This window comes from Saimiri boliviensis, chromosome 1 (assembly GCF_048565385.1).
Source record: "Saimiri boliviensis isolate mSaiBol1 chromosome 1, mSaiBol1.pri, whole genome shotgun sequence".
Taxonomy (NCBI): Eukaryota; Metazoa; Chordata; class Mammalia; order Primates; family Cebidae; genus Saimiri; species Saimiri boliviensis.
The window spans coordinates 92,260,709-92,332,797 of NC_133449.1; the positions used below are offsets into that span (position 1 = coordinate 92,260,709).

Consider the following 72,089-nt stretch of genomic DNA (forward strand, 5'->3'; position numbering starts at 1 on the left):
TGGAAAACCCCATTATCTCAGCCCAAAAGCTTCTTAAGCTGATAAGAAACTTCAGGAAAGTCTAGGGATGCAAAATAAATGTGCAAAACATGCTAGCATGCCTGCACACCAAAAGTAGGCAAGCTGAGAGCCATATCACAAATAAAATCACATTCACAATTGCCACAGAAAGAATAAAATACCTAGGAACACAGCTTAAAACAGAAGTGAAGAAATTCTACAAGGGCAACTACAAACCACTGCTCAAAGAAATAAAAGATGACACAAACCAATGAAAAAAACATTCCATACTCTCAAATAGTAAGAAATGATATTGTAAAAATGGCCATACTGCCCAAAGGAATTTATAAATTCAATGCTATTTCCATTAAACTATCATTGACATTCTTCACAGAACTAGACAAAACTATTTTTAAATTCATATGGAACCAAACAAGAGCCCAGTAGCCAAGGTAATCCTAAGCAAAAAGAACAAAGCTAGAGGCATCATTCTACCTGACTTCAAACTATACTACAAAACTACAGTAACCAAAATAATGTGGCACTGGTATAAGAACAGACGCATAGACAAGTGGAACAGAATAGAGAACCCAGACATAAGGTCACACATCTACAACTATCAGCTCTTTTACAAACCTGACAAAAATAAGCAATAGGGAAAGAATTCTCCATTTAATAAATGGTGCAGGGATAACTGGCTAGCCATATGCAGAAAATTGAAACTGGACCACTTCCTTACACTATATATAAAAATCAACTCAAAATGGATTGAAGACCTAAATGTAAAACTCAAAACTATAAAAATCCTGGAATACATCGTAGACAATACTATTCAGGACATAGGCAAAGATTTCATGATGAAGATGCCAAAAGCAATTACAATGAAAGCAAAAACTGACAAATGGAATCTAATTAAATTAAAGAGCTTCTACACAGCAAAAGAAACTATCAACAGAGTAAGCAAACAACCTACAAAATGGGAGAAAATTTTTGCAAACTGTGCATCTGACAGAGGTCTTATATGCAGCATCTTTAAGAAACGTAAACAAATTTACAAGAAAAAACAAACAACCCTGTTAAAAAGTGGGCAAAGGACATGATAAGACACTGCTCAAAAGAAGACATACATGTGGCCAACAAACATATGAAAAAAAATCAGTATCACTGATCATTCAAGAAATGCAAATAAAAACCACAGGGAAATACCATATCACACCAGTCAGAATGGCAATTATTAAAGTAAACATAACAGATGCTGGTGAAGCTGTGGAGAAAAGGAAACACTTTTATACTGTTGGTGGGAGTGTAAATTATTTCAACCATTGTAGAAGACAGTGTGCTGATTTCTCAGAGACCTAAAGACAGAAATACTATTCAACCCAGCAATCCCATTACTGGGTATATACCCGAAGGAATATAAATCATTCTATTATAAAACCACATGCATGTTTATATTCATTGCAGCACTATTCACAATAGTAAAGACATGGAATCAACTTAAATGCCCATCAATGATAGACTGGGTAAAGAAAATGAGGTACATAAACACCACAGAATACTATGCAGTTATAAAAAAGAATGAAATCATCTCCTTTGCAGGAATGTGAATGGAGCTGGAGGCCATTATCTTTAACAGACTAACACAGGAACACAAAACTAACTACTGCATGTTCTCACTTGCAAGTGGGACGTGAATGATGAAAACATATGGATACTTTGGGTGGGACAACACACACTGGCCCTACCGGAGGATGGAGAGTGGGAGGAGGAAGAGAATCAGGAATAGTAATTAATGGATACTAGACTTAATACTCGGGTGATGAGATAATCTGTACAACGAATCCCCATGACACATGTTTAACTATGTAACAAACCTGCACATCCTGCTCATGTACCCGTGAACTTAAAATAAATATTTAAAAATGGATTTGAAGAATATGTTAGTGTAGATCCTTGTAAACTCCCCCAAAAGGTGGATGGAATCACACAGGGAGGATATTTATGAGGAAAAGGGCCAATGAAAAAGTCTTGTGAGTAGGAAGTAGTGAGAGAAAGGGACTCTAGCAAAGAAGGGGCCCACATTATAGAGTATGGGATGTTCAGAAAACCTGGAAGATGGAGTTTAAGGTCAGTTTTTGTTTGTTTGTTTGTTTGTATATTTTAAAGCTCCTCTGGAGAGTCTACTTTGCTATATGTTTGAGAAGCACTGGACTAAAATGGTAAAGCCCTAACTTTGGTATTTGTGAGAATGACCCGGGGATCTGCATAAAATGCTGGTTGTGTTTCATTAGGTCTAGGAAAGGCTCAAGATTCTTCACTTGGACCAAGTTTTGCAAAGCTCCTGGTTCAAGGGCCACATTTTGAAACACAAGAGTTTAGTAGACAATCATATAATGTCTTCCACTGTTAGGGTGTGGTATTTTATCTGCCTTAAAGAGTTTCTTTCCTGGTACCTGTCCCAGTAGGTGGGTGTGAGTGGCCATCAGGACCTAGCTTCTCCTGTGTGGGCTCAAGACAAAATCATGCCCCACCCCAATATGCTATCCTCATTTGGTCTCTAGCCTGGGTGTCAGGCTTCTCTGGTTCTCAGAAACACTGCCCAAGCAGATGAGCTTATTCTTGAGAAATCAATGGGACCAAAAGTTCTGGAATGTTTCTCATTTTTGCTATGGTTGAGTTTCCTCCCTATTACCTACTTTTTTTTTTTTTTTTTTTTTTTTCCCTAAGTACCAAAGGCATGGAGGTCATCATAGAATTTTCTTCTGCAGGTAAAGCTACTTTGGTCTTTCCTCTGGTTCTAGACAATAACCAAAAATGAGTTTTCTCTCTGCCTTGGACAAAATGCAGAATTGAGCCCTGCTGCCAGGGAGCATCCTTGTACAGCAAGCACATCTAACTGAATCCAAGACTTCTCTTCATCTGACCCTCCCCTACCTCTATCTATGGCACTGTTCAGAAACAAAACAAAACAAAACTCAGAAAAAGAACAAAAACACCTTTCCCACTAGCTGTCCATGGGTTAAGTCAGGGTATAGGCACACATTGGCCAGGGCCTGCCTCAAGGAGCTAAGAGCAGCAAACTTCACGCTTCCCACTTTGTTGCAGAGAGTCTGCTCTTAAACTTTGACGTACATGATACTCAGGGCAGAGAGGCTGCTGACCTGTGCTTCTGGAGTCCAAATCAAAGACTCTGGAAGCATGTAAGTTTCAATTTTTTCCTATGTTTGTTCCTAGAAAATGTAGTATCAGGCTCACTGAGACCTTTTAGTCATGCAGTGCATACATAGCACATGTGCCCCTTGAGGACTGGGATGCCCAAGGATTGGCTCTGCATGGGCTGGAGTGGATGCAGTTTGGCACCTCCAGGCAGGAGAGTGAAAATCCATGCAACCTGCCTCATAGTCTCCCAGGGCCCCAGTTCATGCTATTGATTGTTAATCAAGAGTAAGAGAAACAAACTGTATTATTGATTACTTGTGTACTGGTTGAGATGGGTTTTAGCCAAGTTTGAATGTATTAGGATGGTGACAGTTTGACTCAGGAATTTTTATAGTCACCACCTGTGTCTATCTGTGCTAGTAAGATAGTGAGAAGGCATTTAAAATCTCAGAGAAGACTCTGAGTAATGTCACCAGGAACTCAGCAATGTGGCTGTGGATATTCTTGGAGTCACAGCCGTGGGTGGGAACAGTCAGAGGTGGTCCTGGTCTGTGTGCTAAAGAGAAAACGGGATCAGAAGTCTTTCTGAGATTTGGCCAAGTGCAGCACTGAACACCCCAAGTATGAAATCTCAGGGAGTTTATCCAAGTGCCAGGGTGGATCCAAGAAAAATGAGTTGGGGCACGACCCTGCAGAAGCACTGGGGGTGGATTTCTTGGGGTCATGGAAAAAAGTGGGGATGCACCTCGTGAAAATGCAGGAGTCTGCAAAGGTCATAGTTTGGACTTACATGAGTCTTAGGGGCTACTGCCCATGGCCCATTTGTACAGTGACATCACCATATACCAGGTGCCTACTCCTGAGGCCCCAGCCTGGTGCCCTCATTTCCCAGCTGTGTGGTCTTGGGACATTCCTTTAGGCTCACTGCCCTCCGGCTTCTCATCTGGAACAGTGGGTACAGGGAAATGTTTAAGAAGTTAGGGAAATGTAGAAGGATGGAGCAGTGTCCAGCAGAACGTGATTGCTTAATTGATACTGCTTGTTGTTTTTATTATGGTGGGTTGTTTTTCTTTATGAAAGATAAATAATAGCTATTATTGGCTATAATAGTTAGTGAATTATTATCTTGCTTCATAAAATAAAATCCCATACTTATGAGTGTACCAGTGGAAGGATTGTCTCCTGGCAGGAAGAGGCAGTTGAATGATAGGTAGAACTGTCCCCAAGCTCTCTTCCTCCTGAGCTCACCATCACTGCCCCAGGCAGGTGTGGTATAGGGACACTTCTTGTACCATCTACCTCTGAGCCAAGAGTGGATACATAAGTTCCCTGATGTCTCAGAAGAGACAATAGATCCTAAGAAACTTCACATATGGGATAATAAAGGGGAGATAGATCAAGAATGTAGAAAACCCCAAATATGTTAAAAGGGTAATTTTCTCCCTGAAATTTATGGGTCTCCGTTTTGAGTGGGATCTCTACCATTTTGAGTGAGGTCTCAGAAAAAACTTTGTAGCAACTTTTTGTCACTGACCTGCCTTTGATGCCTTCTTGATTGTTCATCTCCCAAAAGTTCCCTCCAAGATACCTCTAGGAAGCGCTCCACCCACCTACAGCCTTCTCTCCTGATTTTCCTTTTTTATTCTAAGCTACTTTTCATACAGGTGACTTCTACTAAAACATAATGAGAGCATTCTACTGTGCACCCCAAAATAATGGTGTCAGGGCACCACAGCAAAGGCACAGTGGCTTCACAATCAGAAGGTGTTTCATCACAGGAGCCAAATGACTTTATTTAATTTGCTTAACTATTCACTGACGAAATATGGTTATAATGCATACTTTTTATTGACATTTACAAGTTCAGACTTTAGTGATGAGAATTAAATTTATTATTCCAAAAATATGTACCATTTTCATCTGGGTTTATGGTATTGTTCAGAGTCACTTTTCTCCCAGCCCCTCGGCTGTGACACATAGTGTGTGGGTGGCAGCTCAGGTTCCCTGGGTGGCAGACATTGGCATGAAGGGGTTTCTTGTTGAAGCTGTGTGTGTTAATACTCGATTCAGTAGTTAGAGATCATCTACCTTGTGCCTGGCATTGTATGAGGAAGTGGGTAATGAAGAGAACATCAGACCTCTGTGGCTGCCCCACATCTTGTGCAAATTGCCTGTCCATTTGCCAATCTCTCCACCTCACCTGACGAAAATCCAATCTACAATACAGAATCCAAAAAAATGTTATGTTTTCTAGACTTCTTGTGAGCACATACCTCCTCTTAGACTTTCCTAGGAGAATTGGGGGTCTGCCCTCCACACAGACAGGAAATATTTTCCATTTCCTTCTTCCAGGGGTGCTGACACAAAGCCTAACAGGGCTCCTGGAACTGGAATCAGGGGATCCTTGAGGTCCTTAGGCTTCTCATAGCAAAACCTCATTCCCCCTGGATTTTGTGCTTCCTCCACCAAGTTCCTTCTTCTATTCTATGCCATTTAAGGATATTTCATATATTTTGTAATCTGTTATAATCCTTTACATTTCCAGAAAATGTTCTTTAAAGACCCTGTATTCTTTTTGGTTTTCTAGATTGGAAGCTCCCTGCTCACCCACACCTCATGTATAGTGCCTAGAGAATCCATTAGGATTATTCCACTCTCACTTTGAAACATTATCCTTCCTCTTCAAAACATCTTTTTTTTGAAGATTAAAGCCTTCCTCTTATCATTATTCTTGTTGCTAAACCTGACAAAATTTCCTTTGACTTCCTCTCATTCATTAAGGACTTTAGCAATAGGCTTTTAGTCTTTCTCCAGTGCACCAATGTGTAACTTAATTTTAACTTTGCTCAATTTTTCCTGTTTTCATGCGTACATTCTGGATTTATCATGGCCCAGAACTTTGGCACAACTAGGCTTTACACTGAAATGTTGCATGACCATATTGTTTTTTCTAAATGTCAACATTTTCAGCCAGATGTCTGGGAACTATTAGTGTACAATCATTGTGCAAACATACGTGAACTAAAATAACATCTCCAAAATATAATTAGCCTCAGTGTTATATTTCAACATATAAGTAATATTTTTTCATCAACGAAGTGGGCTTATTTTTACAGCTAGCTTCCAAAAAGTCACACTTTAAGGCTTGCCGCCAGCATTTCTGTATCATAATTTTGCTTTCTAATTTATATACTGTTATTATAGTCTGTAGTGTAGAAAATAAAGCAACGAAAACAACAACACATCTCTTTTTCTTTCTTTCTTGCTGCCTCTTACATTTGGGATTAATATGCATGCTGAAAGCTAACACTCAGCACCTGCAAATTGTGAGAGCAATTTGAATGTGTTTGCATAGGCATACATCTTCATGCCTAACAATAGATTTCCTCTGGAGTGCATGTGTGTGTGCACGTGTGTAGACTCTTATCGAAAAACACATTTTGCAGAAAAAATTACATTTTGTAGAGAACCATTCTTTTCATTGCCCTGAAGGATCAGGGTTCAAAATGTATCCAGATAAAGAAGGCCGACTTCTTCCCTTGAGCCATTTGCCACTCTACCCTAAGCTCCCTTAGCATTTGATGCTGTTTTGGGCAAATGCAGCCTTAGCTTCACTCAGCCCTGCTCTGCTGCCCCTACTTCCTGGGCAGCAGTCACCCAGGAGTTTGGCCTTCATCTTGGGAAGTTATCTAAGAAAAGAAATGTGTCCATGTGACAGCTCTCCCATTTATTTGTCTGTCCCTAGGCTGGTGTTCAGCCTCTGTAAGAGATGAGCCTATTAAAAATCTGCTCTTTCAACATTCCCTCAGAAACTCATTTTTCTATCTCTTTGCCATTCTCTGCTAAGAATATAAGCATTAAACAGTTGATATTTAGCCAACCTTTTAGTTGTGTGTTCAGTGATATCCTTTAATTTTTCTTTAAGCCTACACACCAGCTCAGATTGGTGAAGGTGCTCTTTAGTAAGTAGAGTCATTAGTGCATTACTGGAGCCTGTTGATTTAGTGAGTGATTCACATAGGCATTCAAGTCCTTGGGCTGGCTTACTTCGGGGTGAATTGAAAAAAAATAAATATATTCAAGAAACTGCAAAGTCCTCTAGTTCAGAAAATACTTGGTGGTGGAAGACATCAACTCCAAAGCCTCAAATTAGGGCCTAAGGCTATTTATGGATTTTAATTTGATGTTAATATCTCCTGCCTCATCACCATTTTGGTGTTTAACACTGTGGCAGATTTCCAGGAGTTATAGGAGGTACATTGTTGTTGAAACCCCAGAAAGACGTATGTTATAAGTTTCAGCAACAGTATTACTTCAAATTTTCTGAAATATGTCAAGTGTCAAAAAATACATACCCTATTAACTTAATGCAAAATTGGTCACAGAAGAAGGTAGATCCTTAATGTTTTCTTCTTTAGGCTGTTTCGGTTTCTCAATAAATTACCCTTGTGGAAGAAAATACATAGTCAGTGGCTCTATTTTTATTCACTGTCAATAAGATAACAGCCCGAGATATGTAAATAATTACAAGTGAATCTCTGTATCTTTATCTTTTTTCATTACCGAGAAAAATCTGAAACTATAACAGGTTTATATATGCATATATTGATATAACCACAATTTTATATTTATATAAATTATATTCTGTTTTGGGTTGCAATTATACTAGCAGAAGCTTATTTGTGCAATTTTTATAATGAGTACCACTTAACAAGAGAGTGAGACTAAAATACAGTAGAAAATTAATAGAGGTTAAATATTAATATTAGTAGGAACCAAAGTGGCTGATAGAATTAAAAAGAAAGTCGCAACTTCTATTTGTCAAAGATCATTGGCCTTGCAATGTCATCCTCTCTGTAAATGAAACAAAAGTGTTCTAGCAAGAAATAACATCTGAATTAAAGGGTGTTTATAAGCCCCAAGGACTGGTATCTACTTTGGGGTTTTATTTCAGTAGAGTAGATTATTAAATTTGAAGAGCCAACCAGCAGGAAGCTATAGAATTTTCTGAAGATTTAACTGAAGAGTCAAGCTTTTTTTTTTTTTTTTTTTTAAATTCTGCATCAAATTATAAGCTATAGGCCTATCTGGCTTTAACTGGAAGTGAGCAAGCCTGATTGACAGGCTTGTTTAAAAGGGAGCTTCATAACCTGTTGGTGAATGGAACCAGCAGCAGGAGGCTGGGGAAAGGACTTGGGAAGGTTTGTCTTACAGGACTGAAAAAATAATTTTCATTTTGAATCACCTAAAAATATATTTAACTATTACTGAATTAAATTATGCAGATACAGTCGGCCCTCTGTATCTTCAGTACTGCATCCTCCTGTTCCATATCTTTGGATTCCAGATACCAATGAAAACAATAAAAAATAATAATAATACAAGAAAAAAACACAGATTAGAAAAAAATACAGTATTACGACGATTTACATAGTATTTATGTTGTATTAAATATTATGGGCTATTTAGAGATGATTACATAAGTTATATGCAGATACTACATCATTTTAGATAGGGACTTGGATTTTAGTATCGTGGGGGTCCTAGAGCTGATTCGCCATGGATACCAAAGGATGGCTGTATTTAATCTTAGGGTTATTTCTCCACTGGTATTTAGTTAAGTCCATTTACTTACAATAGTAAATTGAGGGAACTTTATACTAAAAAGGGCTGACTACCCAGGAGATGGTTTCAAAGCACCAACCTCCCTGGAGGATGCAACAGCTGTGAGCTGCCATCCCCAGCACCTCTGCAAAACTGTGATCAGTCCTTTTCAAGAGACCCAGGCCTCATACTCTTCAGTGACTCTCAAGTGGAGCCTGTCTCCTCAACTGAGAGGCTGCCTTGAGCCCCATCAATGTGGAAAGGATTGGAGACACCTCAAAAACTACAGAACATTTGCAACAGAAACAAGTGTAGATTTCTGTTCTTCTGACAAGGAATAATTGTCACCTCAAAAGGCACTACCAAATCTGGCTCAACTTAACACAGTTATGTTCTCCGGTTTGTGACCTTTCTGCTGTACATACAATCAAATCATGTATATACCACAAGTAAACTGTCATTTTAATAATCAAATAAATGCAGATCTCACTGTGTCCCTGCCAAGTATCTACCTTTATAACTTTGAGGAGGCTGGCAGAGAGAGTTAATACTATCCACCTTTGTTACATAGGTGAGGGAGTAGAATTTTATTACCATCCCCAGCCACACAGAACTTTTAAATAGCAGACTCAGTATTTTCTTTGAAATATTTTACAAATGTCTACGTTCCCTTTTTACTGCATGATGATGCTTTGACTACTGGAATGAGATAATTAGAATGCCATTTTTTTCCAGTCAGCAAATTCACCTTACAAATATGAATTAGGCATCATGTTCCAAATGTCTCTAACAACCAGAATTGCTAAACATGTTTGTTACATACCCATATTCCTAAGTTTCCATGAGAAAGGCTTGAACAGTTTTACACAGCAAATGAGTGATTATTGTCTGTTAATTAGATTCACACATGGAAAAATAAAAGCATGATCCTGAAATGTAATGTCAGTTTCAGAGCTCAAGTTAATTAGGTAAAATACCTCCTATGTCTCTCCATTCAAATGTGGAGTAACAGTGTTTTGTAGGGTAGAGCCTGACCGGAGTCTTTGATCATGTTTGTTTTTCAGCCTCCTGAGTTATAATTCTTTTAAAAGAGATGGATACTCTTTTATGATTAGTTCCTGGTTTCCAAATCTCTCTTGATCATGTTATTCCAACTTTCTAGTTTGAAAATTGACCTTCTGGAAGAAAAAATATAGAAGCAATAAAACAGCTTTGTCATAATGATTCTTTACTGTTTACAACGTCTTTTGCATGTAGCACTGTTTTTACTATTCACACCATCTCATTTACAGATAAAACTAAGAAGTTGTGAGTTGCTTTGTGCATAGTGCATTCATTACCAACCGGAATTATTGAAGCAAATTTGAAAAAATTATTAAAAATAATGAACAATTAAAAATTTCAACTCATAAACTTATGACTGTTTTATTTTTATGTTTTTTTATTTGCTAACAGCTATATCGCATATTAAAACATGCAATATACATCCACAATAAATAATAATCTATCATCCATATTAAAAAATAAAGCACTGTGTACTTCCATTTATATGAATTGTGCAGAAAGACAAATGTACATTAAAAGCATATTGGTGATTGTCTGGGCTTGGGGATGGTAGTGAGGGCCTACTGTAGCTGAGGACCGGTGTCTTTTTGAGGTGATAAAAATGTTCTAAAGTCATATTATGATGATGGGCAAGTCTGTAGATATCCTAACAATCACTGAATTGTACAATTAAATGAAGGGAATTTTTGAAATTATTACAGCAAGAAAAATAATTTTTAAATGATAACAATAAATTATCTGAATGAGTAGCAAATTAACAAAAAATTTTTAAGAAAGGACATTTGTAAAACTTCCAACTCACATCCTCTTGAATGGTATTATGTGCTATATTTATAAACACAATAATTGCTTATAAACAATTTATAAATAAGATTATAATCTTCATATTTAGCAATAGTTCAGAAATTTTCACAGTCACTGTAATGAACATCCAAATCACAAATAGCCTCTCAACAGTTTTAGCCTTTTTATGCATCACAAAACTATTTAAAGAGAAAAACCCCTAGAAGCATGGCTCACGCCTGTAATTCCAGCACTTCAAGAGGCCGAGGCATGCAAATCGCTTGAACATAGGAGTCAAGACCAGCCTGGGCAACATAATAGTGGGATCTTGTCACTAATTTACAGAGAAAGAGAAAGAGAGAGAGAGAGAGAAAGAGAGAGAGAGAGAGAGAGAGAGAGAGAGAGAGAGAAAATTAAATTACATAGTTTTATTTTAAAACTATATCTTAATACAATTATTTTTTCTCATTTAAGCAGCTTTCTTTTTCTAATGATGAAACTGATTTGTTGGTGAAATTGTACCTATCATTGTTCCTGAATGAATACTATTTAAGGAAACATACATGTATATATTAAAATCACTTAAGAAGGAAATAAATTATAAGTTCTTAACTGAAGATATATAAAGTGCTTGAGGCAATGCAGGGAGTACATGATAAAATTTGTCATTTTGTTTGAAATTTTTTTTGGTAATATGCTTCATTAAATAAAATCAGAATGTGTTTCCCAAAAAATAAAAACCCTCTCTTTTGCAATAAATACAGTTGGAAATATTACTATTGCTTGATCTTTGATTTCGACCAGTACCCAATAAAGTTGTTTTTCAGATTTGTAAAATTTAACAAATGATTCTCTTTCAAGCCCAGAAATACTCTTGCCAGCCTCAGGGGCTTTTTTGCTTGGCTAACCAAGCATGGCATGTGCTTGCTGGATAGTACCTGGACATATGCTTCCAGCCTGTGAACTTACTAATATCTTACTAATATCTTATCTTTCCTTACTAATTGAGGAAAGTTATCAGAGGTCCTTGAATCTCTACACATCTTAACATTTTCTAATGAGTGCATTAACATGAGCAAAGGTACAGGAGCTGGCTTCTGTTCACATTTGCCTCTGTATGATCAAGAACCAGAGGAGAAGACATGTTCAATTTCATTTCTTCTTACTTCTGATTGGCTGAAATATCTCTAGTAAGCAAACTATAAAGACAAAAACAGGGAATCCTATGCTTTGCTTCTACCTTCCTGTTAAATTTTTGACATATTTATAAGAATCACAAATTAGGACATTTCCCCAGAATTATTTGAAAGTTTCTGTACACTGTATCTGAAATCAACAGCCTTTTACTATGGGCAAGAGGCCAGACAAGATAAGCAGCCTCCACATAAATGATGGATGAGTTCATGTGCTCATTGAGACTGCTCCCTTGGAGAAGAGGGAGGATTAATGCACAGGATATGGAATTCTATAACTCTGTGGGTGAGAATAGTAGTCAGTCTTGAATAAACAATGTCTTTTGCTTGGAAAGTTAAAAGCATTCCTCTCATTTGTTTCCATCATTTTAGTTTATTTTGTTAATTATTTGGATTTTGTAGCCATTTCTAAAATATGATTTTAGAAAATGTGAGAAAGCTGCTCTCTAGAATACTAGCAGAGTTGGCATGCCCAGGTATTGGGGAAGTAGGTTTTGACATAATCGGAATTGGGCTTTTTTGTAGGTTTGTCACTTTCGTTCTACTGATCTAGGGGTCCTAGATGAAGATACAGAACTGAGGCAGACTTGGGATTATCGAATCCTTTTGACCTGAGGGAAAATAGGCAAGATGGATTTGCAAAGAGAAGCTGGTAACATATGTAGAAAGGAAGAGACAGAAAAGGGAGCTAGGGTAGGTACAGGCCCTGCAGGATATTGCAGAGTAAAGTGGACAAAGTTTGGCTTTATGTGGAGTGGAATATAATTTTCCCTTTGGGTCAATACTAAAAGTGCAATTTCTGGAACTTCCATTAGTTTTTTCAACCAGAATTATGGGAAAGGAAGGTATTATTTGCACTCTGTATGTAAATACAATTTTCATTTAAAGTTTATGGGAAATGCAGATTTTATTCAATAAAGTCAATATGCAGAAACTATGTTGAGTAGTAGGAACTGTTTAATATTTGAGTAAGTTGACTCAAGATGTTGTGTATCCTTGACTAGCATGCTCCAATGTGAACTGGAGGACACCTGGAAAGAGGGACTAGGCAAGAATTACTCAGGGGTCTAAACGGTCATAGCTTTAAGTGACTTCTTTCAGGGGCCCAGTGGACTTCTTCGTGGGGGTAGACTTAGAAGTAGAAATTAATTAGGAAAACTACAGTCCCCATCACTGAACTCAGTTTCGGGGCCAAAACTAATACTCATTGTTTTTCTTCTCTGCTGTCCATTATAAATTCCCCTCATCCTCGGCTAGCAACTCTGCCGGCTTTGGTGGAAAACTTTGTGATGTACCCAGGCTGTCATTCCTGTGGGGGTCTAAGGATGGGCTGCCACAACCTTTTCAGACTGGTGTGTTACACCTGCCCGTGTGTTTTGACAAGTAAGCAAGCCAGTACCAAAGACACTAAAGGAATCACTTTGGTGCCAGATGCATTTATCTCTGCTCTCACTGAGTAACAGCAGTTTACCCACCTCCTTCTGATGATCAGGGTCAGAAGCCCCAGTTAAGATGGTGACTCCTCTTCCTGCCTGGAATGATGTGATAATGGGAGCTCTAAGTGTCCAAGTGGCAGCTGTGGCTATTAGTTGGAACTCTTGGGAAGCAGAGTGGAAAAAATTTAAAAATTAGTAGCCTGATACCATGTCAGCACTGGAGAGGCTGATGATGGAACTGGCTGGCATCTTGTCCACTCCATCCTTATGGTACAGTATGGCAGCAGTCTCTCCAGCGATGGAAGCACTCTCCTGGGATACAGGCTGTATCACCCTGGCAAGGACTCCTGAAGATGATGTGTACTCACTGCTAAGACACCTCCTAGAAACATGAAAATGTTTTGGCCCAGCTCAATGAAGTTCATTTAAGACACCAGAATTGTCATATCAGATAACGAAGGAAGGGCCCAAAACACTCAAAGACGCAGGCTTGCTGGAGTGGACATGCCAAATAGTGCTGGAAAAGCACCATATGGTGTTTCACAGAAGTTTCAGAGGATTACAACTATAAAGAGTGTGCTGGTGAGAGAGTCACCAGCACCAAGAAATTTAGTGAAGATTTCCTTTGTTGGACAAAGAGGATGGTAGCAGGAGCCCACCAATAAGCAGTAAGGATGACAGGACACCAAAACAGTAGAGTCCAGGTGGAGATGCTCAGGTATCAGAAGGCAGGAGACACAATTATTGCAATAAGCATCTAGGTCAGGTGGCAGACAATGGGTGTTTCACTTGCAGAAAGGCATGGGGGTGGTTTCTGGAACACGGTGTTCCCGTATGCTGTATGCTCCATGGATAATGGATGAAAAAGAAAATGATCTTGCTTTCTTTAGAGAGGGGAAGGAGAAAGCTGTGCTCCTCACCTCCAGAGTCTCCTTGGAAAGGTAATGGCTATAGGTCCTAATTTAAATCCTTTAGTATTTAAATAAAATCTCATTAAAATTCAGATATACTGGTGTGCCTTGTCTTTTATGACCTAGAGGTGCCTCAGATTTCTGGAAATTTATATCTCTCTAAATTTAAGTGTGTAGGAAGGTAACACTCCAGTCTCCCTGACATGCTCCAGTGTAAACTAGAGCCCTTGCTGGGCTGGGGTCATCTGGCATTCTGGCATTCTCAGGGGAATAAAAGAAGTTTTATTACACTTTCAGATCATATCAAATAACTGGAAACATTTTACAGAGCTAATAATCATGGTATGTGGCATCTTAGAACGTTAGATCTCTTGTAGGAACTTTCTCCAGGGAAGCTGTTTCCCTGAGCTCTATGCAATTAGATCGTATGTATAAATTACTATAACCAGCAATAACAGTCAAGATACCAAACAGATTCATCAGAAGTTTCTCCTCAGTGATTCCCTCCATGATTTTCCTTGTCAAGACTATTTTAACTATTTAAGTGCCTGTGTTCTCTCTCAACCTACAAGGTTGATAGAACATTTTTAGAGTTATTTTTTGACTTGCTTATGGTGTTTTTGAGTACATCAATTTTACAGTTTTCTAAGCGGTGTTTTAGGTGTTATAACATACATATGCCTCATGCCTGTGATTCCAGAGCTTTGGGAGGCCAAGACAGGTGGAGGGCTTGAGCCCAGGAGTCTGAGACAAGACTGGGCAACACAGTAAAAACTTATCTCTACAAAAAAAGGGAAGAAATGGTTATCCAGGTGCTGTGGCACAACCTGTGGTCACAAATGCTCAGGAGGCTGAGGTAGGAGAATTGCTTGAACACTGGAGGTTGAGGCTGCAGTGAATAGCGATGAAATCACTACACTCTAGCCTGGGCAACAGAGTGAGACCCTGTCTCAAAAAAAATAAACCCCCAAAATGTTCACAGGTATTTCTTCAGTACTGAGGTGTTGATATTTTATGACATAGTGTGAAATAGGTCGAAAACTTACCTCTATTTAGGTCCCCTTACGCTTCCCATTTAAAGTAGGTAATTTTCTTAACTATTCCCTCTACACATGGTGGGCACTTTACTAGATGATTTAAAATTTTTGCTTTAACGAGAAAAGTAACAATCCTTCATCTGAGAATGTTTTTATTTCCTCATCATTAGTAAAGAATATTCTCCAGATACACAGCTCAGGGTTGACAGCTGTTTTTCCCCCAGCACTTGAAACATGTAGTGACATTTTCTTCTGGCCTCTGTGCCTCCAGGTGAGAAATCAACCGCTATTTGAGTGGAGTTTCTCTTTAGGTAGGGAATAGTTTATCTGCTGGGAATTTGTTCAGCTTATTGAAACTTTAGGTTTATATCTTTTGTCACATTTAGGAAAATTTTAGTTATTGTTAGGTTAAAAGTAATGTCAGAAACTGCAATTACTTTTGCACCAACCTAATGTTTAGGTGAATACTTTTTCAACTCACTCTATTTCTTCTCTCCATCTAGGCTCTAGTGATGTAAGTGCCAGATATGTTGTTATCGTCAGATAAGTCTCTGATACTCTGTTCAATCCCTTTTCTGTCCATTTTTTCTGTTACACAGTGTCAGTAATTTATATCATTTTATCTTCAAGTTTGCTGATTCTTTTCTCTGTCACAGTCATTCCACTATTGGGTTCAACCAGTGAGTTTTTGTTTTGCTTATTTTAATTTAGCTATATGATGCCCATTTGATCCTTTTAGCACCTCTTATTTTGTTGCAGGCATTTCATGTTCTTATGCTTTTGTTTCCAGAACATTTGGGTTCACTCATTGGAGCCATTTTAGGATGACTGCTTTAAAATCCTTGTCAGATAATTTCTATGTCTAACTCATCAGCCTGTTGGCCTTTGTTAATTTACCTTTTCTCATTCAAGTTGTGATTTTCCTGGCTGTTGGTATGACTGATATTTTTTTATGGTATTCTGGATATTTTGAATAGTATGTTTGCAGTCTCTGGGTTTTATTTTTGTTTTCTGTTTGAGCAGCTAGTCACCTTGTTTGGATTTAGAGTTTAGGCCCTGGCATACTTCTATGGGTTGTGGAGCCAATGGCAATTCAGTTTTTAGTTGCTGCAGCACTATTCTGGTCTGCTATACTTAATTGGTGCAGCTGGGCCTCCTGCCTCATCCCTGTAAGTGCCACCTGTGGGCCTTGAGTGTGTGTTCCACACCTGGTGCTGCTAGGTGGAGGTGGAAAGCTTTACCCAGGTTGCCCCGCGAGTGTGGCCCATGGGTACAGTTGCATTTCCCTCATTGCTTAGGGAAAAGGGCAGTGTTAGGAGGATGGGAAAGACTCTCATTGGGCAGATAGCCTGCTGTGCGGTTCCGCTGCCTTTTTACATGATCTCAGTGGTGGTTGGTAATTTCTTTGCTATCTATTACACAAAGATATTCCAGGCTCCTCTTAACATTCCTTGCCACAGACTGGAATCAGCCATTCTGTATAAGGATTCCTGATTTAGTTGAAAAGGAAATGGTATTTAGAAACAATCTGAGCAGAAATTTAATGTTCATTTATATGAATGGTACTTCATCATGTCCACGTATTAAACAACTTAGGATGTACTTGCCCAAACGCACAGATTAGACTTGTTCCCCTTTTCAGGCACTCATACATGCCCCATACACCCTTTTACAAGACTTTTAACCCTTAGGCTTCATTGTTCAATGTTTATTCTTCTTGGTAGGTGAAATATGTAATGCTCAGAAGTCATTTGTCAGACAAGTAAAGAAAGAGGAAGCTATGCTCTCATTTCCAGTTTAGGCATCAGATTACTGATTATATGAATCAGTTCTTTATATCCCAGAGATACAGATTCCAGATCAGTTCTTCTTCGCTACATATTAGAACAATTTGAGAAACATTTTGAAAAATACTGATGCTAGTACCTAATTCCAGAGATTCCGAGTCAATTGGTCTAAAAGGGACCCAATGCTTTTCAAAAGCTTCTCAGTTGTTTCTAGTGTATATTCAGACCTGAGAACCAATGATCTAGTTTAAAGACTCATTCCGTGAATAAAGACTTAATCTGGAATAACTTGAAGCCTGTGAAAGACATTCTAATGCATACTATATTTCCCAACCTGGATATTGTGTTAAAAGCTCAACTGAGTCTATAGAAAAGCAAGTTAATAACTTCTCCCCAAGTCAGTGCCCCTGGCTCTCTCATGCCTATGAGTGGGCTCACAGTGTAAAAGATTCAAATCCTTTGGATCAACCTCCTGAGTCTACTGGAGAAGCAGCTTTTGGTAATCGCTCTGGTCCATTCTGGTTTTTGGGCAGATTTCCTAGAGACAGGGTCTTTATTGCCCAGGCTGGAGTGCAGTGGCAAGATCACAGCTCACTGGGCTCACACCATTCTTCTGTCTCAGCCTCCTGAGTAGATGGAACTACAGGTTGACAACACCATGCTTGTCAATTTTTAAATTTTTTTGTAGAGATGAGGTCTTGCCATGTTGCCCAGGCTGGTCTCGAATTCCTGTTCTCAAGCAATCATCCCACCTCAGCTTCCCACCATTCTGATCTTGGCATGCACCTTGTCATCGCTCTAGTTCTGGTCTTGTTCTCTGTCTCCTATTCCATTTTACATTTGTTTCCCAACCAGTATCTTGCTTTCATTTTCTTTCCCCTGTCTTCAATCCTATAATTTTAATGATGCATTTTCTCAAGTTTCTCCAACTGGCATTTGAATTGATGCCAGACATTTAAGGTAAGGCTATACTGTAACTGAAGAAAAGAAAGAAGATAAATAACTTGGGAGGATGGTGGCATGTTGATTATAACCACAAGTTCAATTCTAAGATGAAGTACGGTGACTTGAAGTATCGTAAGAATGCTTGTCAGAAGATACATATACTCAGAATCCAGGATAACCAACTAAAATAGCAATGAACTGGTTGCATGAAAACAGGTGTGAAATGATGGAAGTAATAGTTTCCCCCATTCTTTCCCCCTCTTCTCCCCCATTTTGCACACCTGTCTCTGTTCTGTCATCCAAGTTTCAATATCAAACTCAGTTCTTCCTAGTGGCCTTCCATGCTCACCTAATTTAAAATGACCCTTCAGTACCCACCCCACAGCCATGACACCCCATTTGTTTTCCTCACCAGTAATACTTTTTGCAGCTATGATTTTATTGTCTTTCTCCCTCTTCCTTCCATTTCTTCTCCTAACTGGAATGTAAACTCCATGAGAAAAAGGATCTTAATTTTCTTATTTATATGTGTATCTTTAGTTCCTAGAACAGCACATGATAGGTGTTCAATAAACATTTGTTGAATAACACACAAGTAAGTGGATGAAACGCACATAAAAAATAACCCAGTTTTGATGGAGTGGGGTATTATGGGTCTTAGAAGGCTCAACATAGACTAGGAGGCAGATATTTCAGAGGCTGCTTAGGATAGGCCAGTGGTTCCAAGGGGGTGCCTGCTGGGTAGCTTGGAGTTGTTCAATACCTTAGGGTTTTGCCAACCCTAAGGACAAAGTGAAGGGTATATTTACAGTGAGACTCAATTGTATGTTGTTAGGATCACAAGATGGGCTGAATTCACAAATAGACCTTTCTGATGGTAAGAAAATAGGTCTCGGAGGGGACAAATGAGTGTTATTTTCCTTGTTAAAAAAGTGTTGTGCCCACCTCTCCCTTTCTATTTCCCAGCAGGAGAAAATGGATAATTCACTAGGGGAGATGGTATCATGGTATCACTAACCAGCTGGCAGTGGCAGTGAGGGAGAGAATGGGAGGTGAGATCTTGGAATAATTCAAATAGCTCTAGTATAAGTAACGAATTATGTCTGATCTGACATGGAGGGGAGGTGTGGACCAACATAGAGTTAAATTTCAATTCAGAGACAGGCCTTAGAGAGCCTTTATAGAAATTTATGTCATTTATAGAACATGATTTGAGATCAGGGAAGATCAATTAACTCATCCAAGAGCACACAGGAGGAAAGCCAGGACTGAAGGCAACATCTCCTAACACCTAGGGTCAGGACATGATGAAAGTAATAAAGAAGAATCTTCAAAGTAGACTCTAACAGGCCACCAATATGAATATTGAAAGCTTGCTTCTACTTCAGATTTTATTGTTTAAAAAGTCTTTTTTAAATTAGGAGATGGAGTGAACTAAAATTACTTGTAAGGATTTTTTTTTTTAGTCCCTCTAAATAACTGTGATAATAGATGTGAAAAGAATAGGAGACTGCACCAAATGTGCACAAAGTCATAATCAGGTCTTTGTATTTTATATTGTTTAAAAATCTCTAGTTTTAAAAACATTTTTCTGGGACTTTGTAGTTATCTTGGAAAACGAACTGTGGAAAACATTAACTACATATGTTGTTATTTAGTGGAAATGTTGCTGAACAAATGAAAATGTAAAAAGGAAGTTATTATAAAACAGAACACTATGTAGGTTAGATTTTTTCTTAAGGATAAATTTGGACTTAATGTTGATTAGCAGAAACCAGAACATGTAGCCTTCATTGTGTATATTCAAGCTCTGTGAACACAAACAAATGTGTTTGAGACAGCAATTGCTCTGCATGGGTTCAACCCAAATTGTTCCTTGCACTTAAGTCCTGGCTTACATTTTGTGCCCATGGCCATCATCTATGCCTGGGACATTTTAACCTACATAGAGTAATGTGGTTTGCAATACTTGCCTGACCTTGATGTTTTCACATTTCATGTTAATCTTTATTGGAACCCATTAACACATATTTCCTACCCCAACCCACCCTCAACGTACACATTTATGAGCTTTGAAGGCCAATTTTGGCTGATTTACACACTAAAAATAATTTTTAATATCCTGTCATTGGTATCACCTCTTTAAGAATCATTTGAATCATGTGATATCTTCTAATGAAATGATCAGGAATACACATGGCAACTAAGCTAAAGAAATTTTTCACTGACGTTCCCAGTCTGCAAAACTGCCATGGCCTTTTTTTTCCTTTCTGTTCTTTACTCTGGGCACAGAGTACTCTTGAATGAGTGGTATTGCCCCAAAATTCCAATATAAGTGCTGAGGTAAACTTTACCATGGACTCAGCTACTCCTAGTTAAACCTGTGGTCATGTATGAAGCACCATTTGGGTGCATGCAGCACAGAAGAAAATTTCTGTTGAATGAGGTCCTTGAAAAGCCAAGTAAAGCAAAAATGACGTGAAAGTCAATGTATTTTAAAACATATCCTTTTTTTTTTTTTCATCCTTAACGTAGAATCCATCCTGATAACTAGTTGAATACAAGATTCAAAGTCAAAATGATTTCCCAAAAGCTAGGTAAATGTTGTCACAGTTTTCTCAGTTGGAAAGTTATATAGTTATGGTTTCAGGCAAGCTCGCATGCATCACATAATTTACTAATAACAAGTAAATACCGTCTACATCTGGGAAACTGAGGCTCACAGAAGTTAAGTGACTTGGCTAAGACCATACAACTCCTGTGTCCCTCAATCTGATGCTTAGGTGCTGTGCGAAGCCATGTGTGTCTTGTTCTGTGGCCCCCCACTCTGTCTCAGCTACTGCCTACCAAGCTATGCTACAATCCCCAAATAGGTTTCCTAATAAGGGCATAGTTGAAAATTTAGAGATACAAAAGATGTTAAAGATTATTTAAATAAGAAGCCTTACAAAAATAAAAGAAATTCAAAGTGTTTCAATAATTCTCCCAGTTCCATCCATTTTCAGGCCCCAAGGAAAGAGAATGGGATTCCTGGCACCATCCTTCTACATCCTTCAGGGCTTTGTGAGTCACAAGGTCTCCAGGTGATTCTGAGACCCTTCATCCAGGCACTCAGGACCTCAGAGTTTTGGCCTTTAAAGTGGAGAGGAGAAAACAAGATGCCTGTTCTTTGTTTTTAGGTGCTAACCCTTGCCAAATGCCTTCAATGCTGAGGAAAAGGAAGGGAAGAGTTCAATTCAAGAAGGGGAAACTTCTGCGATGACCTGGGGTTTTCATTTTTATTTTCTAGAATTTCATAGTATTAGCCATGGTTTTAAGCAACTGCTCATTCAGCTATTGTGCATTTTATAGACATGGAAACTACAGTGTTCTCTTCAGCTTCACATGTGGCACTGTACTCTCAGAGGCTGTTTTCAATGACTTTTTTCAATAATACCTACTGCTCCAAATTCTATCATTAGGTTTTTAGCCTTACCTGGTTTATGCTTTTTAACTGCCTTTATGTGACAAACTGGTAAATCAACACAGCAGTTTGGCTCCAAAATACATAATGCAGTACCTCTTTTAAATAAATAACTATAGTTTTCCAAGCAAAAATAAAAGTAGGATCACCACAAATTCTCTGACTTTAGAGAATTTAAATAAGATACAATGGCTGTTTTTGCTGTTTTGGAACGTTTCTTTAGGTGGTAGTATAAAAATTGTAGAAATAATAATTATCATTATCCCAGAGCTCCCTGGATCTCTCTCAAGAATGCCTGTCTTAGAAGAACGCTAATGATCAAATTTAAGCTCTGTAGATACAATAGGTAAAATGAAGAAACATCCAGAGGCCCAATATTGTATTCTGATACAGTCTCTTTTCTGGTTCTTAATAATTCCCCCCACACTATAGATTTGTGATAAAACAAAAATGTATAATCATCAGAAGGGTGTCCCCAAAACAGACAACTCGATGACATACCTACTTATTCTTTCCTTGAGTCATCCCTACCCTCATTCTAGGCCCTTCTGTCCTGTATACTTCCAAAGGCACTACTGGTTATTATAATTAAGGCATGAAGGGCCAAAGTTCTTCTGAGAGTATATACAACTACATGTTTAAAAACACCTTGAGAGAATAAGATGAGAGATACAGAGCACATAGTGGGAGCACAGTGACAGCCAGTTTGTCCCTTAGTGACTGACTTCATGTAACAACTGTTAGGCAGCTGTTTGGTTTGAAAAACGGAGATACTCTTTATGGTACTGGAGTGAATATAATTGGAGTCGCCTGGCTGGCTCAGTCAGTAGTGCATGAGACTCTTAATGGATATCATTCTACTGATTTCTTTGATTTACAAAAGACCTGTGTACAATGGTAGAATGTTTTTTCCAAGAAAATAATTAATTTGTTTCTGAGATATGATATATATTGCCCCAAGACTTACATGTGGTACAGCATTTCCACTTAGCATTTGCATATCCTCCAGTTATAAGACAGCTTATTTTGATTTCATTGTATAATTGTCTTGAAGCACCATATATATTTAAGAGAGGACCACAAAAAGCCAAATTTAGACAGCAATATCCTAAATTGACCAGTACAATTTAATATATTACCATTACATTTAAAACATTTACACAGTTGCAAATCTACTTATTTTAAGCATAATTTCATATAATATTTTGACAGACAAAAATATATGTTCTTGAATTATTATATGCATCTATCAAGTGGCAAACTTACAATGAGTTGTACATCATACCAGTGTCAACTTACATGAAGGCTAAAACAGAAAAAAATCATAATTTATGTTAAAATATAATGCTAATTATTTCCAAATAAAAAGAGGAATAGCCATTATATTAGATTCACTTATTTTCAAGCTTATATTCATTTCATATTCACATAAAATTCATTACTTGTAAGTGTAGCAATGAATTCGTACTTTGATACTGCGTGAAACCACTTCTTGATGTTGCAGTCCATCTACAAGCTTGCTGGTTTGAATATGCGTGGGAAAGAGAAGTATTTAAATTACCCAAGAAATATGTAACAATCATATCAAAACTATGAAAATAAAATATACATTTTATTCTAATGTTTTATCCACATATATTGCCTTCCAAGGTTAATATAGCCAGTGTCTAAATGTTTTGTTTATTTTAGTTTCATTTGAGGGCAGATTTTGAAAATCAAGTCTATTGACTGAAGCTAGAAGAATACATAAATGTCTGCATTACTCATTATGTCAAAACAGAGCAAATAATGGGTAAAAAGTTTACTCTTCCACATTTCACAGCTTTGTGATATAACTGTCTTGGAAACTGGGGGGAAATTTATGCACAAATATAGTAAGTGAAGATCTTGTGATCAATGTTTCCTCTCTTGTGTTCTTTAAATTTTTTTTACTTAAAAATCATCTTGCTAATATTTAGTACATTAGGGGACTAATAAAAAACTAGTTTTTATATATCTACTTTGAAAGTAAGTGAGGAATAATGGGTTAAAAACAATATAATATTATTCATAGGCTGAAATTACTGAAGTTATCTAGTTTCAATATTTTGAACAGGGCAAACATTTGCCCCCTGTATCTGTCTATTGTTAGAAATTGAATTAAATGGAAAACATTTTGACTGTTAATCTTTTTTTTCCCCACTGGACTTAAGTGTGGCTGATGGGACAATTGTTGCCCAACAGAATGGTACAATGTAAAGAGACCTGTAAAGAGACTATGCATCCCTGTTGCATTCTATGACATTATGAGTGAGGTGTTTCCTGATGCACATGGTGGAAGCTTGTACCTTAGCAGGTTGAGACAGATGCGCAGGGTGACAGGACGGATAAAAGTCAGTGTTCAGGTAGCATTCTGAGAAGCATGGTGCATCTAGAATATGTTTGCTAGGAATTGTAGTCTCCCTCCAGCAATTAATTACTTTTAGGTGTTAAATGTTTTAATCTCTGCAGTTTTTCTTTAATGAATTTCCTGCCCATTTCTTTTTTCTCAATTAATATCTGAGAATCATGCACTTCCATATTTACTGGTTCCAAAAATATGCTCCTTCCACGTAATCCATAGTGTACTGAATACATTTTGAGAAAATAGATGAGTAAAAGTAATTCTCTTTTCATTTAGATATACATGGTATTCAGTGAATATTTTGGATGCAGTGTAATATTTGCCATCAAATTTTGAAAAAGCACTGAAAATATGAGATAACAAGTAAAATTATTTAATTTTAAAATGATTTTAAAATAAAAATTATCTTTTAAAAATGATCTTAGACATTAAATTCATATTTAATGATAAAGATGTATTACTTGATGCTTTGAAACAATTACAATTAAATCTTATAAAAGAAATTCTAGGGCCAAGATACAACTTTTATTCTTAATGCTGAACACTAAGTTTATTTTGTTCATGATTTGCAAAAAAGAAGTATTTTTGAAAAAAGTGCTTTAGTTTCAACAATTCAGACTGACTTTCTTTATGGGATCAGATTCCCTGATCAGTTTTCAGTTCATCGCTTCACTCTGCTGTTTTAGACATGGCTCCAATTATTTCTATAATGTGTGACTGATGTGAAAACACTTGAAATGGACACAAACCATTACACCCATACACTCATACACACACATGTGTGTGTCTATGTGTGTGTGTAACACCAGAAAAGGAGAAAAACATTTAATGACCAGTCTCATGAATGTTATTATAGACATCAAATATTTAATGGCTTCTTTCCTTTAGGAATTATTTTATTTTCTGCTTCCCTCTACATTTTAAAATTGACTATGTACTTTTTGTAGTAGTTATTTGTCTAGTCTCTAAGACTGGCTTATATGAAAAAATGCCAAAGAGTAGATTCCTTAACATTAAATCCTTCCTATCAATGAATATGTAAAAATTATTTGAGTTTGTTTTTTCTCACTTTACTACTATCAGGAGGTGTCATGGGGGCTTCCCATAATAAGTAGTCAATAAAATTATGTTAATTTAGCGGTGTGCCTCTTATTAACAATAACTGATGCTGTGTAGCTATCTCTCCTTACATAAGGCTCAATTTTACTTCCAATATTTACTTACATACTATTTTAGATATTACTTATTTTATCATGGGACAAAACTTTATATGCTTCAGATAAAGATAAAAATGTACTGTTCTTCCTATTACTTTCTGCTTAATGAACTTATTGCTTTAAGGTCGGCTAATAATCCTTCAGGTACTCTTGTTTATGTATATAGTAGCTAAGGAAATCAGCCCAGTGCTCCTCTACAAAGGTGGATTCTATCTTCCTATCACCTTGCACATAAATAAATGCCAGTATACAATATTTTTTGTGTTTGCTTTGCCAGTGCTCAGATATTACATGTCATTACTAACAGAATAACAAACTGCATATTCATCAAATGTTATAGCTCAGAAAATGAAAGAAAGAATTAATCATCACACTAAGAAAAATCAGCTGGTTAATTCATTGCACCATTCAAGGGAGTGACTGAAGTTATTCTCATAGCTTCAATGCTATAATTAAACTGGACTCATCAGTGTATTAATAAAGTTTGTATCAAAACTATCCAATTTCCTATTCCTTAGGCTCTTTCATATCTACTTCCCTTTTTTGTAATAAATATAAATACTCTGCTTGGCTCTCTTTTCTCTAAGTGGGGCTTTGCTTATTTTTTATACCTAGCAAAACTATCTAGCATCAAAATCAACTCTATTATGGATGAGAAAGAAAGTTGTTGCTTTCATAGGTGCTTCCTGCTAGCTTGGTTTGTATTCGTGCAATTGCACTTAATATGAATTTTTATCCTCCTGAACATTATTTGTTAGTATATTTTTGTATTCTGCAAACCATCTCTCCAGAACTACCCTATTATAACGCTTTGTTTGCAAAAGCAGTATTTTATTTAGATGAGGTCATTGTAAATTATCTTCAGTCCCAGACCCTTCTGGACTGGAATCAACATCAAGGAAGGCTTCTTTATTGGTGAAAGTTGAGCTGAGAGTCATGCTCTGTCGCGGCTTCACAGGTGCAAGTTCATCTAATTTAATATTTTCATTTTTGACAAGAATTGTCTTATCCATGTTTTCTTCACTGTGTCTTGCAACAACAGCATCAAACACATCTAATTTAGGTGGCAAGGTTCCACTTTCAAATAGGTATTTGGCTAGATAAGAGATGCAAATGTTGGCTAGGAATGAAGTAACCATGGAAAGTGTTTTAAATGGAAATTTCTGATTATATATGCCATTATTATCCAGGTAATAGCCAGGGTAGAAGATCAAGGGCTGAAGATACAGGTATGGCTCCCCTCCAGTTATTCTCAGGAAGAGGCCAGAAACATAACCTGCCACGGCCCCATAGGTGTTGGTTCCCTTAACAAAGAGTACACAGAGCAGCTGGGGGAAGATGATGATGTAAACAAGGTCAGAACTGAGGTACCAGAGCCCATACACAGTCTTTGTCAACAAAGCCATGGCTGTTGCAGATGCTCCAAACACAAACACTGTGATTCGCATGACCCAAACGATTTCCTTGTCCGAAGCCTGTAAGAAATTGCCACAGTGTCAACTTTTTGCACAGTGTCTTGGCTCATTCAGACAAAGAATGAGACACATTTTGTGCTTCAAACCTGGTCTAAAGAATTCCCCAGGTTCAAATGGCTCAATCTATGGGAAAACCTAATGTCAGCTACAGTACTGAAAGCAAACAATCAAGGTGGCTTCCTGGGTGGACTTTTGGGAGGGGTTTCTGTGTACCAGATGCATGACACATAGGCTACCTGAACCTTTTCCTGAATGTATAGGGGGAAAGGTAGGATGAGCTAACATGGTGTCAGAGAAGGATAATAAAGCAAGGGAGGATTCATATTAGGGAACAGTTCTTATGTGGCATTGACAGAGCATAGGCCATCCTTACTTTATCTCTTTGTAGATGTGCTATTATCCTTAAGGCTAACTACCTTCTCATGCTCTTGAAAAGACACAGGCACACATATGTTTATTGCAGCACTATTTACAATAGCAGAGTCAGGGAACCAACCCAAATGCCCATCAATGATAAACTGGATAAAGAAAATGTGGCACATATATACCATGGGATACTATGTGGCCATAAAAAGGAATGAGACTATGTCCTTTGCAGGGACATGGATGAAGCTAGAGGCCATCATCCTCAGCAAACTAGCACAGGAACTGAAAACCAAACACCCATGTTCTTACTCATAAGTGAGAGTTGAACAATGAGAACACATGGACACAGGGAGGGAATGACACACCCACAGTCTGTTGGGGGACAGGGGTGGGTGCAGGGAGAGAAAACTTGGAAGGTGTGTCAATAGGTGCAGCAAACAACCATGGCACACATATACTTATGTAACAAATCTGCACATTCTGCACATGAATCCTGGAACTTAAAGTAAAATTTAAAAAAAAATGCCTTGTCCAAGGAGTTCTTTGATTAAATTGAAAAAAATATAAAAATTCATATCAAATCAAAACAAAACAAAAGCAAAAACACTGGGATTGTTTTGTAAACCAAAACCTAGAGAGAGGCAAAGCTTTAATCAAACAAGAAGCTTGCTGTTTTGCAGCCACTTTGATTCAGTAAGGAAAATCTAATTGAGAGGATATTTCCCTGCAAAGGTCTACTTGGGAGTGCAAATATAAAACGGTTCAGAAATACATGTCAAATACACAAATATGTGCCAAACAACTTGCCATACCCTGCTTCTACCAAGCTTCTCCAGCGTCATAGAAAATTTACTTATACTAATAGTTTTGCTGGATAGTTTAGGTTTCATTACTCTTTCACCAGAAAGACAAGAAGGTTAAATGATAGCCCTGTGATTGTACTCTTGGGAAATAATTATATCGATATTTTTCCTTCAGTATTGACATGAGTAATGTCATGTATTCATAGCATCCATTCATCATAGGTACACTTTGTTATTGAATCTCACATGCTTAATCAAAGTACAGTCAGATTTGATGTAGAATACTAATTAATATATAATGCTGTATATACAACAAACACAACTTCAGGAGCAGCAAGAGCAATGCTAGTCAATTACAGGTTGAAAGAAAGTTCTTACATTTTGTCTGAAGGAAAGCTGGTAGATGTTCCGTGCAAACATTGAACTTGCTGACAAGATGGAAGAATCTGCTGATGACATAACAGCAGCAGACACTGCACCAAGACCAAAGAAAGAAATATATACAGGGCAGAGATACTGCAGAACAATTGGTAAAATCATGTCTGCCTCTTCGTTAGTCTTGGGATCTAGAGGCCCATATGCAGTCTGGTTCCAGTCTGTTGAACAGAATCAACAACCATTACAACAACCAAGGAGACAAATGTTCTTTATCTATCTAGGGTCATCGTATTTACTAGGTTGTTTTGAAATAAACTCAGAATCATGAACATTAGTCTGCTTAGGTGTGAAGTCCACGTGCTAGGCAAGTGGAAATGTCTTATATCTCCTTGTTTCTAAAGGATATTGGTTTTATAATTAGTCTTATTCACAAAGCCTGCACAGACGCTAGAGGTAAGATATATATTTCTTTTCTGCAATGATGTTGCTGCATTGGATAGAATCATAGAAAACAAATGCTCATAAACAGAATTCTAGAGTATTCCTTCAACCACTTGGAAATGTGGTGGGACACTCACTGTTTCTTCTTTAAGGCTCAGGTATCCATGTGTAAATGAAGAAAGACAATAGTGGGGCTATTCTCAGCTATCATCTTTCTGTATATAAACTTGGTTTTGAAGCTGCCTCAGCATTAATTTCTTCCCAACTATTTCCACATTGCATAGAATTTCACTAGATTAAGAACAGTCCCTTTTTATTGAATAAAAAGTACAGTCATGTGGCTGAAATTTTGAAGAAGTTTTGGATGTGGGTAGGGTAAGAAGACTTGCAACATAGGTTTACCTTTGAATACATAGCTTCTTTACTGGTTAGTTGTAGCACGTGTTGAAGAACAATGGACTCCTTAAATGTACATCAGCACTGTTGGCTTTTTTACTTGCTGAACTTCTTTAGTATCATGATCACAGGACCAAATAGGAAATGTTTTCTTTGGATCCTACCACTTTTTCTTCCCTTATGTTCTATTACAATTGGCACCAAAGCTATGCTTAAATGCAGGCAACTTTATGGCCTTAACTGAGATGTTATGATAACAGAAATAACAAACAAGAATGTGTATCTAATCCAATAAAAAATAGGCTTAATGCTGTTTCTGTTAGCCTGTGTTCCTACAATAAACACACACACACACACACACACACACACACACACACACACACACACAGAGAGATATGTTTTTTGCTTGTGAGAGAAATACTGTCTTTTTTTTTTTCAAAGACAAACACTACATACCACCTTTGTCAGTCATCTTTACATCTTTTGAAGTGTTTGTCTCATGGATGAACAACTGGAATGGAGAGTGTACACTATGAACCAGGATTGCTCTCCTAAAAGTTAAACAATCCAATAAATGACTCAACTAATTGAAAGTCAAAGTTGCCATAGGAACATAACCCTGGATTACCTTTACAAAATGCAACAGGGCAAAAGATGAACTTTAATCTATTTTATTACCTCTACCTAGAAGACGCCTTTGAATTTGGATTAACATGATGTATTTTCACTGAGTGTTCTTAAAAGTTACAGCACAGGAACATAATGATCAGGAGTAATCAATATATTTAATTAAATTAAAGGTTAGCTTTTGAGCATGTTCTACATAGAGGCTAACAGGGAGATAAACATTTCGTAATGCTCTTTCTTTAAAACCAATTTTGGGTAAGTTATTCTGTAAGTTACTTAGTTTCTTAATTTATCTTGACCAAAACATTTATTCACTGAATTCTTCAAGACAGAGAACTCCTAAGTAAAAACTACTAAAAATGTAAAGCAGAAATCTCAAGTTTAAACTGATCTTTATGGAGGTCATGAGGATGACAGGTAAACTTCTCTAAGCCTGTGACTCTCTAGCTTTCAACTTACCTAGGGGTTTTAAAAGAACACTAGTGTCTGTCTCTATCTTCGATTATTAAAATAAAATTCCTGTGAAGTAGGCCAGATATTGGTGTTTTTAAAAGATCTCCCCACCACTCTCCGGTTGATGTCAGCATGCACTTTGGTTGAGATCCACCGCTGACAGGGGTGCATATAAACAATGGATAAATAGACCAAAACTGGGAGGAGGGTGTGCTCACCAATGTTTCATAGTGGAGTGAGAAATCAAAAAAATTAGGGGCTGGGCAAAGTGGCTTTCACCTGTAATCCTAGCACTTGGGAGGCCGAGGTGGGTGGGTCACCTGAGGTCAAGAGTTCAAGAGTTCAAGACCAGCCTGACCAAGATGATAAAACCCCATCTCTACAAAAAAAAAAAATAAATAAAAAATAAAAAAAATAAAATTAAAAGGGAGACTGCTGAACTATAATACAATTTGCTGAATGCTATAAGAAAACTATACATATATATATGAATGTGATGAGAAGGAATTTGCTATGTGGAGGTAAGAGGGAAGCGAGAGGGAAGGGTGTCTGGGTGGGGATTGGTAAATTAACTGGCACATGTGGTGAAGTTGCAGGAGATTTACCTGTTGATGCTCCAATGGCCCCAATGAGTATGGCTGGGAGAGCCATCACCAGGCACCCGAAAGCTGCCAGGAAGGATAGCACTTGAGCATAGGTGGCTGAGGATGAAGAGAGGACCCTCTGGAAGTATGCTTGCCATGGGATTCCACCCAGCATCTGTGTGAGAAACACAAGGACAGAGAGTGAACTAGAGGCAAACATGTATTCTATTTTTTTTTTAAAAAAGAGGTTTATTGCAATCACATTTACAATAGTCAAAAGTACAACTTAGTAGTATTTAAAAAATGTGACATGTAACCACAAATATCAATTAGTTGGCTATGGTCTGATGTTTATGTTCCCCTCAAATTCACACATTGAAATTTTGATCCCCAAGGTTATGGTATTAGGTATCAATTTGACAACTTTGGGAGACTATTAGCCCATAAGGGTGGATTCCTTATAAAAGAGAACCAAAGGAGTTTTCTTTTTCCTTCTGCCATGTGAGGAGGCAGTGAGAAGGTGCCTTCTATGAGGATGTGAATCTTCACCAGGCATTGAATTTGCCAGCATCTTGATCTTGGACTTCCCAGCCATCAAAAATGTGAAAAATAAATTTGTGTTGTTTAAAAACCATGCAGTTTATGGTACTTTGTTACCCAATTGAACTAAGACAATGTTATCATCAACTTTCAATTATTCCTGAAGTTCTTTTTCTCTATAATTACATAGAGCAATTATTTCTTTTCATTACTCCTGTTTTGAACTGCATTTAAACTACCCTAGAAGCCTTCAATTTGCTATCATCTGGTGGTTCTAACCATCACAAAATGTTCTAAAAAAAGAATTAAGATTTTGAAAGTATGACATTTAATCTGAACCAATGCAACCCAAAAATATTTATACACTCCAATTATGTGACAGGCAATATAATGGCTGTAAGAGCACAAAGACGAATAAGGCATGGTTCTTTTCCTGGAACTTGCCTTCTACTGGGAGAATCAATGTATGTGGTGTTTTCCAAAGTGAGCATTGCAGAATGCTCAAGGCAATACAGCCAGCATCAAATAAAATACTAGAATGTCTATGTATACTCATTTATTTTGTACCTAAATATTGTGCAGTTGCTTTTATTAAATGATTTATATCATACATTAGTACAGAATACATAAGCAACTGATAGATACACATACCTATATTGGAATGTGCTTTAATTTCTTATTGAACATATATAACAAAAAATATTTAAACTCTAATGCAATTTGTTGCATGATATAAAGAGGTCTGTATGGGAATTAAAATAAGAAACCATTAATTATTTGAGATGAGAAAGAGGTGGTAAGAAGAGAGAAAGGACAGCTGCATGTTAACAGGAAAACATGCAGAAATTACGTGCAGATTGCCCATAAACTTTGAGAGCATTTTCCAAGTGGAGATGGAGAAGAGAGTACCTGAGAGAGAAACTAATAAGAAAAAAGAAAAAAACAACAGCAACCAGGCAGCTGAGACCACTGGGTATTTGGTATGATGAGAGGTCAATGTGTGAGGGAGTGGTTGGAGGAGAATCTGGAAACATACTTTTAGCTAGATTACTGTTACTTCTCTTCCTGGCATAAAGTCAATATTCAATAAATATTGGTTACATGAATGAATGAATTGATAAATGAGCCTGTCATAGCACAGTGTATTGAGGTTTCATTAATTGCCTATCTCTCCCACTGGGTTCTGGGTTCTGGAGACGTCTGTCTTAGCACAACCTCACCTGGGCCAAGCAGAGTGTCTGCTACATAGATACCAGAACAATCTCCTTCTTATAAAAGCCATGTATGTTCAAAAGTAAGGAAAAATTTCTAAAATTCATAACCCCATTTCTCAAGTCTATATTCTTCCACAACATTTTCCTTTCATTTTATGACCTGTTTTATGAATATATCATTAATTTCTTTCATGTCAATTATTTATATTGATTGATACATTATAAATCACATACTCATCACCCTGGACATTTAGGTCATCAGAAATTTTTAAGTAAGGTGAAGTCTGACTTTGTCTACAAACAGAAGCTCTCATGATGCAATGAACTTAATGTTTGTCCTGCTAAAATTCACATGTTGAAACTCTAATCCCAATGTGATGGTATTCAGACGTAGGCCCTTTGGGAGATAATCAGGTCAGGAAGATAGAGCCCTTATTATGGGATTAGTGCCCTTTTCAAAAGAGGCCAGAGAGTTCTCTCACCTTCTTTCCACCATCTGAGGGCACAAAAAGAAGTGAACAATTTGCAACCTGGAATACTGCCATCTTTAGAACCTCACCATGCTGGCTTCCTGGTCTCAGATTTCCAGCCTCCAGAATTATAAAAATTATATTCTGCTGTCTATACATTACCCAGTCTATGGTAAATTGTGACAACAGCCCAAACTAACTAAGGCAGGTGGCAATATGGAAAGTGGGCATGGGGGAGTAAGAGGTGGGCAGGCTGCCATCAGGGAGACTAGTGGGGGTTATCATAGCAGACCAGGTAAGGCATGCAGTCTACCTAATAGAGAGCTAATATGGGGACTGTGTGCAGGTTGCAAGTGTGACCAGGAGTTACACTGACAGTATCATTAGCAGGACTTGACAAGTCATCTTCAGGTAGGGGACTTAGGAGAGAAAATTGGAAGATAAAGACCATTGATGCACTGTCTCAAGTCTGATTTCTATAGTACATTCATTTATTCAACATCCATTATTTCATTTTAACTTGTCTTACAATTTGAATCATGAATATGACTAAGTCATATAATTTTTTAGAGCTGGAAGAAATTTAGCAATCATGATGTATAATGTCTTATTTTAAAGATGAGTAGTCTGAAGACCAAAGTGTGGTATAGGCTAAAGGACTGTGAGGTCTTAATATTGTATTTTAATCCCTAACTCAGACAATGGTGTGATGATTGACAAACTGCTTAATTGCTCTAAGTCTCATCACCTCTATGATGTAACCATGAGCACCTCTACTGTGCAGGTATAGTTACATATACGTATTTACTCTTAATTCTTCAGTTCATAATTTTAAGTCATTCCAGAAAAATGAGAGCCCAGAAATTTCTTAACAATCCTTAGGCAAAGAAGCCCTCCAATCCACTACTGGAAACATATTTTCCCCACATTTTCCTGCCCTTTACTAGAAAAATGTTGACTGGAAAAGACATAGTCACTTTGAGTGTTGAGGTAATGCCAAAATTCAGCCATGTGCCATGATCACAAAGTTATATAATATTGCCAATCCTCTACAGGGAAAACAAAAATAACCAATTTCCTCTTAAGTTTATTATGAAAAGTAATGTATTTCTTTTTCTAAGAGATGAATTTTTGCAGAGATGGGGTCCTGCTGTGTTGTCCAGACTTGTCTCAAATTCCTGGCATCAAGTAAGCCTCCCACCTCAGACTCCCAAAGGGATGATATTATGGGGTGAGCCATCACACTCTGCCATAACCTATTTATTATGTTGAAATCAAATACAGCGTGTTTTTTTCAGACCTAATTCCTCTAATTAGCACAGTCATAAAATTTGGTCAGTTCTTCTGGTTGTTCCCTCTTGCCTCAAGGGGATCAGCCATTATCTTTTTGGAAGTGCCTGCACCTTTGCCCCAGGGTTCTGCCTGTTTTCCAGCTTCCTCTGGCTCCTGAGGGCTTCCCTCTTGGCATCTTTCCTGGGTGACACCTCCCTTTCCAACCCGCCTCACTTAGGGCCTCTAGCACTGCTAATTCACTTACTCTGTAATTCAAGAGTCAACGAGAGACTTATTTCATAAGTTGGGTTTCATGCCTTAATACAAAACACATAATAAAGCTTTCACATGGTTTTGCCTTCCCGTTGGGGAAAGTCCTGGGGTAGGGGCATGTTATTCCTGGACTTACATCACAGCAGAAAAGAGGACACACCACACAGAACACCTCATGCTGTTGTGTTAGGGCCTCGTTTGTTCACCCTGACTGTCAGCCACCACAGTCGGGCCCTGGCTTCACCCTCCCAATAGAGAGTCCTCAATTCGGAAATGTCCATGAGCACACAAGCACATTTCTTACTATGAATATGAAAATCTTGAAAATAAATTTGATTTAGGAACGATTAGATCACATTCTTCAGGTAAGAGCATTACTTACCAACAACAGGAAACTATCAAGCCAAGTGTATACTTCAGATGAGTCAACAGTCCCCAGCCACGGCTTCTGGTATTTGGCATGCACAGCAGTAAACCCAATGTCTGCGACAGCAGGATGTGACAGTGCAAAGGGGACGCTGATCCACTGCAACAGAAAGTGACACTGGAGACCTAGGCCATGGTTTTCAACTGTCTATATATATGCAAGATTTATGTACCTCACACACTGCACAGCCCAGTAGTTCCTCTAGTTCAGACAGAGAAGGACTGGAAATCATGTTCTCTGTTTTTTTGTTGGGCATCATAAAATACCGATTGAGATAAATTAAAATAACACATTGATTATTTCTATGCTTGATTATACCATGTCATAAAAACCATAGCCACAGCCACCAGAAATCTCTAGGAAGAAAATATTATATTTGAAATATCTGTCAATCTCTCTCATGTGCACTCTCTCTCTCATCCGTCTATCTCTGTCTGTCTGTATCTATCGATACACACACACACACATGCTCACACACATAGATAAATAGATAGGTAGCTGTTGAGATATATAGAGGTATATACGTATATCCCCTTATGTATGCGTTTGTGTGTGTGTATGTAAAGTGGAAGCCCCTCACTTCAGCCCCGGAGGTGGGGATGAAAGCAGGGGGTGTGGATTGTTTTTGTTTTCCTCTTCTGTTAAATGTTGGATAACACAAACTTGAGTTCTAATAAAGAACTGTATTGCCCAACTGCTTGGGAGGCTGAGGTGGGAGAATTGCTTGAACCCTGAAGGAGGAGGTTGCAGTGAGCCGAGATTAGAAACTGCACTCCAGCCTGGGTGACAGAGGAAGACTCCATCTCAAGAAAAAAAAGAATTGTATTTCAAAAAAACAGATAAGGGCCAGGCACAGTGGCTCACGCCTATAATTTCAGCACTTTGGGAGGCCTACAGTGGGTGGATTGCTTGAGCTCAGAAGTTCTAGACCAGACTTGGCAACTTAGCGAAACCCCATCTCTACAAAAAATATAAAAATCAGCCAGATGTGGTGGTGTACACCTGTCATCCCAGCTATTTGGGAGGCTGAGGTGGGAGGATTGCTTGAGCCTGAGAGGCAGAGGATGCAGTGAGCAGCAATTGCACCCCAACCTGGGTGATAGCCAGACCCTGTCTCAGAAAAAAAAAAAAAAAAGGCCAGGCACAGTGGTTCATGCCTATAATCCTAGCACTTTGGGTGGCCAGTGTGGGAGGATTGCTTGAGTCCAGAAATTCAAGACCAACCTGGGCAATATAGTGAGACCTGGTCTCTACAAATAATAATAATCAAATACAATAAAAAATTTAAAACATTTTATTTGAAATATATATCCATATAAAAGTGTGTATAAATATACATACATATATACACACACACTTCTGAAGTGTGTGCATGTATATATATGTGTATATGCACACATACACACATACTTTTGTGTCTTCTGTGAATTAGGCAAAGACATCCATTCATTAAGGGAAAGATATCCATTCATTAAAGTAACAAGAAAATATTTCATTGAGAAATAAATGGATGAAATATAAGCCTTCAAGGGTGGGCCCAAAACTAATGTGTAGAAGAATAAAGAATTGAAGGAAGAGATGTTTAGATGGAGCAAGGCAAAGAGTAGAAGAATATATGGGATGTGTGTGTGTGTGTGTGTGTGTGTGTGTGTGTGTGTGTGTGTAGACACTCGCACCCACTTCTGTTGGTGACAGGTTTTACTGGCATGGGAGTAGCTTGGGGAAATTGAAGAGATGAAGATGGATGTGTGGAGAAGAGTTGCATGCTAAAGGATTTGTATTTTGTTTTGAAGGCAACTGGAAGCTAGAAAAATTTCTTCTGAGTCTTAATAAGATTTCTGTGGAATTTCTTCTGAAATTTAGTAACATAGACATCAACAGTGAGGTTAGCAAAAAGGAGTAGTCAGAGACAGTGGTAGGTGATTTCGAGTCCACCTATTTGAAGGCCTGAAGGACAGCAGTGACACTGGGAATGAAAGAATATCGGTACTAAAAAGGAGTATGAAAAAGGTGTCAACAACCCTTACATTACAAGAAGGAGAGAGGCCAGAGAAGGAAAATGAACAGAAAAACCTCAAGTTTACAGTTTTGGAGCTCCAAGAGTGAATGATAAAATCAATAATGTGAGAGAATTTGAAAAAAGAAGATGGCTTAAAGGGTAAGTTGATTATTTATGTATGCTCATAGAGCAATTAAAGTTTGGAAAACAATGTTATTTAGTCTTTTATTCAGCCAATTCAATAGGGCCGTAACTAGTAAACAATAGAACTTCATTCCTTATCAATTTGGCTACACTTTGTGACAGAAAAAAATATTCTAACATATTTGCACTGTCATTTTTACACTTGTATACTTGATTTATGCACCTGTGGGTTTTAAGTTCTAGTCTCATACAAAGCAATGAGAAATCACATATATCATCAATAATAGGTTCATTCCTTGCGGTTGTGTTTCTTAGAATACCTAGTACATCAGTTATGAGAGCTGTCACTGCCAAACCAACCTGGCTCCTGATGTTCTGAAGAGGGATTTATTTCTGTGTTCCCTGTTTTGTTTCTGGAAGCTTATGTTGATGCTAAGGAAAAATCAGAATTTCAGCACAGTTCACTTAATTTTGATAATTTAAATACAAAATAGTGGGAGTCCTTGAGGAAATTAAATATTCTCATATTTAGTCATAATACGAATAGATGAAATTCCATGAAATGCAAATAAAATGTCTAAAAAAAAGGAAATATTGCAATCTTTGCTAGTATATGTAAATTTGTAGTTAAACTGTACATCTAATTGTAGTTCATTTTTAAAATTTTTCCTCTAGGATATTATTAGAGATGCTAGAAAGTTTATAAAAAGGAGAGAAGGGCATGAGATTACTTCTTCATTTTTCATTTCTAAGTGTCTCGTGTCTAAAGTAAAATACAGTGAAATGCTTTACATTATGAGATAAATAAATAAAGATGAAAAGAATCAAGAGTACTTAACCATCCTTGGGAAAATAAATCATAAACTCTAGTGTTAGCTTGCTCTGTCCATGGCAAAGGCATTGGCAGAAGGGCATTGCTCCTACAGAATCTAACACTGAGATAATATATGTGTATGATGATGTAATGTATATGAACCTATGATAACCCTAGCACAGCATGGGCACACCAGTTTTTATATTTCTTTTGATACATCTTAGGTATTAAGTATTATATGCATAATTGTACTCTTTACATTTCTTCAACATTGACTAATGTGTGTTCAGACACAAAGAAGTGCTTTAAATATAGTGCTAATAATACTCATGTCTCATAGTTATAATAAAGACAATAATAATAAATATCTTTGGTGCCTTATATAATTAAGAATTTTCTTTGTTTTAAAAACCCAAATAGTGATAACTAATATTTGAAATCCACAGTTTTCCGAAGGGATCATGTCTATGTCTTAGGAGCATTCTTAGGGTTAACCAACTAACATAAAGGGAGACTTACAGGTTGCCACTAGGGTTTGAATTTTCTTACCTCTGCAGAGGAAAATGGATTGCCTTAAATATCCAAAGGAGATCATGCATAAGTTTCCATCAAATATAGGCATTAAGGAAAGGAAGACCTAGATCTTTCTAACAATTCAATGGAGGGCATACTTTTCTGTCAAATTTTATCACAAGGACTAGTTTTTCATCTAATTAACTTATGGAGAAATTCAAAATTTCATGTAGCATGTGACTATGTATTACTCATGAGGGAAAATAACATTTCTACTAATTTTTAATGAGTTAATATAAAATACATTATCTCTTACAGAAAAAAAGGTTGAGAATCTGTGGGTGCTCCCACTTACCAGCCCTACAAAAATGCAAAAGAGCTGAACGACGTCGGTGTAGGCCACAGAATAGAGCCCGCCCACCAGGGTGTACAGAGTGGCAATGAGTGCAGAGACGATGACAGAAGCGTGCACATCCACGTCGATGATCACGCTGATGGTGGCTCCTGAAACAAACAAGGGAGTGCTATGGTCAAGGTGCCCAAACAGATTCTGCTGTCTGTACAAGGACATAGTGAAAGTTCAATGATAACCCACATTTTCCTCTGTGTCATATGAAAGGCAGTGGATGATAACACCTAAAGTTAATTTTTATATTGAAATTTGTATATCTTAATAAATTCAGTGAGAGTCATACTTTTGCTTTCTGAAATTAGTGCTTTGCTAACTTACTTATGTGGCAGACACAGATCCATGGTATGGTTATGGAAGGCCCTAAATTACTGAGAAATTTAATTACATTATAAGAACTCAAAATAATTTCACTCTCTGGAACTCTGACTTAATCAAATACAGCCATGGGTTGCTTAACAATAGGGATGTGCTCTGAGAAACGTGTCATTAGGTGATTTTATTGTTGTGCAACTTCACAGTGTGTACTCGCATGCAAATCTTGATGCCTACTGCACACTTAGGCTATATGGTATGGCATATTGCTGTTAGGCTACAAACTCATACAGCTTTTTACTGTACTGAACACTGTAGGCAACTGTAACATGATGTTAACTGTTTGAATATCTAAGCATCATATCTAAATATAGAAAAGGTAACAGTAAAAATATGGTATTATAATCTTATGGGACCACTGTCATATAGGCAGTCCAAGACATCATTACATGGCACATAACTGTATATGGAATATATTAGTCACATCTATGAAAAACACAAGGCTTTCTGAGAAACATGATCACCCATTTCCACATTTTACAATTAATACTCATTTGCTATTTTGTATTTACTCTGCCCCCTCCTAGCCTTTGATAGCTGAAAAATGATAAAGGCACCAAAGAATTGAGAAAAATTTGTAGGAACAAATTATCAAATTGATAAATGTTATTAATCACTCTCTCCCTCTTGAATTTGTGACAGTTCACTCTTACTTTATTTAATTGGTAGAACAAAGCAGTCCTGCTCCTAACATATCAATATACTGAACAGCCTTAGATTTGAATAGCATATTTTTAAGTAATTTTCATCATCAAATTTTAAACTTCTCTTAGAAATCAATTTTGTATTTCTCTTTATAATATTGTTTATTGTGATTTTTGGTCCATGTACTTCCACTGAACATATTGAGGTATGACCAGTTTGGATCACTTTGATTCTTGGACTGACAATTTGTAATTCACTTGTTGCTTTACTAGACCTTTCCCTATTGTTCTCAAAACTATGCAGTTTATACGTCACATTAGTAAATACATACAGGTAATGGATACTGTGATTTGATGTATCATCAGTTGCAGCTAGCTGAGTTGTCTTACACACTACCCTCCTTCATCAGTCAGCATGCTAATAGTATACACAATGCCTTGGAGAAGAATTATATCAATATAAGATAGTTGATCTAAAATATCAGTAAGAAACATTTTTCAAGAAACGTTTTTCAGTGCTTTTGCTATGGTGATAAAATAAAATTATTTTCTGGAGTAAAAATCTATTAAAAAGAAAAATCTAGTAAGAAGTTGGAAAATGACAACAAGGAAGAGAGATCAATTACTTATGAGTGACTTTAGATAACAGACTAAATTATTGTTTAATAGGTATTTGAAAGTTATTTTTTTTCCTGAGATCATTTACTTCAAATTGAAACTTTACTTGAAACTCTATCATTCTTCCTTTGGTGCAGTTCGCTACTTTAATAATACTTCTGTGCTATATATCATGAATTATGCAAAGTTCAATTATAAAATAAAGATTACTTGACTATGATCTCAAAGATTTGGGGTCCTAGTAGATGCTGTCGCTTAACTGTAACTCAGAGATATTAGAGAAGTCAATCACCTCTCCATCATCACTATTAAAATTGAAGTAAAATTTTCTCTAAAATATTTTCTGAATAATTAAATCAATTGTAAGTAAAACAAAGTAATACTTTGAGGTTTGCTGGGAAATATTAGTCTAATAATGAAGCTATAAAATAAATACACTGTAAAGTTATAAATATCCACTGAACTTGAGCTGTGAGAAGTATAAATATATATTTCTTTAAAAAGTTGTAAGATGTCCCTAGAAGAAAACCTAGGCAAAACCACTCAGGACATAGGCATAGGCAAGGATTTCATGACTAAAACACCAAAAGCATTGGCAACAAAAGCCAAATAGACAAATGGGACCTAAATAAACTCAAGAGCTTCCGTACAGAAAAAGAAACAATCATTAGAGTGAACCGGCAACCAACATAATGGGAAAAAGTTTTTGCAACCTACCCATCTGACAAAGGGCTAATATCCGGAATCTACAAAGAACTAAAACAGATTTATAAAAACAAACAAACAAACCCATCCAAAACTGGGAGAAGGATATGAATAGATCCTTTTCAAAAGAAGACATACATGAGGCCAACAAACATGTGAAAAAATGCTAATCATCACTGATTATTAGAGAAATGCAAATCAAAACCGCATTGAGATACCACCTCATGCCAGTTAAAATGGCGATCATTAAAAATCTGGAGACAGCAGATGCTGGAGAGGATGTGGAGAAATAGGAACACTTTTACACTGTTGGTGGGAGTGTAAATTAGTTCAACCATTGTGGAAGACAGTGTGGCACTTCCTCAAGGACATAGAAATAGAAATTCCATTTGACCCAGCAATCCCATTACTAGGTATATATATCCAAAGGATTATAAATCATTCTATTATAAAGACACACACACACACGTATGTTCACAGCAGCACTGTTTACAAGAGCAAAGACCTGGAACCAACCCCAATGCCCATCGATGATAGACCGGACAAGGAAAATGTGGCACATATACACCCACGGAATACTATGCAGCCATAAAAAAGGGGTTCGTTTCCTTTGTAGGAATATGGATGAAGCTGGAAACCATCATTCTCAGCAAACTGACACAAGAACAGAAAATCAAACACCACATTCTCACTCATATGTGAGTTTGAACAATGAGAACAGATGGACACAGGGAGGGGAGCATCACACACTGGGGTATGTGGTGGGGGCAAGGGAGGGACAGCGGCTGGGTGGAGAGGTTGGGGGAGGGATAACATGGGGAAAAATGCCAGATGTAGGTCATGGGGGCGGGGAATGGAGGCAGCAAACTACATTGCCATGTATGTACCTATGCAACAATTCTGCATAGGTATATACATGGCAATGTGGTTTTATGTACAAAATCCTAAAGTACAATTAAAAGTAATAATAATAAATAAAAATAGAAATGTTGTAAGATGTCAATTTCTACCAAGAAGACAGTTTAAGATTCTCCTATTTTTCAATGATGAATTATGCACACTCACAGTAAGGTGATAACAGATCTTATATATTATTGAATACATAAAATTATTTGTAATGAACACTAAATTTTAATTAAGTCCAACTTTTACTTTTGATTTGTGTAAATTTAAAGAGTACAGATGCAATTATGTTACCTGGGTATACTGCATAGTAGTGGTTTAGACTTTCAGTGCATTCATTACCCAAATAATGTACATCGTACCCAGTAAGTACTTCACACACACACACACACACAAACACACACACACACACACAGACACAGACAGACACACTCTACCAGAGCACAGAGTTCAAGCAATAGCAGCAATATTATTATATACATTATTTGATATATGTATACATGGGAGTATGTAGAAGGATACAGACAATACTGTGTTGCACATATGTAGTCATGAATTACATAACAATGTTACTATCAGTGATGGACTACAAATACATATAATCTCATAAAATCATAATGGAGCTGAAAAATTCCTATTGCTTAATGACAGCATAGCTATTGCATTACAATTGCCTATAGCATTCAGTGCAGTAACAAGTTGCACAGGTTTATAGCCTAAGAGCAATTGGCTATACCATGTAGCCTGTGTGTACAGTGGGCGCTACTAACTCGGCTTATGTAAGTGCACTGTATGATGTTCACACATTAAAACTGGTTACTGATGCATCTCTCAGAATACATTCCCATTCTTAAACTGAGTATATATTGTAATATGGGCATAGACATAGACACACATATATACAAAACTAATTATAACAAAGTTCACAGTTTCATTACTGTATTTTATATTTCCAAAATACTTTAGAAGCATTAGCTTATTAATTCTACTCTTTCTTCAGGGCTCTATTATACAAGTTGATCTTTATTCAAAGAGTGAATGTTTTATATTTCATTACATACTCAGCCCACTCCTTTTTTTGATACCTCAGCAGGTAGTTTGTTCTTAAAATTAAAATTTTCTAGAGCTACAAACAATGGCAAACAACCCCCCATTGCTACTCAGCTAATAAGAGTCAGTTAGAAAGGGAGGTGTAGTTTTACATGTAATTTCATTAGAATATAAGAGCGGCAGTGGGCGTGGAATATTATTATCTGGCACCAGGGAAGTGAAGCATTTTCCACTGAGTTCTTACTGTATTTCATAACTATCAAATACTCTTCTTTCCGCAATAGTCACTGTGTTTTATAGTTGGGAATCAAGAAAAACCCGAGTAAGCTGCAGTATGAAATTAGATGTTCTGAAGTGGGGGCAGTGCATACCTTTATGGGGAGCTTCCATCTCCCAGCTGCCTCAACAGCCTCAGTCAGGTCCAAAGTTTTCAACTGGCCCCATGTGTTACCTCTAAGCCTGTGTTTCTAAGATTAGACTGGAGGTGAGGAGATGCTCAGGCATGGGTAAGCCTTCTCATATAAGTTATTAAGAAAACATTTAAACAGAAGGGGAAATTCTTGTTACATTCTGCCATACTTAATTTTTCTACTACTAAACCATAACATTGAGCTTTATATCAGTTTATTGAAATATTTCAAGTTTGTAGTTTTGCTGTGAGACTTACGTTATTTACTTATTCTGTCAGTAGATGGTTGGTGATATCTCACTTTTCCAGGAATGTTATTTACTGCTGGAACTGACTCTGTTTTATATATGTTTTTAATTAGACATTTTATTTAAAGAGTCAACATTTCTAAAAATATTAGTATTTTTAGAATAGCATGCAACAGTGTTGTTTTGAGAGTTTAGTTTTATATTTGTGTTTATACCAATTAACATGGCAGTTATTACAGGGAAAACATTGGGAAGTAAAAAGTTCTCAGTTTGCAGAAAGAACACTTATTGGAAGAAATTAAGACATAAATCATTTATTTAAATTTTTCAACACCAAAAATATGTATTAGTATTCTCACTAACCCCTGACTCATGAACCCTTGTTTTACACATTTCTTTAAATTGCTCTTTTTAGCTATGCTTAATTCATTATGCTTTGCTCTAAATCATGTATGACTCATAAAAGCAAATTTTTCATTATAATTCATGGTTATTGCTCTAATGAGCCAATTTAAGTATAAAAAGTATAGTTGAGGTTTCATTTAATCTCTGCCACCATCTTGCAAGTAAATGCAGAATTTCCATTAGGCTTTGATGCATGTAAATACAGCTCAGTATATGGTTTTAATAAAAGGAGCCAAGGGTGAAGAAAGTAGAGTTGTATATCTGATGTTTAGTTAACTACAGAGATGAAGCTAGAACAACTTATCTGGTCCTTACCCAATGCAGAGAAAATTGCTGCAGCCCAGAACATTTCTCCCATCAAGGCAGGAATAAACAGGAGTCCACCCATGCGTTTTCCATAGATTTGCTGAAATGGGTCTAACATGGTCACATACCCCTTTGAACGCATAGGTTTTGCAAAGAACAGACCACCTAAAAAATTAAACAAGTGTTTCAGAGAAAAATTTTTAAAAAACTTGTAATATAATAGTCTTTTACTATGCTGACATTTCTCAAGGGAAATGCATTTTTCAGAACACCTGAATGGATTAAGGAAACAGTCTGAAATACAATGAGCACACAGTACCAACCTACTATAAATACAAGGTTTAGCAACTTAATATAAATTATTTAGCACACTTACCATTGTATGTGTCCAAAGGATGTGGACCATATTGAGTTATGTGAATTAAAAAACATGAACCAGCACATTGCTCACTTAAATGTCTAATGCATTTCTATCACCCAACATAGCATTTAGATGTTTTGAGTAAGTGCAGATTCAATAAAAGCCTTTGAGTGCCAAAAAATGCGGTACCTTCTGTTATACAATACTTTTGACCTCTTAGTCATTTGACCTGCTAAAAGAAATACAGGTACGTTTCAAGTTGATTCATTATTAATGATATATCCATACTTGTTTTGAAAGAAATAATACATGATTTTGTTAAGAAATTCACTGTGCTGATAGCCACAGAATCAAAGATTTTAAAAATACATTCCATAATCAAGAGATCAAATAATCTAAGTGTTAGTGTTCTGCTACTTAGCAATTTCTGGTAACAGGTCCTTAGAGATCTCTGGGGATATTTCTTTTTCCTTTCTTTCTTTCTTTTTTTTTTTTTTTTACAAGGATTATTTACAGCGTTTGACTTGTTATTCCACTTGTTCATACTCTCGTTCCTTATGCTTTACAGAGTGAGTCACTGAGATTTGCACTTCCACTTACCTAAAATCAGACTAAGAGAATATCCGATTGGTGCCTGAGCCCAAGCTAGGCCGTAATCTGGTACATAAACTGCTTCAGCTGTGCCATTGATATACCCTCCTCCGACCCAGGTAGCTGAAACAGAATGAAAAGTGAGGGAGCGATACTGCTTTGCCTGTTATACCTACACCTGCCTGCCAAATCCGGTGGCTACTAGAGGTTATTGAGCACCTGAAATGTAAATAGTCTGGATTAAGTTGTTTTAGGAGTATAAAATATACACCAGATATCAAATGTTTTTTCTTTCATTGATCATATGTTGAAATGAAAACATGTTGAATGTATTGAGCTACATTAAGCTATATTAGTAATGTTAATTTACCTATTTCTTTTTGTTTTTAGAGGTTTGTAGAAAATTTAACATTATGCTTGTGACTCACATATTTCTATTGGATAGTGCTGTCCTAGATGTTTTCTAAATGCAACATTTTCACGATCTTATATATTATATAGTCTGAGGTCATGGGTAAAATTTCATTATATCAAGGCCCTTCCATTTTAATTGTACTGATGTTTATCTACTGTCCTCCAGGAGTGGTATGTGTGTTTACATGCACGTATGCGGGGGCGCATGTATGTGGAAATGTGCTTTTCACTAATACAGTCTTTTCTTAAACACTCTGGGGATATCGGAGCTTGCAACTCTTATCTCCATCACCACTAAGTGGTATTTACTACAAATAGTGAAGACAGAATCGAGATGACACTTCTACTACAAGGTGTCCAAAGTGAGTTTAAATGTTACCTTAAGGCCCAGACTACCTAGAACTCAGAAGAATGTAAAATGTGAGCTACATATGCACTTGCAATTCTATATTCTAATACAGATCTTTTAGTAAGGTATTTGCTATTTGACAGGAAGTAATTATAGATGTCTTATTCAGATAAATAAAATTTCAATAGCATAATAGCTGAAGGAAGGCAGTCAAAGAACCAAAGAAAATAAGTTTTGATTTAACAGGTTTGAGCCAAGAATGATCTACAGATTAATATTTTCTCCAAATAGGCAATATAATGCCAGTACTATTTTCTCTGAGGAAACAGTATAATATTGAATCCTTGCTTAAAAACTAATGTTGAAGAGAAAAACAAATCTTTGCACTTTATGCCCTTTTGAGGTCACAGTGTGGTCAAAATATTCAAAACAATCCTTATGTAGAATTTGGGTAAAGTTATGAGGGTCACACGTGGTTTATCAGATATGAGGCTGAATTCTAGGTTACATTATCCTGTTAGAAATAAAATTTAACTCTGATGAATTTTCTAAAATCTTGCAGTTGGAATGTAAGTAAATGAAATAAGATCTATACAGAACTACCTAGGATATGTTTCTATTGTGTTTATGCCAAAATTTATCTGGCTTTTAATATAATACAAAGCAAAGAAGAGGGAGTCTTAGGGTTGACATAAAAAGATTTTCCTACATAGGAATTTTAAGCACATATAAATGGAAAGTTTATATACAAAATTCTGAAGACAAATACATAGTTAGCAATCACTCCCACCTTTGCAGTAGCTTTTATGCCCAGTGTTAATAACAAATGCCATAATTTGCTTTTGTTATTCTAAGCCCTGCTGAAATTTTAAAAATGCCTTTTTAAAAAATTCATTCTGTGTGCAACCATGATCTGAAGAAATGAATTCTCACAGGCTTGGAGAACTTGACACTTTAACTTTCTACTAGGTAACTGGAATTGCTAACACTTCAGTGTTTCACTGCGTGAAGTAAATGGTCTGATGATCTTATAAGCACAAAGCTCATTAGTGATCATTTGTCATTGTGTAAGCCTACTGTCCCTTGTCCAAAGAGAAAATTGGTGCCTGAATTATTGCAACTATTGTGATATAGAAGTGAGAACTTGGTTACTTACTATGATTTAAAAGTCCCCCTTTTTATATGAATTTAGTCTCTTCTGTGACAGCATTTGCTCTCCGTGTTTGCGTATTTGTGTCAGATCCATGAGTGAGAACACAAACACTTAAACTATATTCATTTTTAAAAGAATCAATATTTTGATCTCAGTTTTTAAATAAAATATATCCAGATCAATCAGTTCAACAAGATTAGGTAGTATGGTTCAAATTTTAAATGAATTGTGATAATGACCAAGGTTATTTTGAGTTCTGAGAAAGAAAAAAAAAAGCTTTGTAAACTGAGGAAGACCATGGCCCTTTATAAAATATAGCATCATTCAAATATTTTCTATACATTCTAGTAGTGTTTTAGATTGGAAAAAACCCTTCTAAATGGTAAAAACAAATTATAAATATTTTTATGGCCATGTTAAACAGAATATTAAATAAGAACAATAGAGTGTTATAATCATTTGCCATAAACAACATATTTTGATAGGTAGCAACTTTCTTATTCCTCCTACAGTGTTTACAAACTGTGCACCTTTTGAAAGAAATAAAGTGAAACTAGTTACAGGGTTGCATGTGGCACAGCATGAGGCGGCCCCCAGCATGGCCACCGGAGAACTGTGTGTGGTTCTGACTCCAGCCCTGGTCCTTGTTAACCTTGTAACCCTGGATCTTCAGTTAACCCCAGAGCCTCATCACTGTGCTTTTAAAAAGACCAAATGAATCCATGCACAGTGGGTAAAGAGCTAAACAAAGACAAAATGTGAACGTCTGAAAGATGAAACTGATGGTTCACACAAAACACTGTAGGTTTCAGGTGGCCAAAGTCAAGGTGTTCAGAACACGGATGGCCTCTTTCCAGACTCGTTTGGTAAACTATCTGATGTAAGGGGTGAATCATTTTAAAATTGCACTTCAGGACTGAAATTGGGCATCACTGGATATAATTTCCCATGGGATATTTTTCCAATGAACACTCAGAGTTCCTGTTATGCTGCAAATGTTTAAAAACTCTACTAAGACTCTGTGATAAAATATGTGTTGTTAGTGCAACTGTATTAAATATTAAACACGTAATTTTAAGTTGATGTTTTTCAAATTATTTTCAAAGACAAAGAAGAATATATATAAAAAAAGAAATCACCCTTTAAACAGAACCACCTTAGTGCAAAGTAGGAAAGAATATTAGCTCCTGCTAACACAAAGAAGTTTTAAATGAGAGATGGCTACAGATGGTGGCCTGGGGATTCCTAGGAGGACACACCCTCGCTTTTCTCTTTTATAACGAGGTTGGTGAAATCTCTTTATTAGTGCTATGGAGTCATAACATGTGATCATCTTCCTGTGAGGAATTAGTTATTAAATGAAAGAATTAGGTTTTAAAATAGGGCAGCACTCAGTTGGGAATATTATCACCCCCAAATTTATGCAGATTAAAAAACATCACTAGTTAGTATTCATCGACACTTATTTAAAACTCAAAGTCACAACTTTATGCATATATTACTGGACATGCTGAGATGCTGCCTATTAATTTGCAGATACATAACTTGTAATACTAAGACAGCTTCCCATTCCCCCACCTCTTTATTTTTACTGTTTCCACCCACTCAGCAGTCCAGAGAGCCAAGATTTGTTTCATGGCTATTCAGTCCAGTGATTTATTATAAAATCATTTTTGTTCAAGTATTACTGAGTTGATACCAATTTATTTTTAAGTTTTAAATGAATAGAAAATTATATAACTAGTAAACATAAAGAATCCCCAAAGGGCAAGAAGCAACGTTTGCTTTGTCATTCTGAAGCCACGCACTGCACACTCACAGATGTCAAGGAAGGAAGGACAGCATAGAGCAGGCAGCCTCTGAACATACCTGTCATGGTAAATCCACCAACCAACAAACCAATATCTCGGCCACCAACTATGATGGCTTCGCTGCGCTCTTCTGCGCTGCCACTGTTTTTGGTCCTCCAGGCAGCCCATATTCCGACCAGCAATATTAGAAGGTAGAACACGATGATAGCTATCAGTCCTTCCACATGGAAAGCCATTTTAATCTAATGATCCTGATTCTTCTGCAGCTGGCTACTTCATTAAGACTTCTGAAGAAAATACAGGAATGTATTATAAATCAGTCAAGCACTATGCACATGTGGGCAGCCAGGAAAAAACCAGCTGGCTCATGCGAGATCCTGTGACTCTCACAGAAAGAGTACAACACTGAAACCACATGTGAAATGGACAGTTACCAGTAAGTGTCCACTGTGTTATCCTACTTCATTTAACAATTTAACATTAGAGTTTTCAAGAAACAGAAAAAAAAAATGGAAATGTAGTTTAACAAATGAAATCATAACCCTTTTGTGTTTCATACATGCTTTAAATTTAAAATTAAACTCATCGTGCAAATCTTAACTCAGTAACTGTCAAATCATTTACAAAGAGTAGGTCTGTATTTGTGGTTTGGAACTAAGTTACTCTTCTAGAATTATTATTCACGTTGTCTCATAAAGGACTATTCTGAGAAGTTTTACGTATCAATTTTTTTATTCATTCTTTTATCTATCCTTTCAAAAAACTTCAGAGAATGGCTTCAATAGTAATCTGAAATAAAAATATCTGAAAAAAATGTTTAGAAAAATCCATTTCAAAAACACATCAAACTCCACATTTTCAACAAGTTTCTGTAGTTCAAGTTACTGTAGCAACTAAACATGTTTTTGTTGTTTAAAGGATCCACTCTCTTGATCTTCTTCTTCGCCCAGTATCCTTCATTCAATTCATCACCTCCCATTAATGATACATACAAGAAAAGGGTAAAAAAAAAATGATTGCCTAAAAACACAACAGAAGGATTAAAGCCATTAAACGCAAGAATCTTAGAAGACAGATGTCAAGTTCGAAAAGCGTTCACCTTCTGAAATTCTTTTTCTCTTTTATTTATTTTTTGCTTTCGTAACCACGGCTGTTCCATGAACCCCAACTCTGAAACACAAGTTTCTGGGGAAAACTCTGATATTTGTCCATGCAGGTGGGTGAAGAGATTTTTGGGGAAGGAATCAGCCTCTCTGGGATTTAGAGGAGGCAAGGGAAGCGCCTGCGACCTGGGTCTTCTCTGCCTTTGTGAGCGACCAAGCAAGCAAGTTCCTCTCTGCAGCAGCCCGGTGCTCTCTCGGCCCCCTGCGGCCCTTCCTCGCCCCCCTCTATCCATCTCCTGCGCCCAGACTTGGTGGCCTCTTGCAAAGGCGCCAGATAGCAAACCCGCCCTTGCATCCCACCGAGAGGCAAAAATGCCGCGTCCCTCCCCTCTAAAACCGCCCGGGCTCGGTGCCCACAGCCTTTCCGAGGGCGCGGCCCCCTAGGCGCAGGAATGCCCGCTCCGCTCCTACCTGGAGTGGTAGCTGCACTGGAAAGCGCTCCACCCGGGGCCGCCGCCCCCTGCCACCGTGAGGGGTGTGGGTGCGAGGGTGCAGAAAGGGAGGGTGCAGGGTGGGTCAGGGGTTCAGTGAGGAGGGGGTCCGGTCGGTCAGGGCGGCTCCTCACCCGGCGTCTCCAAGAACCTGGGAAAGCGCAGAGTTGACAGGTGTGGGCGCCGGCGGAGGGCGCGCGGCGCGGGGCGAGGTGGCAATCGATCGAGTATTGGGAAAAGTCCCCTTTATAAGGGCGGCCGGCGGGGGCGATCGTCAGAGCTCTGGAGGCGGACGTCAGAGGAAAGTGGTGCTGGGGCGTGTGCTGGGGACGCTGCCCTCGCGAGGAGGGTGGGTGTGCGGGATGCGAAGGAAACGGGGCCCGAGAACCCGGGGGAGTGGGGGCACGCTGGGCTCCGGTCCGCGCTGCCGGCCGTGGTATCCCCATCCCGAGGCAAGTCCCTACCACTCCCTTCTCCACCTCCAGAAAACAGGGCAGCGATCCCTTAGGGTCATTCTCCATCTAACTTCTCATCACTCTGGTTGGAAGCGGGGAATGGGGAGGGTCTCAGAGTATTCTATTTTCAGAAGCAGCAGCTGGAAGTCTATCTAGCAGAGAGAAGTGTCCTGTTCTTGTCTTCCCAGGTCAGAGCCTGGAATTGTTTCCTGACGCGTCTCTCTGAGAGGGAAGGGGTCCTCTCCCGCGGCCTCTCCTGGGCCCTGCTGGAAGCTGCTCCTGGCGTCCCTGGTGATGGGCTCCCTGAAGAAGACATTTCAAGAAGGTTTAGAGAGTCCTTTTTACACTCCTACCCCTTCCACTTAAAAGTAGGGCTACCATAAAAGACGCTAGGAGTGGTCCAGTTTAACCCGGAGATGATCACAGAAGCCAGGCAAGATGGCTTTTCGGATAGAGCCTCCTGGGCTTCTTACCTGCTGAACCTCCTATTCCAGCTTACACAAATTTGCCATGTTAGTTTACAGTATATTTATATCTATATGTCTACCTATTTTTATACCTGGATTATTTATGTGTTACACATATAAATAGGTATCTGTAGATGTATTTCTACTTCTAGGTGTATATGGATAGATGCAGATATATGTATGCATGTGAATAAAGGAAGAGAAAAGGGTGGGAGAGAACAAGATAGAAGAACCACAAGCCACAAAGGGACAAGCACTCTGGCCACCTTCTCATGTCTTTCTACATTCCACTGTGACAGTGTATTTTAACAGTGAAATACACAAATCTAATGAGGTATACAATAAGTTACAGTACCTCTGAACTACTGTCCCCCTCTCTAGGCCAATCAGACCATCTCTTCTTTTCTTACACTGGATTTTGAAATTAACTTTCAAATTGTTATTACTATCCCTTTTCTTTCTTCTCTGTATAAACAATGACTGCATACAAATACCTCGTTTGAGGTGAGAAAGTCTAAGGAGTTCAAATAGAAATTAAGACGGGCCAAAAGGCCTGCAAAGGTAGTTATTTTCCCTTGGTTGTGTGACTAGTTCATTGATTTTCTGGAAAAGACTTAGGTTGTCTTTCAATATGACCCCACTTTTACATAAAAATGTTATTAATTGAAGCAATTTTAAGGAACTGACAGAGGGAAGCAGAGATAGGATTTCATATAATTACCCATAAGTTTTAAAAGAGGTTCATTCATTCATTCATTCATTCATTGTTTTTGTTTTTGTCTGCTGTAACACATTTTCTGATGCTGGGCCTTGATCTCAGGTTAACTTATGTACTTCCTGCCAGAATATACTTATGATGATGATGACGACACACAGCTTATTGCTGTAGCAGGGCAGGCATGGGCAACTGCAATTTCTGAAATAGTGCACAGGCCTAAGGTCAGGGAGCTTGACTCAGATCCAAGAGAGACTGAGAGGCAGCTGTCCTCAGAGGACACCACCAGCCTTTAGGTATGAGAATTGGGAGTGCAGCCAAAGCATGCCTCCGAGAGCCCACCTAATCCACTTTGAGAAGCCAGGATCTAGACTCAGTGCCAGATCTGAGAATGGACCATGACCTTGACAGTGGCCAAACAAATTCTGGCCTGGCAGAGCAGCTGCCCTCCATGACAAAACACACCAGTTGAAAGTGACAACTGCTGATGTATTGAGTCTGGTCCTGGAGAGACATTTCCTCATTTGCTGAGTTCTTTGCACTCCTGTGGCTGAGCTAAGGATGAAGCTGAGAGAAGGAACAAACAAAATCTCCACTTCAATATACTATTTAAGTGCTGAGAAGGATTAGCATAGCTGTACACAGAGATTTTAGGGAAAGTACAAACAAAAGGTCTTAGTCAGATGGGAGAATTCTTCTTGGAGGTGGAGGGAGAGTCATTTATTCAATAAATATATAAAAACACCTGCTGCATTATGCTAGGTATATACTCAAGTCATTGAAATAAAAAGATCCCTTTGTTTAATCAGTTAAGAGTCTATGACCTTGCCATTCAAAGTATACTTCATGGAACAACAGCATCAGCATTACATTAAAAAAAAAAAAAAAGCTTTGATAATTTGAGAATGTCATCACTTGGTCTACACATTTTTTTTTTTTGAGCATGTTTTATAATGATCCAAATGCATACTGAGATTGTAGGAGGCCATTTTGCTTAAGTTACTACCCTTCATAATGCTCTAGTCTCCCCATACAATGTTTACTCAAAATTTTCCTACTTTTTAATGGATTACATTTAGCTTAAATTAAAATTGGCCAGTCATTTCCAAATCAGGGTGATCATCAGAATTAAAAGTTCTTTAAAAATTTCGGATACTAAGGACCCACAGCACAAATTCTGACTTTGTAAATCCTGGGCAAGGGTTCGGGAACTTGGTTTTCTTTCCACCCCTCTCCAGTGATCTTGATGACAAGCTGGGATTGGAAGACTATGTTGAGTTTCAGAGTGTAAAAAACTTTGAAAGTCAAAACAGATAACTTTAGCTCAGGTTTACTAATTATGAAATCTTTGAAAAATTATCTTTACTGTGTTTTAATGTCCTTATCTGTAATGTGAAAATATTTAAAAATGCAGTTTCAATCTCATAGGAGTGTGAGAATTCATTGAAATAGCATATAGTCAGGCCTTTTCACCCATGGGTTCTGCATCCATGAATTCAACCAATTGGGGATTGAAAATATTTGGAACAAAAACATGTCTGTACTAAACTCATACAGACTTTTTTCCCTCATCAATTTCCAAGCAATATAATGTAATAACTATTTGCACAGGGCTTACATTCCGTTAAGTATTATAAGTATTCTAAAGGTGATTTAAAGTATATGGAAGAATATACATAGGTTATATGCAAAGGCTGTACCATTTTATATCAGAGAATGAGCATCTGCAGATTTTGGAATTGGAGGTGATCCTAGGTATGGAGGAATGACTGTATTTTGAAACACTTAGTGCAATGCATATTTTCCCTTTGGTACTCAATACATGGTGAGCAATTGAAGCTGCTGCAGTTTCTGTTACTGTTGTTTTGATTCATTATTGAAGCTTGCTGATGTTCTGGCCTCTGGCGGCAGTCAGTTATTAATACATTGCTGACGCTGTGGATAAATGCATCTGACCTTTCTTTACCTAATGGTAAAGAAATATTTTGCTAATAACCTCAGGGGTGCTTCAGGGATTCATATACTGGGTGAACCACACCATAAACTAAGGTCTAGATTCTACTTTTTAACCAAAATTGAACATAATCCAATGTATGCCTTTGTAGATCAGGACAGGGGTAGTGTCAGTCATCCACTTTCACAGAGATACATGTGGCAGAGTCCTCTCACTGCTTCTTTCTCAGCATTTTCTCCCTCAGCTTCCCACTCAGTCCTTAGCAACAGTTCCCAGCTTTTTTTGATAGACTTTTTTTCCCACCTCCTAGGAGGCTAACCCTTTCTTATTCTTTTAGACCCAACTCAGATATGGAACAACAGAAACTTCTGTGACTTCTGTCTATAACCAAACTGGGTCATGTGCTCCTTTTCTAGGCTGTTCACCCATGGTACTTACTGCTATATCACAATGGTCTACAGATCACATACCTGTTTATGGACCAGTCTGTGAACTGTGTAAAGGGGACTATCCTATTCTATTTACCTTTACCCACTGAACACTTAGCACTGTGCCTAGAATACTACCAGATAAAAACTTAGTCAAACTGTATTTGTTTTACAGAAGGAAAATAATAAGACTCAAAATGAGCAAATATCTGAAAAATGATTTAATCAAAATCTAAAGTAAAAAACTGGGATTTGGAAGAAGCAAAGTGACCATTGTGGCTGTTAAGCACATGTATGTCATCATGGGTTTAAACTGCATTGATTTGTGTAAAGTCATACAACCAGTTAGCGGCAGGTATAAAACAGAGTTCTCTTGCCTCCCGAATACATCATTTTTAACTTTGGGTAAACAGTGCTTTTACACTCAATTTGATATTTCTCTAGCCCAAAACTGTACATAGTATTTATTTAAAATCCATATTTATATTCATTTTTGCCATTACTGTAACTTAGAAATGTAATCAGCAGAAGGATGGAGAAGAAATAGCTTAGGAATTAGAGCTGGTAGGGGGAAAACTGCCATTTTTGGTAAAAATTCTATTACATGAATCTGAGCATATTAGAACAGACCTTTATGTTCTGACAATAACAATAACACTAGAATTAACCACTTGAGTACACATCAATTTGATTGAAATGCAATTGCCTAACAAATGCCAAGTTATTTTCTTGTGTCCTTATGATAAATGACATATGATGACTAAAGTGTCATACTTTTAAAGCAAGCAGTTATATACAAATTACACAGTTGTATAATTTCATCGTTGTAAGAACGTATGACAGTGATAAAGCGTATTTTAGAGTCAATGATTTCTCTCCATTGGTAGTATTAGAGTCATTCTGTGCAACATTACTATAGTTCTTCATATAAGCATAAGATGTTTTTCCTTCTGGTTGTTATTCTAGTATATTACTATGAAAATATTCAAACAAATATCAAGGTTAAAACATATATCAAAGTTAACATCCATATAGTCACCACCTAAATTCTGCCATTAACATTTCTTGATCAGTTTGTCTATCTTTTTAACCATTCATTAATCCATCTCATTTATTTGATGAACTTCAAAGTAAATGTAATAGGTATAATTCCCCTAAATAAGACAATTTTATTTAATCTTTTTTTTATTATTTTATTTTTATTTTTTTGAGACGCAGTTTTGCTCTTGTTACCCAGGCTGGAGTGCAATGGCGCGATCTCGGCTCACCACAACCTCCGCCTCCTGGGTTCAGGCAATTCTCCTGCCTCAGCCTCCTGAGTAGCTAGGATTCCAGGCACGTGCCACCATGCCCAGCTAATTTTTGTATTTTTAGTAGAGACGGGGTTTCACCATGTTGACCAGGATGGTCTCGATCTCTTGACCTCGTGATCCACCGGCCTCAGCCTCCCAAAGTGCTGGGATTACAGGCTTGAGCCACCACGCCCGGCTTATTTAATCTTTTAAAAGTGTTTTTCTGGTTGGGTAATTTTTATTGATATATCTTTAAATTCAGTGACCCTTTATTGTGATCTCCATTATGCTGTTACCCCATCCAATCCTTTTTAAAATTTATGTTTTATATTTTTGTTCTGAATTTTCTACTTGTTCCTTTGGATTTGCTATTTGTGCTGAATTTCTTATCACTTCATTCAGTATGACATATTTTCCTATGTAGTCAAGCATAGTTAAAATAAGTGCCTTGTTTGGTTACGGCAACATCTGTGCCATCTAGGGTTTGTCCCTATTATTATCTTTTCTATTGGGAATTGGTTATATTTTTTTCTGTCACTTCCATGTAGAGTGATTTAGCTTGTACCGTGGGTAATATGAATCATAAATTTTGGATCCCAGCATATTCTTCTAAAAACTTTTGCTTTATTTACCATTTTATTCTTATCAACATACCAGATTGGTCTTATTTTTAAAAGTGGTTTATTGAAGTAAAGTTTACATAACATAATTTTAAGCATTTTAAAGTGAACAATTCAGAGGTATTTAATGCATTCACAGTGTTGTGCAACCACCACCTGTATCTAATTCAAAAACACTCCAAAGTAAAAACTCTTCCTCACTGAGCAGTTTCCCCTCACTCCCTCACTTTTTTCAGCACCTGGCAAAACCAATTTGCATTCTGTCTCTATAGATTATTTACTTTGACTATTCCATGTTAATGGATTCAAACAAACTGTGATATTTCATGTCTGGCTTCTTTCACATGGCACAATGTTTTGGGTTTATCTGTACTGTAGCATGTGTCAGTAGTTCATTTTACCGCAAAATAACAGTTCATTGTATGTGTATATTGCAGTTTGTTTATCCTCTCCTCATCTCATTTACTTTTTGTACTTTTTGCGTGAAATATCTGGTTTATTCATCTATCTTGGTTCTGAAGGGAGTTTCTTGTCACAGAAGACAGAAATAACTTTTTAAAAATTTATTCTGGCAATCTCTGCCTTTTTCTGGATAGTCTAATCCAATTACCTTTAATGTAATCTTTTATAAGAAAAGATTTATTTTGGACATTTTGCTATTTGTTTTCTGTAGATCTTATAACCTTTTTTTATATCTTATTTTCTACGTTACTTTATTCTTTTCTTTGTGTGTGTGTGTGTGTGTGTGTGTGTGCATGTGTGTGCGTGTCTGTGTGTCTTAACCTCCTTATATTATGGCCTGAATTTTGTTTCGCCCCAAATTCATGTATTAAAGAATAACATACATAATACAGTCATGGGCTGTTTCTATTTCTGCTTGGATCAGTAAAGCCCCTTTCTTATTTCTCTTATCTGCTTATGACTAGTGACAGAAAGTAAAAATCATGGCTTTAGGCTGTTAAAAGCCCAAAACAAAACAACAACAAAATAAGGCAGGTTGGACAAGCTTGGTCTAGCTCAAATTGACAAAACTTAGCTTTAATAACACAAAGACTCTGTTCCAATATAGTTCTTTCCCTGCCACATATACTATCATTGTCATAAATTTCATCTTTAAACATTGTAACATGGATATGTAATCATTTTTATGCATTTGTCTTTTAAATCCTATAGAAAATAAAAAGTGGAGTTATGAACAAGTCAAAGTTACTTTGTCTTGATACAACATCCACTTGTTTGCTATAAACCTTTGTTTATAGAGGTCTGGCAGTTTTTTCTGTTTCTGCTTCTTTTTTTTTTTTTTTTTTTCTTTTTTTGGAATGACAGGATTTTGGAGCTGTCTACTATATCATTTTGCTGATATCTTTTATTTCTCTCCTCTCCACTCTATCACAAGCAGACAGTTAATATGAATGAATTCATACTGCAATCTGTTTTCTCTGTGATGGGAAACAACTCTAATCTTAGCTTAGTTCCTTCAGCTTTTGATGGTCATTTTGGAGTCTGCCCTATGCCTCTGTGGTTCAGAAGTGATCATCTGCAGATGTTGATAGAGTTTGTACACAAAATGTAAGGGTCCCCATTTTCTCTTTTCCAGGATTTTCTGTCTCACTTTCTAGCAGACCTGGTTGTCTGAACTTTGTGTTCTGATTTTTTAAAAGCAGAAACAATGATGGTAGGTTTTTTTACTATAGTATCTACTGCCTTGAATAGTATAAAATGGAACATAGCTTCAAGCTCAAACCCATAATACATGAAACACTTGTCCTGTGCCATTTTAAAAATTCTTATTATTAACCTTTTTCTTCATACCTGCTTAGGTTTGATTTTTCTTCAGTACTTTCATTTATTTTTATTTTTGCCCAGAATTTATAGTTATCTGTGGGAGGATGTGTCTGATCAGAGTTCTTGACTAAAACAGAGGAAGAAACTGAGAAGTGTTTTGAGCACCAGAAGGATGTCTTCTGCCATACACATGATCTTTCCACCACTCGCATGTTCTCATTTTCACTTTTCCAAAGGAGATCAGGAAGAGAATATCAAGTTCTGGCTCTTTCTCCTCCAGAATATTACATAGTCACTTTGCGAATGGTGAAACATAAGTGAGGCCTCATTCTACAAGAAACTTTCAGCATTCTGGCTTAACTGTTCAATAGGTTTGTGAGACTTCTGAGCAGAAGAAATACATACCATATTTCCTGAGTTATATTCTAACTCCCTAGGCTTTGACACATACCAAGGAGACATGATGTGTTTTGAACTGTCTGATCTGAACTCGCATTTGAGTTATCTTAACATGAGCCACTATGGGAAGAATTAGTAATAAATGTCTGGCCAAAATTCTTAGAAAAGTCAAGAGTGATCAACATACACACACACACACACACACACACACACACACACACACACGCATATATATATATATATATATACACACACACACACACACATACATATACATATATATGTATGTGTATGTATATATATATGTGTGTATATGAGTGTGTGTGTATATATATAAATGCCAAATTTAATAAAATAACTAAAAAAAGCATAAAGTTTCTTATATGGGGAACAAGGTGAAATAAAATTGAAATGTTTTTTGGTCAGATCAGAAATTTAAAAAAGACATGATCTGGGTAGCTAAATTAGAGGTCACCCTGACTTAAAGATGTAGGAAGTGCCCTAAAATGTCTAATTTCAATGTTCTAGAAATTTCTGTGTATTTTTTGTTGATAATAGTTGAGATACTAGACATGGGTAAGCTGATCAACATAAAAATATGTGCTTCGTAGGAAAACAGAAACTAAATCACATATTTCTCCTCTCTTTGGTCTATTAGTAACATCAAATCTATATATTCAGTTGCTTTTCGTATAAAGGATAAATGGTAGTAAACTATATTTAAAAAGAAATTATACATTAATCACATAGGATTATGCATCATACATACCTTTTGTTTTTAAATCATCGTAACACTATTTCAGATTTAGTTTGAGTCATGAAAATAGCTATTATATTTTGTTTTGACATTTTGCATTTCTATCAAATTTCTTAGAGACTTTTATGTGGTAAGGAGACTTTTCTGTGAGCTTATTTTCAAGCAACAAATTGAAATTTACTCCCACTTTCATGTTTGTTTTCCTTTAGGAAATACTGACTACAATATTTTCCAAGAGAAAGCTGCCAAATGAAAGTGGATACAAGAGAGTGGGTTTTTTAAAAGAAGTGGAAGTTTAGGTTACTGTTAATCCAAGAAACCAGTGCTATCAATCTTTTATGTTTCCTTCATTTTGATGACTACTTATTGAGCTTCCAACTATAATAATACCAAAATATAATTTTAATGTTTTTAAATTTTTCTCCCACGATTTATCCATGTACATTACAATTAATGTATAGCTTTTATTTTCTGATCAATAGATGCACTGTAAAAACTCATCACATTCTTGTTATGCATTCTGCCATTGGAAATGAATGATAAATTACTTATGGATATAGATACACCTAAATAGATAAACAAAAATAAAAAAGAATGGAATTGTCTCATATACAATTCATCATAACACAATGAAAATTTTACCTGCTATTAGTTATTCTTGAAAGCATCTGAGTTTATTGCTGTATAAACTGGGCAGCAATATGGGTAAGGCTCATTCAGTGGGCATGATAAAGCTCCAGTTGAGAACCTTGGAATTATATCCTATTACTGGGTATATATCCAAAGGATTATAAATCATTCTACTATAAGGACACATACACACGAATGTTCATATAAGGAAATCAATTGTTTAATCTCAGACAGATTGTTGTAGCAAAATAGATTGCTAAGAAAATCTATTTTAATCCCATTTGAGAATCATTTTTAGAGCACATGCCATAGAACATTCACTCCAAGTAATGTTATTTAATATTTTCCAAAATATCTGGATGCTGAGGGATGCTAAGTCCAATAAGATTCTGTTTTGTTTCATTGTGATACTGAGGATTCTCAGATCATTTAAAAAACCAACATACATATCACCAAAATGGGGATGATATGTATTGTTTTCCAAACTTTTAAAATGACTTCATTCTTTTATATGATGGAGCATCTTGTGAAAATGCTATGTCTCAGATTTTGACATTTACTATACACTTGTTATCTTCTTGTCATGTGGGGGATAACATACATTCATAACTAGATAGAAGAAATAAATTACAGTGTTCTATACCACTGTCGGATGATTATAGTTAACGGTAAAATGTATTACATAGTTTCAAAGAGTTAGAAGGATATTGAACACTTTTTGCACAAAGAAATGATGTGTTTGAGATGATATATTTGCTAATTACCCTGATCTGATTACTATGCATTATATATGTTAAAGCAACACCATATATTCCATGAATATGTAAAATTGTTACTTGTCAATTAAGAAGAGATATGGAAAATGATAGGCATAAACATGAAAATACATTCATATGCATGATACTATGTCTGCCTTCAGTTACTTTTTGAATTTTCCCATTAAGTCAGAGTGAGTCCATAAGCTCTATATACCCTGAGCTATATAGCATGCTGATTAAAAAAAAAAAAAAACAAAAACGGATTGTGTATCACAGGGCAATAACTTTTGAAATATAAGTTTGCAAAACAAGTTTTAAAAAACTGTGATTTTTGACTTTTTACATGTTTGCCAGAATATATGTTAAGAAGTCATCACTGGGCTGGGTGCGGTGGCTCATACCTGTAATCCCAGCACTTTGGGAGGCCTAGGTGGGCAGATCACGAGGTCAGGAGATCGAGACTATCCTGGCCAACATGGTAAAATCCCATCTTCAAAAAAAAAAAGTCATCACTGATTTGGTGAACAGAATTAAAACACAGAATATTAACAATTATCAGTGATTGAATGATAAATATTATAAAATATCATGTTTACATAAAAATTGTATATGTGTACTGAAATCAAAGAAAGCACTTATATCAGCCATGACAAATGCTACAATGCTGACTTAGAACAATGTTCAAGATTGTTTACTTTAAAAAAAGTTTCACCATAATATGAAGCAACCAATTTACATTTTCTTTTACTCTTGGCTGCTGACATGATCACAAAATTGTGAAGTCAGAGAAATTTTCCATTTACACATTATGCGTTATCATGATTTAATTTATAATCAGAGATCTAAATTTCTTTTAAAAACTGACATTTAGGAAGCCCAGCTTAAACATAAAAATAAGAATAATATGAAAAACATGGAGTAGAGACATTATAGCCACACATTATGGGGAAACAGACTGCATAAACTTAGTTCTTTTAAGCCATTAAATGCCTATAAAGAAAGACAGCAGAAACTGCCATGATTGGAGATATCAGCAAACAGAGTTGCTAAAGTAACATCTTAAAATATCCAGTTTTCAACAAAAATGTATGAGATGTGCAAAGACACAGGAAACTATAATCAAGATGCAGGAAACCACACAGGAATCAATTAATTCTGTCTCAGGGCACCTACATGTTAGACTTAATCAGAGTTCAAAGCATGTACTGTAAACATGTCCAAATAACTGAGAAAAACCATGTTTCAAATAGTGAAATGGATGTTAGATGAGTGACTAATCAAAAAGAGAATATAAATAAAGAGAAAACACAAGAAAGAGCTTTCAGGGAATGTTCCAGTTGAAAAGTATAGTGCCTGAAATGAAAAATTCAACAGAGGTATTCAAAGCATATTTGAGCAGGCAGAAAATTCAGTCAGTGAATTTCAAGGTAAGTCAATGGAGCATCATAATCTGAAAAACAGGAAGGAATTAAGAAAAATGAAAAAAGCCCTAAGGATTTGTAGGATCTAACTAAGATATCACCACATAAAGGGACTTCCAGAAGGACAGGTGATGAGGAAAGGAACTTCCAGAAGGAGAGGGGAGGAGGAAAGTGAAAATGTCCCCATAAGGGGACTTCCAGGAGAGGAGAGGAGGAAAGTGAAAGAAAAAAAATAATACATAGTGACCAAACTTTTTTTAAATTAGATTGAAAAAATTAATTTACACATACATGAAGTGCAACTAAGTCCAAACAGGATAAATACAAAAAGTTTAACACCTAGAAATGTTTTTATCAGACTGTTGAAAGGTAATATCAAAAAATCTCTTGAGAGTAGCAGGAGGAAAAATGATTCATTTTGTACAATAGTACCACAATAAGCTTCGTAATTAACTCTCATGGTAAACAGTGAATTTCTAAAGGAATAAGATGACATATTCCAAGTTCGGAGAGAAAGAAAATCTTTTACTTAGGAATTCTATATGGAGCAAAACTTTTCTTCAAAAACAGAGACAAAATAAATGCCATTTCAAGATAAACAACCACTAACACAATTTCCTCATTGTCAGCGTGCCTTAAAAGAAACACTAAATGAATTTCCTCAGATCGAAAGAAAGTGACAGCATGCTGTAATTCATATTGTCATGAAGAAGCAAACAGCAGTAGTAAAGAAAATTATGTAGGTAATTCTTAATGCAATAATAAATACATTGTGTTTATTGTAGTGATAATTTAAATGACAACTATATAAAATTAGAAAATTGAATTTTTGAGCTTTCAACAGATAAAGAAATAATATATGAATATATTCTTTTTTTTATTGCATTTTAGGTTTTGGGGTACATGTGAAGAACATGCAAGATTGTTGCATAGGTACACACATGGCAGTGTGGTTTGCTGCCTTCCGTCCCCTCACCTTTATCTGTCATTTCTCCCCATGCTATCTCTTCCCACCTCCCCACCCCCCCGTCCCTTCCCCATTTCCCCCCAACGGACCCCAGTGTGTGGTGCTCAGTAGAAGAAATGCATCTTGGAGTAAAAGAATGATATCTGATAGTAACTTCAATCCACAGTAAAAAAAAAAACCAGGTACCAAAAATTACAAATATGTAAATGAATGTAAACGATCCTATGAATGTATTTTTCTCCTTGCTTTTGTTATTTGAAATATGTTGGGTTTATTTACCTTTTAAATTCAAGGGTACAATTGCAGGTTTGTTACATAATTAATTAGGACTTCTATATGGATGAAAATTGTTTTTCAACTGAGGGTTGTTAATGCCTGGGTGTTGAAATAATCTGTACGACAAACCCCCATGACACAAGTTTGCCTAGGTATTAAGCCCAGTACCCATGAGTTATTTTTTCCTGATTCTCTCCTTCCTTCCACCTTCTACCTTCTGAAAGACCCCAGTGTGTATTGTCCCCCTCTGTGTCCATGCGTTCTACTCATTTAGCTCCTACTTATAAGTGAAAACATGTGGTATTTGGTTTTCTACTCCTGTGTTAGTTTGCTAAGGATAGTGTCTTCCAGTTCTATCCATGTCCCTAAAAGAACATGACCTCATTTGTTTTTATGGCTACCTAATATTACAGAGTGTATACATACCACATGTTCTTTATCTAGTCAATCATTGATGAACATTGATGTTGATTCCATGTTTTTGCTATTATGAATAGTGCTGCACTGGACATAATGCATGTGTGTGTCTTTATAGCAGAATTATTTATATTCTTTTGGGCATATATCCAGTAATGGGATTGCTGCGTCAAATGGCATTTCTGTCTTTAGGTCTTTGGGACCTAAATGTATTTCCATCTTTAAGTTTTTGAGAAATCATCACTCTGTATTCCACAATGGTTGAACAAATTTCCACTCTCACCAACAGTGTGTAAGTGTTTCTTTGTCTCCACAACCTCTCTAACATCTGTTATTTTTTGACTATTTAAAAGTAGCCATTCTGACTGATGTGAGATGGTATCTTATTGTGGTTTTGATTTGCATTTCTCTAACGATCAGTGATGTTGAATGATACATATACAGTATATATATATATACACACATATAATTGTATATATATTACAACATATATATATATATATATATATATATATATATATATATATATATATGATTGGTGTGTGTGTATGTGTGTATATGATTGTCATCCACATGTGCATCTTCTTTTGAGAAGTATCTGTTCATGTCCTTTGCCCACTTTTTATGGAGTTGTATGTTTCAACATATAAACAGAACTAAAGACAAAAACCACACGGAAATGCAAATCAAAACCACATTGAGATACCATCTCACACCAATTAGAATGGCGATCATTAAAAAATCGGGAAACAACAGATGCTGGAGAGGATGTGGAGAAATAGGAACACTTTTACACTGTTGGTGGGACTGTAAATTAATTCAACCATTGTGGAAGACAGTGTGGCGATTCCTCAAGGACCTAAAAATAGAAATCCCATTTGACCCAGCAATCCCATTACTGGTTATATATCCAAAGGATTATAAATCATTCTACTACAAGGACACGTGCACATGAATGTTCATTGCAGCACTGTTTACAATAGCAAAGACCTGGAACCAACCCAAATGCCCAACGACGATAGACTGGATAGGGAAAATGTGGTACATATACACCATGGAATATTACGCAGCCATCAAAAACGATGAGTTCACGTCCTTTGTAGGGACATGGATTATCTCAATTGATGCAGAAAAGATTTTTGATAAAATGCAATATCCCTTCATGTAAAAACTCTCAATAAAGTCAGTATTGAAGGAACCTATACATACCTCAAAATAGTAAGAGCCATGTATGACAAAATCACAGCCAATATCATTCTGAATAGGTAAGGGTGGGAAGCATCCTCCTTGGAAACTGGAAAATGTGAATGGGCATTTGTTCATGATTTGGCTTTTGAATTGGCTGTTGTTGCTGTAGAGAAAGTCTAGTAATTTTTGCACATTGAGTCTGTATCCTAAGACTGCTGAAGTTGCTTATCAGTTTAAGAAGCTTTCCCCTTCATGCTAAAAACTCTCAATAAACTAGGTATTGATGGAACATATCTCAAAATAATAAGAACTTTTTATGACAAACCCACAGTCAATAGCATCCTGAATGGGCAAAAACTGGAAGCATTCTCTTTGAAAACTGACACAAAACAAAGATGTCCTCTTTCATCCTATTCAACATAGTATTGGAAGTTCTGGCCAGAGCAATCAGGCAAGAGAAAGAAAGAAATGGTGTTCAAATAGGAAATGAGAAAGTTAAATCATCTCTGTTTGTAGATGACATGATTGTTAATTTAGAAAATTCCATGGTCTCAGCCCCAAATCTCCTTAAGCTGATAACCAACTTCAGCAAAGTCTCAGGATACAAAATCAATGTGCAAAAATCACAAGCATTTCTATACACCAATAATGGACAAATAGAGAGCCACATCATGAGGGAATTCCCATTCACAATTGCTACAAAGAGAATAAAATGCCTAGGAATACAATTTACAAGGGATGTGAAGGACCTCTTCAAGGAGAACTACAAACCACTGCTCAAGGAAATAAGAGAGGACACAAATAATGGAAACATATTCCATGCTCATGAGTAGGAAGTATTAATATCTTAAAAACGGCCATACTGTCCCTAAGTAATTTATAGATTCAGCGCTATCCCCATGAAGCTACCACTGACTTTCATCATAGAATTTGAAAAAATTACTTTAAATTTCATATGGAACCAAAAAAGAGTCCTCATAGCCAAGACAATCCTAAGCAAAAAGAACAAAGCTGAAGGCATCACTCTACTACAAGTCTGCAGTAATCAAAACAGCATGGTACTGGTACCAAAATAGAGATATAGACTAATAGAAAAGAGCAGAGGTCTCAGAAATAACGCCACACATCTACAATAATCGGATCTTTGATAAACTTGACAAAAACAAGCAATAGGAAAAGGATTCCCTATTTAATAAATGGTGTGGTGAAAACTGGCTAGCCATATGCAGAAAACAGAAAGTGGACCCCTTTCCTACACTTTATACAAAAATTAACTTAAGATGGATTAAAGACTTAAATTTAATACCTAAAACCATAAAAACCCTAGAAGAAAACCTAGGCAATATCATTCAGACAGACATGGCAAAGACTTCATGACTGAAACACTAAAAGCAATGGCAACAAAAGCCAAAATAGACAGTTGGGACATAATTAAACTAAAGAGCTTCTGGAAAGCAAAAGAAACTATCATCAGAGTAAATAGGTAACCTACAGAATAGGAGAAAATATTTGCAATCTACCCACCTGACAAAGGGCTAATATCCAGAATCTACAGAGAACTTCAACAAATTTACAAGAAAATAACAGACAACCCCATCAAAAGGTGGGCGAAGGATAAATAGACACTTTCTTAAAAGAAGACATTTATGCAGCCAACAAACATATGAAAAAAAACTCATCATGACTGGTCATTAGAAAAATGTAAATCAAAACCACATTGAGATATCACCTCATGCCAGTTAGAATGGTGATCATTAAAAAGTCAGGAAACACATGCTGGAGAGGATGTGGAGAAATAGAAATGCTTTTGCACTTTTGGTTGGGAGTGTAAATAAGTTCAACCATTGTGAAAAACAGTGTGGCAATTCCTCTAGGATCTAGAACCAGAAATACTATTTGACCAAGCAATCCCATTACTGGGTATATACTCAAAGTATTATAAATCATTCTAGTATAAACACACATACACATGTACGTTTATTGTAGCACTATTCACTATAGTAAAGACTTGGAACCAACATAAATCCCCATCAATGATAGACTGGATAAAGAAAATGTGGCACATATACATCACAGAATACTATGCAGTCATAAAAAATGATGAGTTTATGTCTTTTGCAGGGACATGGATGAAGCTGGAAACCATTATTCTCAGCAAACTAACACAAGAACAGAAAACCAAACATCAGATGTTCTCACTCATAGGTTGAAGTTGAACAATGAGAACACATGAACACAGGGAGGGGAACATCACACAGTGGGGCCTGTCAGAGAGTAGGGGGCTAGAAGAGGGATTGCATTAAGAGAAATACCTAATGTAGATGGTGGGTTGATTCATGGAGCAAACCACCATGGCACATGTAAACCTATGTAACAAACTCTGCACGTTCTGCATGGCACATGTACCCCAAAACTTAAAGTATTAAAAAAAAAAGCTTTTTAGGTGAGACTTTGGAGTTCTCTAGATATAGGATCATGTCATCTGCAACCAGCGATAGTGTGACTTCCTCTCTTCTTATTTGAATGCCCCTTTTTTCTTTCTTTTTCCTGATTGCCCTGGACAGAACTTCCAATACTAGGTTGATTCCATATCTTAGTCACTGTGAATAGTGCTGCAATGAACAAGGCAATGCAAATGTCTTCGATATACTGATTTCCTTTCTTTGAATCTATACCCAGCAACGGTATTGTCGAATCATATAGTAACTCTATTTTTAGTTTCTGGAAAAACTTCCATACTTTTTTCTGTGGTGGCTGTATTAATTTAATTCATACTAATGGTTTACAAGGGAACCTCTTTCATCACATTCACACCAATGTCTATTATTTTCAGTCTTTGATAAAAGCAATTTTAACTTGGGTGAGATGATATGTCATTACAGTTTTTGTTTTTCTTTCTTTTTTTTTTTCATTCTCCTGATGTTTGGAGATGTTGAGTATTTTTTGATGTATCTATTGGCCATTTATCTGTCTTCTTTTGAGAAATATCTAATCAGATATTTTGACTACTTTGTAACTGGATTATTTGTTTTCGCTATTGCTGTTGAAGTTCCTTATATATTCTGGTTATTAATTTTTGGTCAGATAATTTGCAAGTATATTATCCTACTTGGTAAGGTTTCTCTTTACTTGGTTGACTGTTTCCTTTGCCTTTCAAAAGCTTTTTACTTTCCTCAAATCTTGTTTTTCTACTTCTGCTTTTGTTGCTGAGACCTTTGTTGCCATAAAATCTTTGTCCATACCAATGTCCTGAATTATTTCTCTAATATTTTATTCTAAATGTTTTACAGTTTCAGATATTAATGTCTTTAATTCATTTTAGCTTTTGTATATGATGATAAGTAAGAGTCCAAAGTCATTCTTCTGCATATGATCATTCAGTTTTACTAGCACTATTTATTAAAGAGACTGTTTTTTATCTCACGTATATTCTTGTCACTGTTTTTAAAAATAAATTAGCTGTAAAAGCATGTATTTATTTCTGGGTTCTCTATTTTGTCCCATAGGTTGATGTGTCCATTTCTATGCCACCACCATGCTATTTTCATTACTTTGGCTCTGTAATATATTTTGAAATCAGGTAATGTGATGCCTTAGTTTTGCTCTTCTTGCTCAGGATTTTTTTGGTTATTTGGGATATTTTGTGGTTCCATATATTTTTTAGGATAGTTTTTTCCATTCTTTAAATAACATCTTGATATTTTGATAGCAATTGCATCAAGTCTGCAGATTACTTTTGGTAATATTGATATTTTCACAATATTAATTTTTTCAGCCTGTGAGCATGGATGTCTTTACATTTTTTTTTGTGTTCTTTATGATTTCCTTAACCAGTTTTGTATAGTTTTTCTTGTAGATATATTTTGCTTCTTTGGTTAATTTATTCCTGGATTTTTATATTTTTTTTAGTCATTGAAATGTAATTTCTTCCTTATTTTTTTTTTGAGATTCTTGGATGTCAGTGTTTAGAAATTCTATATGTACAATTTTGTGTCCTGAAACTTTACTGATTTTTTTTTTAACCAGTACTAACAGTTTTAGAAAAAAAAAATTCAGTGGAGTCTAAATTTTAGTGGAGTCTTTTTTGGTTTGCTCATTTTAATTATATTTTATTTTACATTCTGGGATATGTGTACAGGATGTGCAGGTTTGTTACAAGGTACACATGTGTAATGGTGGATTGCTGCACAGATCAACCCATTACCTGGGTATTAAGCCCAATATGCATTAGTTATTTATACTGATGCTCTCCTTTCCACCACTCTCCTTTTCCCGACAGTCCCTGGTGTGTGTTGTTCCCTTCCCTGTGTTCAGGTGTTATCATTGTGCAGTTTCCTCTTATGAGTGAGAACATGTGGTGTTTGGTTTTCTGTTTCTGTGTTAGTTTGATGAGGGTAATGGCTTCTAGCTCCATGTCTCTGCAAAAAACATGATCTTATTCCTTTTTATGAATACATAGTATTTTGTAGTGTACATGTACCACATTGTCTTTATCCAGTCTGTGACTGATGGGCATTTGGGCTGAATCCATGTCTGTGCCATTGTGGATAGTGCTTCAACAAACATACATGTGCATGCATCTTTATAATGAAATGATTTATATTCCTTTGGGTATATACCCAGTAATGGGGTTGCTGAGTCAAATGGTATTTCTGGTTCTAGATCCCTGAGGAATCACCACACTGTCTGTCACAATGGTTGAACTAATTTATATTCCCAAACAACAGTGTAAAAGCATTCCTGTTTTCAGCATCTTTTGTTTCTTGTCTTTCAATAATCACCATTCTTACTGATGTGAGATGGTATCTCCTTGTGGTTTTGATTTGCATTTTTCTAATAATCAGTGATGATAAACTTTTTTTAAAAATATATTTTTGATCATACAAATGTCTTCTTTTGCAAAGTATCTGTTCATGTTCTTTGACCACTTTTTGATGGAGTTTTCTTGTAAATTTATTTAAGTTTCTTGTAGATTCTAGATATTATACCCTGTCAGATAGATAGATTGCAAAAAATTTCTCCCATTCATTAGGCTGTCTTTTCACTCTAATGATCGTTTCTTTCACTGTGCAGAAGCTCTTTAGTTTAATATGATCCCATTTGTCAATTTTTGCTTTGGTTGCAATTGATCTTGACGTTTTTGTCATGAAACCTTTTCCCATCCCTATATCCTGAATTGTATTGCCTAGATTTTCTTCTATGGTTTTTATTGTTTTGAGTTTCATATTTAAGTCTTTAATCCATCTTAAGTTAATTTTTGCAAAAGGTGTAAGGAAGGGGTTCAGTTTTCATTTTCTGAATGTGGCTAGTCAGTTATTCTAGCACCATTTATTACATAAAGAATTCTTTCCCCATTGCTTGTTTTTGTCAGGGTTGTCAAAGATCAGATGATTGTAGATGTGTGGTTTTATTTCTGATATCTCTGTTCTGTTCCATTGGTCTATGTATCTGTTTTGGTATCAGTACCATGCTATTTTAATTACTGTAGCCTTGTAGTATAGTTTGAAGTCAGGTAGCATGATGCCTCCAGCTTTGCTCTTTTTTATAGGATTGTCTTGGCTAAACAGTCTCTTTTTTGGTTCCATATGAATTTTAAAGTAGTTTTTTTTTCTAATTCTGTGAAGAATGCCATGGTAGTTTGATGGAAATAGCATTGAATCTATAAATTACTTTTGACAGTATGGCCATTTTCACGATATTGATTTTCCTATCCAAGAGCATGGAAAGTTTTTCCATCTGTTTATGTCCTCTCTTATTTCCTTGAGCAGTGGTTTGTAGTTCTCCTTGGAGAGGTTCTTCACATCCCTTGCTAATTGTTTTCCTAGGTATTTTATTCTCTTTTAGCCATTGTGAATGGGAGTTAATTTATTATTTGACTCTGCTTGTCTATTTTTGGTGTACAGGAATGCTTGTGACTTTTGCACATTGATTTAGTATCTTGAGACTATGCTGAAGTTGCTTATCAGCTTAAAGAGATTTTGGGCTAAGGCAATAGGCAGTAGACAACAGAAATAGACACTGTTTCTAGATATAGGATCATGTCATCTGCAAACAGAGGCATTTGACTTCCTCTTATCCTATTTAAATACCTTTTATTTCTTTCTCTTCCCTAATTGCCCTGGGCAAAACTTCCAATACTACGTTGAACAAGAATTGTGAGGGAGGGCATTCTTGTCTTGTGCCAGTTTTCAAAGGGAATGCTTCCAGCTTTTGACCATTCAGGATAATATTGGCTGTGGGTTTGTCATAAATATCTCTTATTATTTTGAAATATATTCCATCAATATCTAGTTTATTGAGTTTTTAACATGTAGATATGTTGAATTTTATCAAGGGCGTTTCCTGCCACTATTGAGATAATCATGTGTTTTTTGTCAATAGTTCTGTTTATGTGAAGAATTACATTTATTGATTTATGTATGTTGAACAAGATTTGTATCGCAGAGATAAATCCAACTTGACCATGATGGATAAGCTTTTTGATGTGCTTCTGGATTTGACTTGCAGGTATTTTATTGATGATTTTCACATGGATGTTCATCAAGAATATTGTCTGAAGTTTTCTTTTTCAGTTGTATCTCTCCCAGGTTTTGATATCAGGATGATGTTGGCCTTATAGAATGAGTTTGGGAGAAGTCCTCCATTTTCAATTGTTTGGAATAGCTTCAGAAGGAATGATATCAGCTCCTCTTTGAACCTCTGGTAGAATTCAGCTGTAAATCTGTCTGGTCCTGGGCTTTTTTTGTTTGGTAGGTTATTGTTACTGCTTCAATTTCAGAATCTCTTATTGGTTTATGCAGGGATTCAACTTCTTCCTGGTTTAGTATTTGGATGGTGTATGTGTCCACGGATTTATCCATTTCTTCTATACTTTCTAGTTTATTTGCTTAGAGGTTTTTACTGTTTTCTCTAATGATTGTCTGTATTTCTATGGGATCAGTGGTGATATCCCCTTTGTCATATTTTATTCTATTTGATTCTTCTGTCTTTTCTTTTTTTATTAGCCTAGCTAGTGGTCTATTTTACTAATTTTTTTTCAAGAA

General features: G+C 36.6%; 1 protein-coding gene across 3 annotated transcripts; it reads right to left on the reverse strand.

The window, feature by feature from the left end:
• Window positions 1–22,711: 22,711 nt before the first annotated feature.
• SLC5A7 (solute carrier family 5 member 7) lies at window positions 22,712–50,738 on the reverse strand. Of its 3 annotated transcripts, none has more exons than XM_010333631.3 (9): window positions 50,498–50,738; window positions 48,982–49,207; window positions 45,206–45,319; window positions 44,254–44,409; window positions 38,528–38,676; window positions 34,658–34,801; window positions 30,528–30,681; window positions 28,006–28,223; window positions 22,712–26,458 (listed from the first exon to the last, which is right to left on the reverse strand). In XM_010333631.3, exons 2-9 carry the CDS (start codon window positions 49,157–49,159, stop codon window positions 25,829–25,831), a joined length of 1,743 nt encoding a protein of 580 aa, XP_010331933.1. In that variant the 5' UTR covers window positions 49,160–49,207; window positions 50,498–50,738; the 3' UTR covers window positions 22,712–25,828. The 3 variants fall into 3 exon arrangements, with proteins under 3 accessions (XP_010331933.1, XP_003922823.1, XP_010331934.1); XM_003922774.4 differs by having other exon boundaries at window positions 48,982–49,210; XM_010333632.3 differs by lacking the exon at window positions 48,982–49,207.
• Window positions 50,739–72,089: the final 21,351 nt, after the last annotated feature.

Bases quoted from the DNA above. Each gene is read 5' to 3' on its own strand.
- SLC5A7 (XM_010333631.3), bottom strand. From the start codon at position 49,159: ATGGCTTTCCATGTGGAAGGACTGATAGCTATCATCGTGTTCTACCTT. The intron at 30,682-34,657 runs GTAAGTAATGCT...TTTCTCACACAG, and splicing joins TTGATAGTTTCCTGTTGTTG to ATGCTGGGTGGAATCCCATG. The intron at 28,224-30,527 runs GTAAATCTCCTG...TCTGTTCAACAG, and splicing joins GGCCATTGGAGCATCAACAG to ACTGGAACCAGACTGCATAT.